Below are 72,089 nucleotides of genomic sequence, written 5' to 3'. Positions count from 1 at the left end.
ATTGAGAAGTTCTCATCTTTATCTTGTGGCATGTATTGGACAAGAATTAGTGCAATTGAGGCACATTCTATCGTAAACCAAAAGGTTACTAATTCCAATACTTTTGGACTTTGGCTTGATCGACTGGGACATCCCGGATCAATTATAATGAGACGAATTATAGAGAACTTAAATGGGCATCCTTTAAATAATTTAAAGATTCTTTTAAATAATAAATTTTCTTGCACTTCTTATTATCAAGGCAAGTTGATTATTAGACCATCACCAACAAAGGTTGGGATTGAGTCCCCTGTGTGTTTGGAACGTATACAAGGGGATATTTGTGGACCTATTCACCCACCTAATGGTTCGTTTAGCTATTTTATGGTCTTAATAGATGCATCTTCTAGATGGTCTCATGTATGCCTATTGTCATCTCGCAACCAGACATTTGCAAAATTAATGGCATAAATAATCCGATTACGGGCACAATTTTTCGATAATCCAATTAAGTCTATTAGACTTGATAATGCCACTGAGTTTTTATCCCAAGCATTTAATGATTATTGCTTATCAATTGGGATAAAAATGGAACATTTTGTAGCTCATGTTCACACTCAAAATGGCCTTACAAAATCTTTGATTAAACGTCTGCAATTGATAGCAAGACCATTACTCATGAAAACCAAGTTACCCACTTCAGTTTGGGGTCATGCCATTTTGCATGCAGCAATGCCAATTCGTCTCACACAAAAAATTATCATAAATATTCCCCATTGCAATTAGTTTTGGGTCATGAACCTAATATATCCCATCTAAGAATTTTTGGATGCGTTGTATATGTGCTTCTAGCACCGCCATATCGCACCAAGATGGGTCCCCAAATAAGGTTAGGAATATATGTTGGGTTTGAATCGCCCTCCATTATTCGCTACCTTGAAACATTAACGGGAGATTTGTTCACTGCTCGATTTGCAGATTTTCAATTCGATGAGGCATTTTTCCCAAAATTAGAGGAGAAATTGGTGAAACCAAACGTGAAATTTTGTGGAAAAATACATCATTATATCATCTTGTTCCACGTGCCTCTATTTGTGAAAAAGAGGTGCAAAAGATTATCCATTAGCGAAAAATAGCAAATCAAATATCAGATGCATTTACAGATCTGAAAAGGATAACGAAATCACATATCCCTGCGGAGAATGTTCCAATCCGTACTGATCTCCCTGTTGTACAATCTTCTAATGTCATAGCTAATGAGTCAAAATCACTCCTAAAACGTGGCAGGCCATTGGGTTCTAAGGATCGAAATTCTAGAAAAGGAAATTAAATGATTAAGATGACACTACGAAAAAGTTTCATACATAAACCCATGATTTAACCAATCCTGAGATTCATGAGGATATCGATGAGCCTGAGATTCAAGAAAATAAAGAACTATCAATAAATCCAATCGATATTGAGACAAATTTGAATTGATTGAATATAGTGGTGGATTATGTCTTTGCATATAATGTTGCAAATAGCATTATGCAAGATAATGAGGATCTTGAACCTCAATCTGTTGTAGAATATCGACAAAGACGTGATTGGCCAAAATGGCAAGAAGCAATCCAATCTGAGTTGGATTTACTTGTGAAACGTGAAATATTTGGGCATGTAGTCCTAACACCTAATGGTGTTAAACCTGTTGGCTGTAAATGGGTCTTTGTATGTAAAAGGAATGAGAAAAATGAGGTAAAAAGATATAAGGCACGCCTTATTGCACAAGGATTTTCACAAAGGCCTGGTGTCAATTATAAAGAGACGTATTCTCCTGTTATGGATGCTATAACGTTCTGTTATCTCATTAGTCCTGTTGTCCATAAAAAGCTTGACATGCATTTAATGGATGTGGTTACAGCCTACCTTTACGGCTCACTTGATAATGAGATATACATGAAAATTTCCGAGGGATTTAAAATGTCTGACGCATATAATTCAAAGTCTAGGGAAATTTTTTCAATCAAATTGCAAAGATCTTTGTATGGTCTAAAGCAATCAGGAAGAATATGGTATAACCGCCTTAGTGAATATTTATTAAAGGAATGTTATATAAATGATATCATTTGTCCATGTATTTTTATAAAGAAAACAACATCGGAGTTTGTTGTACTTGCCGTATATTTTGATGACATAAACTTTGTTGGAACTCCTACAGAACTCCAAAAGGCAATTGATTATTTAAAGAAGGAATTCGAGATGAAAGATCTCGGAAAGACAAAATTATGTCTTGGTTTGCAAATTGAACATTTGGAAAATGAGATTTTTGTTCATCAATCTGCCTACATAGAAAAGATATTAAAACGGTTTTACATGGATGGAGCACATCCATTAAGTACTCCGATGGTTGTTCGATCACTTGATGTGAATAAGGACCTGTTCCGACCTCAAAAAAAGAAGTTGGTCCTGAAGTACCATATCTTAGTGCAATTGGTGTACTAATATATCTTGCTAATACTACAAGGCATGACATAACTTTTTCAGTTAATGTCTTAGCAAGATATAGCTCTGCTCCTACAAGGAGACATTGGAATGGAATCAAATATGGGACTACCGATATGGGCTTATTTTATGGAAATAATTGCAGTCCTGATCTTATTTGTTATGCCGATGTTGGGTATTTATCTGACCCACAGAAGGTTTGATCTCAAACAGGCTATGTGTTTACATGTGGAGGCACTGCAATATCATGCCGATCGACTAAGCAATCAATCATGGCTACTTCATCTAATCATGCTGAGATAATTGCTATTCATGAAGCAAGTCGAGAATGTGTATGGTTGAGGTCTATAATACACCTTATTCGAGACAAATGTGGTTTGAAGTGTGACAAACTACCCACAATTTTGTATGAAGACAATGCAGCATGCATAGCTCAATTGAAGGGAGGATTCATAAAAGGAGATAGAACAAAGCACATTTCACCAAAGTTATTTTTCACACATGATCTTCAAAAGAATGGTGATATCGGTGTGCAACGGATCCGTTCAAGTGATAATATGGCTGATTTGTTCACCAAATCTCTACCGACGTCAACCTTCAAGAAACTAGTGTACAAGATTAGGATGCGAAGGCTCAAGGATGTGAATTGATACTCTCATCAGGGGGAGTTAATACGTGGTGTACTCTTTTTCCCTTACAAGGTTTTGTCCCACTGAGTTTTCCTTGCAAGATTTTTAATTAGGCAACCAAAAAGTGTATTTCTAAACATGTGTACTCTTTTTCTTTCACTAGAATTTTTTTTTCTAATAAGGTTTTAACGAGGAACATCATCTATGGACATCCAAGGGGGAGTGCTATAAGAAATATCAAATTATGGTGGATGTCACTCTTCCTCTATGATCTTCATCTCAAATGCTTAATGACATATTCAATGATATATTTTCTATGTTTAATGACATATTCAATGACATATTTTCTTCACTTTTCATGCCTATATAAAGGTCTTATAATAGATAGGAAAATACACACACAATTGAAGAATAAATAAGAATCTTTTCTCTCTTTCTCTATATATCTCTTAACTTGCTTTTTCTTGTTCCATATTGTTAATTTGAGTTATATTTTATAACACTATTTTAGTTGAGTCCTTAAATTATTTATCTATTTGATTCAATTATCATCAATACATCTTAGTAAATGATAGATTTCTCAAAGAGCAATTTGTTTGATAGTGTTACGTTGAAAATATAGTCGCCGGAATATATGTCATATTTAAGAAAGAACCGATAAATAACCAAAAAAATAAAAAAATAACAAAACCCGATATAAATCAAATTGATAAAAAATCGACTTAATTGGTTTGATTTTGTTCCAATATTTGAAAAATATATTTTTTTAGGGAGAAAAACGGTCCAAACCGAACTATGAACACCCCACGGTACACCATTAAAACAAAATCAAGAATAAGACGGTCAGAGAGCTTTATAACCCTTTTATATATATCTGACAAACGTAGCTGCTAGATGGTCATTATCGAATTTTCATTTTCAAATAGTTGACAAAAGAAGTGAAAGAAGAAAAGCAAAAAGGAATTGAATAAATTCGTATAAGTGATTAGTAAATTGTCTTTGAGAAATTCTATTATTCTATAATACTTTGCCGTAGTCATCTTCCAAAATAGTATTCCGATTAATTAGTATATATTTTCCAGTCTTACTTATGATATGCATGGTCTTTACACTTTTTAGACACAAGAAATCTCATATATATTGGAATTTGAACAAACTTATTTTAAAACACCATTTGACTCTTCCCATTTTTTTTTTAAATGGAGGATAATTAATTACTAGAGTGTAGAACAGGCGCTTACCCACAAAAATTAAATGGAGTATAATTTAAGCTGTATTTTTAGGTATAGTTTTGTAATGGCGTCTCTTTCATAAAAGGAAAATTGACATCTGAAAACCGATAGACCAAAAAAAAACAGCAGCTTATCGCTATGAAAAGATTATAATAGAAATATAGATTTAAAGAATCCTTGGTTGGATTATAATTATACTTGGCGTAACTACAACTTGTGATTATCCCATATCCATAGCCGCCTTCACCGTAATCACGAAGTGATTAGCTTTTGTTTTTATTATTTTTAGAAGAGTTTAACTTCTTTATACACTAACTGTAAAAGAAGTTTTATACTTAACGATAATTACATATAACCGTTCATAGCAGGATTAATAAAATGGAAAACAAGATAAGTAACATGTTAATATATATTTTATTGATAATATAAAAGAATTATAGTGCCAATGTGGGTGTGTACTGCGAAAAACAATACGGAATAGTTTATGTTTAATTTATCTACAAAACAAGTATGTACTGTAATTTTTGGCTAATTTCCTATTAGTAGTTCATTAGGTTGTTAATGAAATAATTTATCTTTCAGAACACCTAAATAATTAAAAACTTCTTAGGTGGTTTACGACTCGTGCGTTCTCTAACATTCTCCAATGTTTATGCCAGGCTAACTATAGATATAAACCAACTAATAACTTCTTTAAAATGGTGTACTTTCCTTTTTCTATTTTTTTAAAAAAAAAATTAAAGAACTCAATAGATCATCTACTCCTCCGGCACCTAAGCGTGTGACCAGACGTTTCATGAAGTGAGTGAAAATCACGGAATCTTAGTGTTCAAATTTCAAATACTAGGTTTTCCTCATTTGCTTAAGTTTTGATGGACAAAGTTACTAGATCCTACATAATACTGGTAATTAAAATAATTTCATTTTTTTAATATTGCAAGCTCATTAGCCCAATTTACAACCACCTCATTGGAGCCCAAGTCACAGCATCAAAGTATTGATTCTAACTGAAATAACCTAAGCTACAGTATGAAAGTTGGAGCTGAGAGTTGCTTCTTGGGAAGGGAGTTTCTTTGGACCTGGCCCAATATTGAACCCAAGTGTGAGGAAAATTGAAAGGAAAACCCAAGACAATAATGAAAGAATTCAGTAAAAATTGCACGGGGCGACCAAACCTATACTCATATTTTTAAAATTCTTTAACCTATACCCTAATTTTGACAATTTCATACGCCTCCTCTTCTTCCTCCTGACCAGTGCGCTCCTTTCTTCCTCCTCTTCTTTTCCTCTTCTTCTTTTCTCTCTCAAACACATGAGACTTTGTATAAATATTATTGATTGGATCTATAAAGTTTTAATTAAATCTTATCAACTACCATATTCTATGTTGAAGGACGAGTAAATAAAACTCCACAAGCTGGTTAAAGTAGGTGTGAATTGTGTCTTTCCCTGATTCATCCTTCTTAAACATACAACAGCAACTAACTACTACATGTCCTCTTTTCCAAGTTACCTGCCCCAAGTATGGCACATGCATGTGAAATTTATTATACACAATAGTTACTCTCGCGATCTCTTGGAATTAGCTTACCCCTTGCTTTATGATATCATCTGCAGGAAAAACGACAGAAAAGGGCGACAGAATTGAAAAATAAAAGATAGGAAAAATAACTTCAGAACATTATCAAAAAAATCAATTAAAACTTCAACATAATTTGACTTAAGTTATATTTTAAAGCCATCTAACTTCAAAGAAAGGCAGAACACAACTTCAGTTCTAAGACTGCTGAAGTTTAGCAAATATAAAACAAAAACTTCAGCTCCTAGAATGCTGAAGTTCAGCAATTACAAAACAAAACTCCACCTCCTAGAATGCTGAAGTTCAACAATTACAAAACAAAATTTTAGCCAAAATATGTTGTAGTTTTATTGAACTGAAGTTTGCCATTGCACTATTAACTGAAGTTTGTGTGATTGCCTTTGCAAGTCAGGCCAAACTTCAGGCAAAAATATCTAAAGTTTTGCTTTGATAAGGCTACACTTCAGGCAAAACATCCTGAAGTTCAAACTTCAAACATAAACTTTTACTACTTCAGGCCCGTATGTCTTAAATTACCCTAAAAGTGGGTACGTTTGCAATTTTTTTTGCAAAGCGGGTATAAGTTAAAATGTGACCCAAAATCTGGGTATAGATGCAAATCCCCCAAGAATTCAAACTCAAAATAGATTAACAAACTGCTTTGATTTAGAATGTAAGCTAGCTTCTATGTTGCTCGGACGCTCCTAAACTGTTGCCGGGTTTGTCTCTGATCCTCCAAAATTAGTGTATTTTTGGAAGATCCGACACGGGTGCGGCGGCATTTTGGAGAGTCCGCTCAACATAGGCTAGGTTTTACTGAGCTGATGGTCTATCGGAAACAGTTTCTCTACTTTCACAAAGTAGCAGTAAATCTGCTTACACACTACCTTTCTCAGACCCTACTTGTGGGATTACACTGATTTTGTTGTTATTGTTGTTGTATTAGGAGCTCAACTTAGATAGAAGACAGGCTTGAGATTTCAGTCCTTTTTGCTAAAGGCTATCGAAAAGTTGTCCGGTTTATGAGACAGCAGTAAGTGTTCTGTACTCGAGAGAATGAACTTTCATCCCTCACAATAATAAATGATTTGAGGACAGATATACACTTCACAAACTTAGAAGAAATATTCTCCACCATGTATAATGTGTGTTCACACTATAATGACAAAGCAGCAGTTGAACAGAATATTCAACAATTTCAAGTAATTCAAAGGATACATGTATAAAGGTCACAGTAAGATGCATTCTTACTCTTAATTCTGATGCATGACAACAATCCAGTCCTTATCAGGTTAACCGTAATGATCTAACTGCCCTGTGTTTGAAACATGCCTGTATGTTATCTGTGATTCCAACGACTGACAACATATATGCTTGAATGTACGTTTCGTTGTTCCATCTGGTCAAGCAAGCAGAAAAATAATTATAAATTCAAGTCTTTTGAGGGAACAGAGAGCAGGGGAAATACAACCACCCCAGTGTAATCCCACAAGTGGGGAGAGCACGGAAAATTAAAAGAAAAAGAAAAGGCACACCAGCATATAATACATGTCAAATGCTTGATAGCTTGAATGTTATATTACTGATCCAAACACCATATATCAAAAAGATATTACTGATCCAACAGCGGGAAAACCGAGTAAACCCTTGAAGTTGGGAAAAAAAAGAAGAAACTCATGAAATTGCAAACCCTTTGCTTATCATGTTAACTAGAATAGTAATGCTTTTCATCTATCATACCTAGAAATGACTATCCAACTTCAGATTATATACAAGTCCGCATTTGTTTCATCTTCCCAGGTCAAATAAAAATTAAAATATTGAAGAGGCTTTCAAACATTATTATTCAGCTTCTATAGAAGGCACTTAATGGAAAAATCTAGCAAGTTGATGTGCAGTACTATGGGTATTCCATGATATAAGCAATTGAAATATACAACTTTTTTTTTTAAATTAAATCCAATCAACCACAGGTTCTACCCACCAGTGGTGATGAGGGATTTGGCATTGACCCCAATCTTGTATATTAAGATCTAAAGTTGAATACATGAAGGAGGGGGACAAAATACCTTACCTCCTCAAAGTCTAAGTGAGAATTGGACAAGCTTGTTCTTTCCCTCCTCAAAGCATAAGTGAGAATCGGACAGTCCCAGTTCTTTACAAAAAGTAAGCTTCCAGAAGTTAGATTTTGAACTAGTGTAACTATCTACATTACGCTTACATTGAAGTAATGTGACTGGTGCGCCATGTAGCAACTCAAGTGTTCAACGTCTTATAGACTAATGAATATCAAAGAAAAACTAGTGTATTTTGAAACTATCGATGCACTCGACCGAGAAGATGAGACAAACTTACACCTCATTTTCCAACATCTGAAGGCTGAAGTGGAAGAGATTTGGACTGCAGTGATACAGATGAAACATTTTAAAGAGATTTTGATCAAAGAAATCGCGATATCTTCAAGAAACCAAGAACTTCTAATCCATTATAAATCCTGGACTTTCTTGACCAACCTCCATGAAGTCCGGAACATATCCAGATGATCTTAATGCCTTCATCAATCCTCTCAAGGCTCCATATATCTCTTTTGACTTGGAATGCCTCTCATCAAAGCAATAGAACTCGGCCACTTCATCTTCAACCTCAATCAAGCTGCATCCTGGTACCTTCCGGGACCCAGTGTCCCTCATTGCCACTTTCAGCTCTGCCACATCTTTCCACCTCCGAGCATCACCACAGATATTTGCAAGCATAACATAATTTGCAGGGTTTTTCGGATCAAGCTCAATAAGTTTCTGAAGAGCTAGTCTCGCAAAGTCAATGTTCTTGTATATTCTACATGCACCAAGTAATGCAGTCCAAATGACAGCATCGGCTCGTACAGGCATCTTCTCCACAAAATTCACCGCCTGCTCCAAAAGACCAGCTCGTCCCAACAGATCAACCATGCAACCATAATGCTCAATTTGAGGCACGATAGAATATTCATTCATCATCGAGTTAAAATAGGCAAAACCATCTGCAACTAAACCCATGTGAGAACACGCACATAAGACACCAATAAAAGTAATTCCATCTGGTTTTACTCCAGAATTCTTCATCTCTGCAAACAAACTCAAGGCATCACTACCACAACCATGCACTGCTAAGCCATTAATGATCGTGTTCCAGGAAATCAAATCTCTTTTATCCATGCTCCTAAACACATCAATTGCATTACTAACTACCCCACATTTTGCATACATATCAATCAACCCATTGGCAACATACACATTGTGCTTATAGCCATTGCTCTCGGCATATACATGCACCCACTTACCCAAATCAAGAGCACCTAATCTCGTGCAAGCAGACAACACATTCACAAGAGTGGCATCATTAGGCTGCACATCAGACTCATTTAGCATCCTCTTAAAGGCATCAATAACCTCACTAAAACGTCCATTGTGAGCATAACCTCCAATCAAACCATTCCAGGAAAAAATATTTCTTTCTTGCATCACTTCGAAAAGCTTCTCACACCCCTCAACATCCCCACTATTAGCATATCCATTCAACAAAGTATTCCAGGACATTAAATCCTTATTTGGCATCACATCGAAAAGCTTTCTAGCCTCTACCATATCCCCACATTCAATGTATCCTGTAACCATCCTATTCCATAATACAACATCTCTCTCAGGCGCCAAGTCAAAAAGCATTCTTGCGGACGCCAAATCGCCATTCGTAACATATCCATTGATCATAGAAGTCCATGTAAACACATTCCGAAAAACCATCTCATTAAACACCCTATAAGCGCATTTCACTCTTCCCACACTCGAATACATATCGATCAACGTAGTACCCACAAAACTATTACTCAAAAATCCAACCTTTAGCACAACAGCATGCACTTCTTCACCTTCTACCAAAGCTAACAACTTTACACAAGACTTCAAAACCATAGGAAAAGTAAAACAATTCGGCCTAACATCTTCGTCCAGCATTCTCCGAAACAACACTACTACTTCTCTGTACATATCATTCTGGAGATACCCTTTGAATATTATGTTAAAAGGAGAAGCATCTAGCTCAGGAATTTGATCGAATATATGGTGGGCATAGAAAATTTGTCTTAATTCCATACATTTAGACAAAAGAGAAGGAATAATGTATTGGGTATAGCCAATACATTGGGTTATAATTTGTGTTTGAATTTGTTTGACTTGCTTTATAGTTTTACATGATTTTAAAAAAGTAATGAACTTTTCTTCAAGGAGTCTATGAGGAGTCTTTAAGGATATGTTTATAGCAATTTTAGCTATTTTGGAAGAAAAAAATACTTTGATGGGTGATGGGAAGGCTAAAATTGAAAATTCTTTGCAGCAGAGAGCTCAAAGCAATGGCAAAGTAGGAGGATTTCCTGTAATTGAAACTCAGCCCTTTGGTTTCTTTTTCCTAATTTCTTTCCTTACTTTTTAGAGATAATAGCATTTTTTATCCCTAAGATTAAAAAATAATAATATTAGTAAATAAGAAATATTTTGATAAAAACTTTGTATCCCAAAAGATTAATAATATTATTTAAGTGTTAGTTAAAGCTAGCCCTTCGTTTACTGTGTGAATGGTAGTAGCTTTTGTTCATTTGTCTTGTAAATTTATGAAATATAAATAAATTATTAGTTTAAAGCTAATTTAAGAAGAGCGTCGTGAGTGGTGCCCATGGTATTCAGTGAAGCTAATTTAGGAAGAACTCCTTTCCAATTTGAACGGTCATTATTCCCTTAAAAAGTACTTCTTCATCTCATATTAAAAGCAGAAACGTGATTATTAAAAGTAGTTAGTCTCAAATTATTTGTTATTTTAGAGTTAAAAACAAAATTGATTGTTTTTTTCCCTTTTTACTCTTAGTAATAATTGTTCTTAAATATGGAAATAACACATAAATAGAATAAATATTCAATAAAGATAGATTATATCTTAAGACATAAATAAAGGTAGAATAGTCCGATCATTTTCCTAATTAATATTTTTTAAGAGACATGTAAAAGAGAAACACGACACATAATATGAGACCGAAGGAGTATTTAGTGAAAGTATTTAGTGGAGTTTAACTCCATGTGATTTTCCTTATCTACCTAATGGTCGGAGCATCACAGAATGTGAACACCTCTATTTTCTAGTTTTTCAATCTTGAAAATTTTGGTCGCCTAAAAACTTTTAAAATTGTTATAAGAAAATTAAATTATGGTGGATGTCTATTCTTCTCCATTATCTCAATAACTCTCAATATTCTAATAATTATGGAGTTATGATTGTAACTTTATAACCTCCTCCATGATCTTCCTCTCAAATGCATAATGACATGTTCAATGACATATTTTGCAATAGTGATTCTTCACTTTTCATGTTTATATAAAGGATTTGTAATATATAGGAAAATACACACAATTGAAGAAGAAAATTTCTTCCTTCTCTCTATCTCCATTTCTTGTTCATGTTTTATTAAATTGCTTTTATTTCATAACAATATTTCTTGTTCATGTTAGACTAAATTACTTTTATTTTATAACACGTTATCAGCACGAATTGCACACAAAATATGAACACGAAGCGGATGAGCCTCTATTTATTTTTGTTCTGTCGCCACTGGATTCCCCAAGGCAATCCAGTTTCATTCCCAGAAAAAATACAAAGCTAACACACCTTATGGTGAGTTATGGTGATTAGTACGGTAAGTAAAAAGTTATGAAATGGTTGGGCCATTAACTAAAGTTTGTATCTCTAACACTGAGGCTTCTTTTGCCATTGACGTTGTTGATGCCCTTTGTCATAGTATGAGTTTGCACTTATCATTTATTAATACTTAAAGGAAATAATTTTCTCCATTTATGTTATATTTGGGACCAACTATAAGTTTCTTTAATAATGATATTTGATTTACCGTCATTCTAATTACCCAACACATTAGTCATATGTGTATTTATAATTAATTGAATCATGTGTATTGAACCTAAAAATACTATAAAAATGATGTCCATGCTCCCAAGTTAGTTCATTATTTTTATTGATGACCTTTCATTAATTTGGTCATTATCCAGAAACTTGGGGAGCGTTCTAACTAGGAGTACTTTGATTGTTTTGTCACAAGATAGTATTTTCTAATTGACATGATAATATATGATGGATATCTGCTAGTCTTAGTTAATGAATTTATAGAGTATATTTTTTATAATTTAAAATACTATGACTAAAATATTTCTTAAGCCATAAATATTTGTTGGAAGCATAATTGCTAGCAAAAAACGAAACGACATAATAAAAGATCTCCCGCTCAAAGTTTTCTGTGTGTGTTGCCTCCGAGAAGACATTATAATATGTTGTTATGCTAACAATGCTTGCTTTGCATTTATTTTGAAGTAGTTAGTCTATCATAGAAGAATTTGAGAGGATCTAAATACTTAGTGATCAAAGATCCAATGAGCACTATTAACAGTATGCCCGAGAGGCTCGAGGAAGAATCTCAGTGCTGTGTGGCCTATTATACATGCCATTGGTTGTTGGTTGAGGTAAGACGGTAGGTTCTAGTCCCACTGCATCATAATAATAAAATATTGGGTTCAAGTTCCAACATATTAAAGCCTAACACGCTATTATGAGAACAAGACATTAGATATAAGTTCTGATGCACATGATGAGATAAGACGTTGGGTTTGAGTCCCAACTCATTATGGCCTAAGATACCTTTATATGGGTAAAGCATTTGGTTTGAGTCCTAATGCATAATATTGATGATAATAATAATAATAATAATAATAATAATAATAATAACTAAAGAAAAATAATGTATTTTTCATGAAAAAGCATGAAGCTTGTCCCACTTGATTTGCTTCATTCTTGAAGTGAATGTGATAGCAGTGCATGATACGTCTAAATACATACAAGTAGTTGAGCAATGAGTGTGGGCGTGCGATAGACCAAAAAAATAATAGTTATCATTATGGTAATTATAAAAAGGGAGAACAAGGCAATGTTTACCATCAAATTGGTATGACAAAAAAATAATAAAGCACATCGCTATGATTATACTCTATTCTTTGAAGAGAATGTAACTTATGATAAATATTGAGAATGCAAACTCGTTCCTGAAAGTGAATGTGAAAATATATGTATGATAAAGATTAAGCATAATAATGTACTTGTTCATGGTTGGATAAATACTACAACTCACCTCTAAGGGAGGTTTGAGACAAAGAAAGATAATGAATATTATTGTGTAGTTACATGAGTATATCATTGGTCGCATACATGTGATACACCAAAAAATATTTTGTCATGCCTTATGAAAGTTATTAAAAGCAAAATTAAAGCAAGAAATTATTTTTCTTATGATGATTTTGAACATGCCAATTATTATGATATGATTCTCTTTGTGAAGGATACATTCATTATATGGATGGTGTGACACAAGATCTTGTAGTACAAAAGTAGTTAAGAGCTCTAAAAGAACTAATTTGTTACTACCCGGATGAATGAAATTGTTCATGACATTAATATTGTAGTAAGTCTCAAAAGAAATATTTTAATTTATAAATATATTAGCCAAAGTGGTTGGCATATTGAGACTATAAATGAAAAGAAGATTGAATATATTTATATTACTATAATCATACGGGGTAAATATGAAAGGTTACCCGACTTTTTTTCTATTTGTACTACACAAGTGTATGCATGATAATGCAATCACAATCCACAAGTAAACTAGAGCTTTACTGAAATAAATATTAGTTGGCATGACCGGTTGACCATCCCGGTTCAATTATGATGCAAAAATTAATTGAGAATTACATTGGCATATATTGAAGAAAAAAAAGATTCTTCAAGAATTATCTTATGCTGTTTATTCTCATGATATACCAGTTAAGGTTAGGATTGAATCCCTTGATTTCTGGAGCAAATAAAATGTGATAAATATATAGGTCCAGTCACCTGCCATGTGGATCTTTTATTATTATATGATTTTAATAAATGCATCTATTCTATTGTCACATGTGCATTTGTTCAACTTGCAGTTTGACTGTTGCAAGGTTACTTGCTCAAATTATTAGAGCAAAGTTCCAAAATATAAATTATGATTATTTATCTTGATAATACTAGTTTAAATCCAAGTTTGTTTAGCAGAAATTGTATGCCTCCTATTATAACTAAACCATTGGTTAGGAGAACAAAACTCCCAAAACGAAATTTGGTATGAGATGTATTGTTTAATATATATAGCAGTACTTGTACGCATCTAGCCAAGTTATGAAAAGTTCTCCCTATCACAATCGGTTCAAGGTTAAGGACTAAATAATTTCCATCTAGAAATATGGATGTGCTATATGATTTAATTATGTCACCACAATGCACAAAGATGGGTTCCCAAAGAAGGTTGGGAAATGTGTTGGTAATCCCAAGCTAAATGTTATATTTCAACTGCTAATACTCCCAATAGAATAGCGTCCCTGATAGACAGATTTTATGGCACGCATAAAGCGTAATAGACTAATCGGTTCCAAAGATAAAACTCCTTGAAGAAGAAGAGGAGCAAATGTTCAAGATGTCATAATAAATAGGCAAGTGCTCTAGAAGAGCACCATGACATAACACTTCATAAGACCTCATGGGAGAGGATCGGGTATCTGAAAATAATGACATAAAGAGATCTCAATAAGTTATGTCTTTATTGGGTAATAATGGAACCAATATAAAATGATCGTCGATGATGTTGTTAATATAATATAGCACTCAATATTATTAATATTGACGAGGATCTTGAGCTCAAATCTGTCATGGAATGTAGACAGATAAATAATGAGCCAAAATAAAAATAAAAAATATGCAATCAAGATTGATTTCATCTGAAAAATGTGAAGTTAGACGGATAGTCCCAACAGTTGAAAGTATAAAGTCAGTGGAGGTATAAATGTATTCTTGTGCAAAAAAAAAGTCAAATCGATAGGCATAAAGATGACTTGTATCACAAGAAGATTTGTAAATATCCTAACATTGATTATATAGAGACATGTTCTCCTATAGTGGATGTAGTCATTTTAAGTTTTAATCTGGTAATACATAAAAAACTTGATATGCGTATAATGGAAATCATTGAAGGATTTAAATTGTTATGAAGCATATTAAGATTTTCAAGAAATTTATTAAATAAAGCTTCAAAAATCCTTATACGAATTGAAACAATGAGGGCGCATTCGGTATAATCGCATGAGTGAGTACCTGCTGAAGGAATGATACAAGAATGATTCAATTTGTCCTTATAAAAAGATCTAAATTTGTTATAATCGTCATGTATGTTGATGATTTAAATATCATTGGAACTTTTGGGAGCTTCCTAAAGCAGTAGACTGTTTAAAAAAATAATTTGAAATGAAAGATCTTGGAAAGATAAAATTTTGTCTTGGTCTACAAATTGAGTATATGAAAGATGAAATTTTTGTCCATCAATCAGCATACACTGAAAATATTTTAAAATGATTCTATATGGATATATAAAGCACATCCATTGAGTACTCCGATGGTTATGAGATCACTCGATACAAATACAGATTCATTCCGACCTCATAAAAATATTGAAGAGTTTCTTGGTCCTTAAGTCATATCTTAGTGCAATTGGAGCATTAATGTATCTTGCTAACACTACAAGGCCTGACATAACTTTTCCAGTTAATGTCTTAGCAAGACATAGCTCTGCTCCTACAAGGAGACATTGAAATGGAATCAAACACATATTGCGGTATCTAAAAGGGACTGCAGATATGGGTTTATTTTATGGCTATGTGTTTACATGTGGAGGCACTGCCATATCTTGGCGATCGACTAACAAATCAATCGTGGCTACTTCATCTAATCATGCTAAGATAATTTCTATTCATGAAGCAAGTCGAGAATGTATATGGTTGAGGCCTATAATACATCTTATTCGATACAAATGTGGTTTGAAGTGTGACAAACTACCCATAATTTTGTATGAAGACAATACAACGTGCATAGCTCAATTGAAGGGAGGATTCATAAAAGGAGATAGAACAAAGCACATTTCACCAAAGTTATTTTTCACACATGATCTTCAAAAGAATGGTGATATCAGTGTGCAACAGATCCATTCAAGTGATAATATGGCTGATTTGTTTACCAAATCTCTACCGACGTCAACCTTCAAGAAATTAGTGTACAAGATTGGGATGCGAAGGCTCAAGGATATAAATTGATGCTCTCATCGGGGGGAATTAATACGCGGTGTACCATTTTTCCCTTACAAGGTTTTGTCTCACTGGATTTTTCTTGCAAAGTTTTTAATAGGGTAACCAAAAAGCATATTTTTAAACATGTATACTTTTTTTCCTTCACTAGGATTTTTTTTCCCATAGGATTTTTTTCTAATAAGGTTTTAACGAGGCACATTATCTATGGACATCCAAGGGGGAGTGTTATAAGAAAATTAAATTATGGTGGATGTCTACTCTTCTCTATTATCTCTATAACTCCTAATACTCTAATAATTATAGAGTTATGATTGTAACTCCATAACCTCCTACATGATCTTCCTCTCAAATGCTTAATGACATGTTCAATGACATATTTTACAATAGTGATTCTTCACTTTTCATGCCTATATAAATGCCTTGTAATAGATAGAAAAATACACATAATTGAAGAAGAAAATCTCTTCCTTCTCTCTATCTCTATTTCTTGTTTATGTTTTACTAAATTGCTTTTATTTCATAACGACATTTCTTGTTCATGTTTTACTAAATTGCTTTTATTTTATAACAAAAATTCATAAAAAGAAGGATGAAATTTTGATTGAAATACATTCTCCATTTCCATTCATGTCTTAATTTACTTTTCTGCCTGTTTTTAAAAAGAATTGTTTGCCCTAAAAACGGATAACAATTAAATTTGTACGTGTTTTAAAGGATATGTGGTTTATTTAAACACAAATGACCAAAGAACGGTAAATAATTGAATTGAAATGATAATGCGATCAAACCAATGTGGCGAAGTAATTAAGCCCTATGTTAGACTTATATGCTAAAGGTTGGTTCCAATTGAGCCCTTGAGATAGAGCTCGGATTCAACTAAATGAGTGAATAACTGAAGAACACTTAAACAATTACTGAAAGCCAAAGTAAATTTTATTGCCTTGATATGTGTGTCAATAACAGTCTCAAAGAATAAGGGGTCTTCCTCAGTTTCTCTTTATATAGTAGCGGAGTATTTACCCTAATATAAGTCTAAACAAGGTAAAAATATTTCCCTTCCTTTTCTCCCACGAAAACATGATCTGCAATTAGTACCGAGCGTAATACGCGCTGCAATATCTGGCTGATGGCGGATATTTTGGCTCTCCGTTTGTCTTCTTTAATTATCTTTCCTTTACCCTCGATTCTTCATCTCATTCGAGCTTGATTCTTTCCGGGTTCAGCCATGCTCGAGACTCATTATACCATTTGTTTGTCCCTGGTTCCGATCTATGGGTACATTTCGGTCTCACTCAAGCCAGTAATGAGTAACGTCGTTCCTTGCTTCACAAGGAAAAATCGGGGGTAACTCTATCCCCGATTTTACCTGTATACAAGAATAACATTTTTCTATGTTTAGTAAATTTTTAATTCCAATTATTTCATTACACGTAATGATACTCCTAGAAATGTTCAAGACCACAATTTTTTTTTCATGTTCAATATACAAGATTAAAGTATAATATTTTGGTATGTTATATAAACTTTTTGCTTTGAATCATAAAATTCAAAAAAATTATTTACTTTCTTCAATTTTCTGTCCAATTAAACTAGAACACATAGAGTGAAAATAGATGGAGAAAAAATTACTTTCACGCCTTGAATAGTGACATTGGCATATAAAATGTGAAAGGGAGTACAACAACAACAATAACATATCAGTGTAGTGTCACAAGTGGAGGTCTGGAGCGAGTAGTGAATATGCATTCTTGCCCCTACCTTTATGCAGGTAGAAATCTATTTTCGATAGATTCTCGGCTCAAAACTAGCACTCATAATCACAACAGTATAGAGTAAGACATGTATTAGTGTAGAAGTCATAGAAAAGAAGCAGTAGTAACAACAATATAATAGTAAAATTGAATCATAAACAATACTACGTAGTAATAGAAATTTAAGAATATGACGATACGAGAATGACACTATCATTATTGGTATGAGAGGAAAGACGCTTGATTGCCTACTAACCTTCTGCGTTAATTCTCGATGTGAAACAGAATAATATTGTGCGCTTTGTCAAAATTAAGGACAATTGAGAGTTGATCTACAACGACAATGATGTTGTGACCTAGAGCTCATGCATGGAAGAATTTCTAGAAGCAAATGATAACAATGAGGAAGAAGAAGTTTTTTCATTAGCTTGAATGAGTACAAGAGAGTTGCCTTTACAGCCTCATACACAAGTGACTATCACATGACTCTAACCACCACTAACAATGTTTAACTAACTCTTATAACAGTTCTACATTAGTTGGCTTATTACACACTAACACAGCCAGTTATTTAGCTAACTATTTCAATACTCCCCCTCAAGCTGGAGGGTGGAATACATCGAGCACTCCAAGCTTGGATAAAAGCAGTTGGTGCTGAGCAGTCCCCAGAGCCTATGTCAGAAGGTTTGCCAATTGAGCTTTGGTATTGATATGCTCAGGCAATATTAGACTATCTTTAGTGGTGCCTCGAACAAAATAGCAGTCTATCTCTATATGCTTTATTCTTTCATGATAGATGTGATTGGATGCAATTTGGATAGCTACCTTGCTATCACAAAATAATCTCACAGGCTTAGTGACAAATACATTTAGCTCTTCTAGCAGTCCAGTTAACCAAATCACCTCTGAAACTGCAGCTGCCATACTTCTATATTCTGTGTTGCTTTTTTTTTATTTCCATGATATAAGAGAATTCCCCAGATTCACAATGTACCCAGTCACCGACCTTCTGGTATTTGGGCAGGCTGCCCAATTATTATCACAGTACACAGTTAACTGTGTGCATGGACTATTTTTCAGCAGAATATCCTGACTAGGTGACCCTTTGAAGTACCTTACCAATCTGAGTGTTGCTTCCCAATGTGAGACCTTGGGTTGCTGCATGAATTGGCTAAGCACTTGTACAACAAAGCTGATATCTGGTCTGGTGATAGTGAGATAGATCAATCTCCCAATGAGCTTTTGATATGAGGTAATGTCTGTAAAAATAGGATTTGTGATCCCTCCTACATATGCATCATAGTCTATTGTGGTGAACTTAGCATTTACTTCCAAATGTGTATTCACTGGTTTGGCTCCACTTAAACCAACATCAGAGATTAGCTCAAGGGTATATTTTCTTTGGTTAAGTAATATCCCCTTCTGAGATCTCAGAACTTCAATCCCCAAGAAATATTTGAGCTCACCTAGATATTTTACCTTGAAGTTCTTATGTAGTATTTGTTTTGCTTGATCAACTAATCTTCCATTATTCCCAGTAATAAGAAAATCATCCACATATACTAGAATGATAGTTATTTCCTCACCTTATTTTATGGTAAATAAGGAATGATCATAGGGACTCTGAATGTAGTTAGTTGCTTGAAGAGCATCAGTCAGCTTTATGTTCCGTTGCATGGATGCCTGCTTCAAACCATATAATGATTTGAGAAGCTTACACACCTTATACTCCCCTTGGCTTTGGAGCCCTTCAGGCAAAGCCATGTAGACTTATTCTAATAAATCTCCTTGTGGGAAGGCATTATTGACATCCATTTGGTATGTAGGCCAATTGTGTGAGGCTGCAACACTAATCATTGTCCTACAGTGACCATCTTGGTAACTGGAGAAAAGGTTTCATGGTAATCCAATCTCTCTTGCTGAGTGTAGCCTTTAGCTACAAGCCTTGCTTTGTACTTGTCTGCTTCTCCATTTGGCTTATACTTAATCTTATACACCCATTTTGACCCAATTGCTTGCTTCCCTTTAGATAGGTCTACTAGCTCCCAAATCTGATTTTGTTCTAATGCACTAATTTCTTGTTGCATATCTTCAATCCATTTCTGGTCTTTGGATGCTTTGTTGAAGGTTTTTGGTTCTGTATGAGCTGAGAATAGGCTGAGATATTCTTGATAGGCTACAGACAAGTGAACATACCCCACATAATTGGCAATTGAGTATGAACATATAGTAGGTTTTGATGTAGTAGTGACATAATCCTTGAGCCAAATAGGTCGCTTGGTTACTCTCTTTCCTCTATCACAATCAGGTATTTGTTCACCAATACTGACTTCTTCAACTGGTTTTGTAGCCTGTATAGGTTCTATAGGATCTGCAAATGTATTAGATTGTGAAGAGGTGGCATTGTCTTCTGTGTTTGTAATGTCTAATGTTTGTATCTCATCAGTATTGGAAACTGGTTATGCTGCTTCCTCCAATCATGCAGAGTTATGTACTTGTTGAACTAGGAGAGGTTGATCCTCATACACATTATAATCTTGTGTATGTTTGACATTTCTTGTCATGTCTGTAAGAGGCATGAACAACACCTATTCTTCCTTTTCAATTGGCATTGACCTAAAGGGGAAAATCTCTTCTCTGAAGCTAACATCTCTGCTAACAAAGAAAGTTTCTGAGTATAGATCAAACAGTATGTATCCTTTCTGAGTCTCAGAGTACCCCATCGGTACTGCCTTTCTAGCTCTTGGAGCTAACTTGTCACCCCTAGGTAGATTGCTTGCATAACACAAACAACCAAATACTCTAAGATGGTCTAGTTTAGGCTCCTTACCATGAAGCAGTTTATAGGTTGACTTCCCATCCAACACTGCAATAGGTAACTTATTGATCAAGTAGATTGTAGTATTTACACATTCTCCCCAGAATCTGACAGAGATGGAACTGTGAATCTTCAGGGCTCTTGCAACTTTCTATATATGCATATGCTTCCTTTCTAATGTAAATATCTAATTTTTGCTCTTTTCATTTCTCCTACATTACATTATTTTTAGGTTTATTGTATGTGTTTATAGAATTTAGCATTAGATTATTAATTAATTTATTAAGGGGTTTAAAGATTTGGATTAATGCCATTTTCAGTTGAGTTATGCACAAATTAGGCCCAATTTTTTTTAGCCCAATTCGGTCGATCCAGTCCAATTTTTGGCTTGCCAAGACCCGGATCAAAACGACGTAGTTTCATAATAAAACTACATCGTTTTGTTTAATGAATCAAAGATCCTATCTCATCCATCCATGACCCTCTTGATCCAATGGCCACCATTCAATCTCCCTTCTAATATTTAATACCCCAATTTTTAGATTTTGGCCCCCATTTTTTCCCTACCTTCTTCTCTCCTCTTTCTCTCTTCGCTCTCTCTCACCCTCTCTCTGCGCCGCTACCCTGCTCCGCCACCGAAAATAGCTCACCGGCGGCGGCCCGCCTCCAATCCATCCCAAAATCGAACTATACAATCACCTCAACCCCCTCTTTCCAAATCTCCAATCCAAATCCCTCAAAACCAGCTCAAATTCCATAATTTTTAGATCTAGGAAACCCTATCTGCCGCCTATTTTTCCAAAATCAAAGAAACTTCGGCCACTACCACCCTACAACACATACATGAATGGATAGAGTTCCGCGAGACCTATCTTTTCCTACCCATTTCACCCCTAAAACCCACACCACCGTCGGCCAGCCACCCCCCGCTGCCGCGACCATTCCAAGGTCACCACTGCCTCATTTTTTTTTTAGACCACTCGACCCAAAGACTCATGTTCCCTTCTAGTATGATGCCAAAACTTACTTGTTTTAGGCGTTTGCTAAAAGGAAACTTGTGTTTCGGGGTCGGACAGTCGCCTATTGGCATGTCCGGCGTCTTCTCGTGGCTCGAACAGTTTCAAGCATGCTCATTAGGTATAATCGTCATCTTTTTAATTAATTTCTGATTTATTTTTTATAATTATTAGTAGGTTAGTTTCTGATTTTTTATTTTTCTGTTTTGGTTGTTTGTTGTTAATTAGAGTTTCAAGTTAGTTTAGTTGTTTGTTAGACTATTATTGATTAAAAGTAATCTTTAGGGTATTAGTTAAATCGTTTACTTAGTTAATTAATTGTTTAGTTGTTGAAATCGTCGTCCGATTGTTAACGATGCTCGTTCTGTTTTGAGCATTAGTTTGTGAATTCAGTTGTTTGTTCTATATTTAGTTTGCACAAATCAGTTTGAGTTTTAGTTCCATTTGAATTATGGTTTATGTTTTGTTCTTAGTTGTTTTGAGCTTGATTTGGTTCAAAATCAATAGGATGGTATTGATGTTGTTAAAATCTAAAGTTTAGATGGGTTTTTATCATAAAATAGGGTACTAGTACCTTCTTTCTACTAATAGGGTGGCTGAAATGATATTTTTCTCCTTGCTTCTGATATAGCAGATTTTCAGGCTGTCTTTTTACCTTTTGGACAGATTTTTGGTGAACCCAAATCTGTCCCAAAAAGTGACTTTATTTACCTATTTAAGGGGATGCTATTTTCTCAGTTCAGAACACTCGATCTTACATTGAGAGAACATCTTATTACATTAAAAAAAGAACACAAAAATAATAGAGAGTTTAAGAGCTTTTTTAAGTGAGTATCTGGGAGAAAAGAATACTTAAAAAAAAAATACAAAGGTCTTTGACGGAAAAGAACACTCGATCTTACATCGAAAGTCTGTTTGAGTTTCTGGATCGAATCGGTTTCTTTTGTTAGATACTGCTACTGCTGCATAAAGTGTGTTGTTGTTTTGCTCGTGAGTTTATTCTGCTCCTAGTAGGTATTCCTTTTACCTTTTAGTGTAGCTATGGTTGTTACAAGCAATAAAATATAGTCTTGGGATGCTTATGATCATTTAGTGCTTTATGAGTGTGAGTTCATGCCTATAAAAGAAATATGAATAGCTTATTCCATGTATCGATATTTAAAGCTGTAAAATTCAGCTTTTGATGACTATGCTATTAGCTTCCCTTGAATCCTTTTAATTGTGTGCTTGTGTATAATTGTGATCTAGTTTGGATGTATTTATGTTTGGTATAAATGGTGATTTAAGATCTGGAACTTATGGAAATACATCAAGAATTAAAACAAGAAGTGAAGTCTTGTAGCATGACTTTTTCTTTTCCTGTTAGTTTATTAAAGTCAAAGCTATGTGGTGGATTAATTGTCTTAATATGGTTTGCGACTTGCTAATGTTATATTTTTCTAGTTAAGTTCTTTTTTGACAAGTGATATTATTCAAGAGATATCTTTGTAGAGTCCATTGAATTAATGTCAATAATAATGTGAACAATGGAAAAGTTTTAGTAATATTTTATCGACTGTTTGGCCTCACATACATTAGTGCAATGTTTGAATATTTATCTTAAGTTAATAGCGTATAATTGATAGGTTTGGGGCTAAGAAATAAGATTGGAATGTGGGTGAATAAGTTATTGGGCTATGCAGCCACATATTGAATAAATGGGCCCAAGTAAATATTTTTTGCTAGGCCCACTTCGTGTTAAGCATGCCAGCAGGTCCAATATTTAAGTAGTTTCAGCTGGCCCATTTTCTTTCTTCTTAAAAAATAATAATGATGATTAAAAACAGTTGACCATTCTTTGTAAAAATTTTCTGCTGGGCCCTTCTCATGATAAACCGACAAAGGAGCCCAATACCATTAAAGTTTTAGGAGCTGGCCATATTTATCCATAAGCAAGAGATGGCCCTAGTCTTTAATTGTTGGTTTCTCAAACCAACTCCAATCACAACCCGATTTCGCACCATAATTAAAATAATTTAATAATTAATCACCTTAATAATTAATTTAAATGCTAGGTATTTAGTAGGCACGCTTTAACTTCACGGAATCACTCGCGTAGCGTGATGTTGAACATTCAATAAATTAATTCAATAATCTCATACCATAATCGGGGAATGCCTTGCAACTTCTCCCCGGTCAACATATTTTCTTACCCGAACGTTGTTTTTCCGGACCGATAAAAATAGAGTCAAACCTTTCTTTGACTAGAGATTCAAATAAATGGTGACTTGGAACACCGAAAAATCAATTCCAAGTGGCGACTCTGTAAATAAAATAATCCCTCTTGAAATTTATCAATTTAATTGAAAAAACTCTTTAACTCACAATACACAACACACATATTTCTTTGGGGGGAGGGGTATAAAAGGGGTGTGACATCTAGTATTCCATCCTGCTGTGGTGTGTAGGCACAACTGCTTTGGTGAATTATACCAAGAGAAGAAAATAATTCACTACATTGAAAGTTGAAAAATTCTATTCCATTGTCTGATCTTATTGTTTTCACAGTGACATCAAATTGATTTCTTATCATTGCCAGAATATTGTTTAGTACAATTGAGACCTCACACTTTGATTGAATCAGACAGATCCAAGTGTATCTACTGTAATCATCAACTATGGTTACAAAATACCGCTTTATATCAAATGTAAGCTTTCTATATGGCCCCAAACATCAATATGTATTAGCTGAAAGATACTACTAGACTTACTTCTACTATTCGGAAAGCTTACCCTGACTTGTTTTGCCATTGGACATACTGAACAATGTTCATGTACTATGCCAATGGCTTTATTCTTTAGACTAGGTATGTGTTGCATCGCAACTGCTGATGGATGACCTAGTCTTAAGTGCCATAGTTCTGCTCCATTTTCATCATTCCTTGTTATTGTTGCACCTACAGTAGGCTTCCACCCTCTTTGTAGAATATAAAGGCCATTGTTATCTCTACCAATCCACATCACCTTGACATTGTTAAAGTCCCTGAAACACACAGAATTTAGGGAAAAAAGTGACTGAACATAGTAACTCCTTGGTTAACTTCGAGACTGAAAGCAGATTGAACTTGAAGTCTGATACATGTAACACATTTGTGATTTTTTGACTTCCTAAGATTATTGTACTGCCTGCACTTGTTATGGATGATTTATTTCCTGTTGGTACTTGTACTATACTATCATGTTGTTTTTCTAAACTCCTTAACTTTTCTAATAACTCTTTACAGGGTGTAATGTGATATGAAGCTCCAGAATCAATTATCTACTCACAAGCATATGTAGTAGATAGCAATGAATCAGTACCTGCTACCATATTTGTATTGCAATCAGTTGGTGGTGTCTTGTTCAACAAATCCATCAACTATGAATATTCTTCCCCAGTGAAGAAATGTCCTTGCATATGACCTTCTGCAGCTGCATTATTGACATAAGGTCTGAAACCTCCACCAGCTTGTGCTCCCACATTCGATTGTCCTGTGTTTCCACGAAACTGTCCTGCTTTCTTCTTGATTTTTAAATCTCGAGGGTATCCTACAATCTTGTAACAATTCTCCTTTAAGTGACTTTGTAACCACAATGTTAATACACCAATCTTGTAGCCTTCTGCTTAAAGCTTGTGTCCTCCCTGCAAGCATAGTTAGTGGATCCCTATGAGTGTCTACTACACCTAGTGATCTCTGGCTTTCTTCCTGAGTAATTTTAATATTATAACGAGTCGGCCCGTCGTTTTGAGTATTACAACCTCATTTTTCTAATTTCTACTTCTTTATGTGTTGTTTAGCTGTATTATGTTGTATCTGGTTGGTTGGCTCGGGTCCAGAGTGGTATCGGAGTGGAATGAGATACTTAGTCTCTAAAGTAGAGGCTTAAGTTAGAAAAGTCAACAGGATATTGACATATGTGTAAACGATCTCGCAATTTAATTCTGCCGATTCCATTAGCTTCGTTAGGTGATTTTGGACTTAGGAGTGTGTCCGCAATGTGATTTGGAGGTCCGTAGTAGAATTAGGCTTGAATTGACGAAAGTTAGAAATTTAGCGATTTTGGTCGGCAGTAAAAAAATTTGATATCAGGGTCGGAATGGAATTTCGGAAGTTGGAATAGGTTCGTAGTGTCATTTGTGATGTGTGTGCAAAATTTGAGGTCATTCGGACGTGGTTTGGTTGGTTTCGGCATCGGTTATCGAATTTGGAAGTTTAGAAGTTCTTAGACTTGAATCTGAGGGTAATTTGGTGATTTGATGTTGTTTGATGTGATTCGAGAGCTCGATTGAGTTTGCATAGTATTTTAGGACTTGATGGTACCTTTGGATGAGGTTCTGGAGGTCTTAGATGTGTTTCGGGGTGAGTTTTGAGCGAGTCTGGGCATTTTTGGAACTCAGGTATGGTTCTGGTGCTTTGAATTTCGCGGACCTCCGCAGAAATTTGCAGACCACATAATTTTACCGTGGCCTCACTCCTGGGAAAGTTCTGCAGATCCGTTGGTCCGACTTCAGAAGCTTATATCATTTGATCTATAAGGAATTGTGAGATGATTCAAAAACGAAAGTTGTATCCCTTCGTGTCAAGTTTCCAGAAAGGTAAAGAAGTCATCATTTGGACATCTGTAGAGAAAGGTATTGTCAAATTACTAAAGCCTGGTAGTACAGCCACCAAAAGGTGAGACCACACTAGTTTTTCGCGACCATAGAACCTGGGAGGCGCGGCCGCGCTCAACATTTCGCGGACCGCGAAGTGGGAGATCAGAGGTACACTATATAAATGGGGTTTAGGGTATTATTTCACATTTTGGACCTAGAGAGCTCGGTTTGTAGGGAGTTTTCGTGGGTTTTTCAAGAAATTCATCGGGGTAAGTGATTCTAACTTAAATTTGGTTAATATACATGAATATATCAATGATTTTATCATCTGATTAGTACTTTAAGGTGAAAATTTGGGGAAAATTGTAGAAACTTCATAAAATGAAGTTTTGGGATTTGAATATCGATTCGAAGTCGGATTTGAGTGAAACTAGTATGGTTGGACTCGTGAGTGAATGGGTGTTCGTAATTTATGACTTTTACCAGATTTTGAGTCGTGGTCCCAGGGGCCGGGTTTGAGCCAATTTCGGGTTTTTGGTCTAAATTGTTTTAGTTTTTCTTGTGAAATTTATTCCATTAGCATATATTGATGGTATTGTACTGATTGCGATTCTGAGCATTAGGAGTTCGAGTCGAGAGGTAAGAGCATCGCGGGGTAGAGATTTGACCGGTTTGAGGTAAGTAACGATTGTAAATCTAGTCCCGAGGGTATGAAACCCCAAATTTTGTATCATTTACTATTTTGAGGTGACGCACATGCTAGGGGACGGGCGTGTGGGCATGCACTGTTAAGGATTGTGACTTTGTCCATCCCGTGGCAACTGTAAAATTGCATATTTTGTTGAAACTATATGATACTTATATGTTTTAGAAAGAGTTTTTGTAAATTGGGTGGAATGTTATGTTTGGGCCTTGTGCCAGTGCTGTTTGGACCCTTAAGGGGCTTTTCTTACTATTCTCTCACTGTTTTCGATTAAAAATCTATACTCAGTCATGGTTATACATGTTTACTGCATAACTCAGTTTTCATTACTCTGTTTTGATGCATATAAAGGTTGTTTTGGGCTGAATACCCTGTTTTACTAAGAGCCCGAGTAGCTTGAGAGGTTTATGACTGAGTGATGCCGATGTCCTGATAGTGAAGATATTTTTGGAATCGGGATGTACGCTACAGTAGGCTATGTTAGCTTTATATATATTATTACTATTATAATGATCGGGGTTGTCCGCCTGCAGCAGGACTTATTGGCTTATTATGGCACGTGAGTTGTCTGTGCAGATTCTGATATGATATTATTGCACGTGAGTTGTCCCGTGCAGATTATAGCACTTGGGCTGTATGAGCCCCTCCGGAGTCTGTACATACCCCCAGTGAGCGCAGGTACCTACTGAGTGTGAATGCCGAGTGTTAAGTGAGGTATGGCCGAGTGGCATGATTGATTGTGAGGTATGCCAGAGTGGCATGAGTGATTGTGAGGTATGCCCGAGAGGCATAAGTGACTGTGAGGCTTTCCTGAGGGGTTGTATATGAGTGATGTTTTGCCCGAGGGGCTATTTATGATTTCATCATTTTTGCTCACCTTTGCATTGAGCCTCTGTTTGAAAACTATTGAAAAATATCTTTAAATAATTTTACTGAAACTGGGTTTAAATGAGATGATTTGATTCAAATATTGATTTTTTTGCATGTTATATTTTACTAAGATTTCATGATATGAACTTTATATGCTTTATTGATCGTCACTACTGCTCAGTCTTTATTTATTGTTGTTACTTATTGAGTTGGCATACTCACGTTAATCCATGCACTTTTTGTGCAGATCCAGGTGTAGCTGAACACGATAGCGGTTGTTGACTATTCCGATTGCATATTTTCTCGGAGATAGTAAGGTGGCTGCCTGGCGATCGCAGCCCTACTCTTCTCCCTCTTATCTTCCTTTAGTTGTATTTAGCTATTTTCCAAACTATGTTAGTCTTGATATAGTCTTGACTAGTGACACCCCGATGTCGGGTTTTTCTTATTCCGCACTTTTATTTTGATTTGAACTCCTTTACGAAGGGTTTTACGCTAAATAGCCTTGAAAGCATCCTTGAAATAAAAATATCGGTTTGTTTTGGAATGAGTCGACTTGCCTAGTTCCACGATAGGCGCTATCACGACAGGTTAAGTTTTTGGGTCGTGGCATATTGGTATCAAAGCTTTAGGTTACATAGGTCTTATGAGTCATGAGCAGGTTTAATAGAGTCTTGCGGATAGGTACAGAGACATATGTACTTATCTTCGAGAGGCTGCCGAACCCTTAGGAAAATTTCATTTTCTTGTATTCTATCGTGCGGAATTGATTCACCTTGGAACATAACTCCTTGAATTCCTTCCACGCATTCGTATGCGCACATGAGCGCTCGGTATCAGTTGTACATCGCCAGCTTGTGATTCTACGAATGATGTTTGAGATGTGTTATGTGTTTTGGTGATGGGCAAGCATGGAGGACTTGAGGCCATGTTTAGATCACAACTTTGGCTTGGTAGCTTCAGTTGTAACCTGTACATTTGGACTAATATGTCTGGTAATGCCCCTACGAGTGAAATTTGTGGCTCGATAAAAGGTGGAATGGCTTTGTGATAAGTATGATGTAAGTGCGGGATGTGTTAAGACGATTTGAATATGACGAAAAGTGTTTCCTTGAAATGTAAAGGAAAACCATTAGGCGCTTGATTTTCGTTTTGATGTGACGTACGGTCTCAAGTGTGAATATTTTGAAGAATCTTTCACGTTGTTAAATTTTGGGACAAATTAAATTCTCATATCTTGTCAATGAGTTTGGACTTAAGAAGAGTAAGTGATTGGGTAGTAATTGTGATTGCGAATGGCATTTCTAATGTTGATGGCTCGAGGAAGATGATCTTCGAAGAGGCTTAGAGTCGGTAACAATTTATTGGTTCATGTGCTATAAAGATGCATTTTGATTTGATACAACAGTTGGGCATCAAATTATGAGGGAAGACATGACGGGAAGTGTTTCGTGGTGGTTGAAGTACTAGCAGGTCAAGTAGGAGAAGTAGAGGCTGGGAAGTTGCTTAAAGGATATGGTTTAACCGAAGTAAGAGTGGCAGATTAGCATATGGATTTTTTGGTAGGGTAGTCGCGCGCCTTGAGAAAGTGTAGAACGGTTTGAAATCGTGATAGAATGTGATTTGGCCTAAAGACTTTATTTGGAGTGATGGTTACTGTACGAAAAAAAAAAGAATATGATAAAAAGGAGTTTGTTTGAAATGAACAGGGATGTGAAGATCTGATTATCATTTCATATGACTTGAGTTTAGAAGGTATTGTTGAACTTTTAGTTGATGTCAACAGGGAAAGTGCAGACTATACAAATGGTGGGCGAGCATGAGCTCAGGAGAATTTACGGATTACGTAGTCGTTGCACCCAATGCGACGTCGTTGGGAGATGTCGGTAAGGAATTCCACATGTGGGTTATCTCTTGTGAGTAGTTAGCGGTGGCATGATGTTGATGAAGCTTCTGCGAGGAATATTACTTGCTACTCGGTAAGAGGTTGAGTGTCTGACTGTTGCTGCTGATTCAGAATGTTAATGAAAATCTTAACAAAAGACTTCGAGAAGTCTGGCGGGTTAACAGTGCGAGATCATGGTAATTGAGAAGGAGAAATCCCTACAGGTTCTAAATTTATATAATTGAAGCTTAAAGCTAAGTGGGGGAGCCTGCTATTGACAATTCGATTTCATGGTTATGTGTTAAAATTTTAGTTGGTCGGAAACATACTTGTGGATCATTTATGACTTGCAGAGATGGAGATCGAGGATGACTCGACTAAGGAAATTCCTGAATACGGGTTATATGGCACTTTATATAAATACGGAAATTATGGAATGCTTAAATTGTTATTCTAGAGAAGTGAGTGCGCACGAAGTATGAATTTAACTGGTGGTGTTAAGGCATGGTTACTTCTTTTGGGGTTGTTGTGCTAATGGGGCGTGTGCCTTTTGGCCCGTTTGGGTGGTGCAATTTAGATTTGAACAAAGTGGGTGACTCCCGAGAAAATTCTAATGGGTTTGAGAGTTATATATAGCAATTGAGAATTTTAGGCGGATTTGTTTAGGGCTAAAATTTGAGATTTAAGTTGGATGGTGTCGAGACTAGTGGAATTTTTGTATATCATTATGGATTTTATATTTCGGTATCAGGAAGGTAAATAAAATGGTCTTAGACTCAAATAAGGTATTTTTAGAGTGGGGATTTTGGTTGTGGTATTTATAGGGGTAATTATGATGTGGTGAGACTTTATAGAAATTTTGGTGGCAATATTCTTAGGTTTAGTGACCTGCATGGCTTGGTCGAGTTAGAGGAATTCAGTTCTGATAGCTTGGTTATGTGCAAATGGATTTCAAAGTGTTCTTAATGGTTCTACCATGGGTTGAACCGAATATATCCTACCAGTGTAGGGAACGTGTTGTGTATTATGAATTCCTCTTGGAAGGAAGCAAGAAGAAGGTTACTGAATGATCGAATATGTAATTTGTTGGTTACCCAAAGTTGATAATGAGATTATCGTGCTTGTAACATGATGGCATGATAGATGTGGTATGTGGCGCGAGATTAAGATTTACATGTATAAGGTGGCAGTTCATTCTTGAAAGGAAGATCATGAATTTTGGACAGAATGGTCAATTTCAGATAATTAGATGAATGTTATAACTGCTCGGTAATCCCTGAGAAGGGTGCGCATTTCAAAAGGCACATTGTGTTTTGACTTACGGATATTCATTGGTATTGCAGTACTCACCTCGTTGATAGATTACTGATATTCAAATTATTGCTATGTGGCACGGAAGAATTATGAAATTATTCCTTATGGAAAGATCGTGAATGGAAAATGTGTTAGTCATTCTTGTGATGGAGTTGGATCAGTTACGGGGATTCATGTGTTGGATGAATTTGGAGACTGAGAGTTCTCAGAAGTATATTATTTCGAGTTATGGCCTATTTTAGGTGAGTATTTTATTTTAACTCAGTGGAGGCACTAGTTGCGTTAATTATTTCCGATAGCTACAAGCTATAATTGTGCATATATGTGAGGTTTGAGCCAATGTGCGTGCATCGGGGCAAGTATTCATTCTCGAAAGAATGCTTAGGCTATTATATGCCTAGAGTTGACTGTTAAGCGTAGAGTTATAACGTTTTTTGTGTTCGTACCTTTGTTGAGAACTATCTGGACTACATTTGAGGTTACAAAAGAGGCTAATTCTCCTGGATAAACGGGGTAGTTACTATTTCTACGTTAACTTGCCGATTTGAAGTGTGATAGCAGACTTTGCATATGCTTACGCTATGGCGTGTTATTTATACTAGTCCGGGAGCATGAGAATCTTATTTCTTTATCATATACAAGTGTACTTGTTTCATTGCTCTTATATGATATGCTGGGACTGGACGCATGTGACCATGCCGGGCGATTTATATTATTGGCACGTGAGTTGTCTGTGCCGTGTGTGGGAATTCTATTTCTATGATAATTTATCTGATTTATTAATTTTCTTACTCTACAATTGTGCATATGCGCCTACGGTTATCCTCTTCACGAAATTTGAGGAGTTGGTTATAACATTGTGGTTGTGGTAGTGCTTGTTGAACTTGCAATACAGTTCTCTTCTTTGAGACATCTCCCATATTTGGGTACATAGATTGTGCAGTTGTGGCTTGAGTTATATTGATGTGGCGTGTCTGGGGGACAATTGTGTTTAGCAATATAAGGTCATTGGACCTAGAATGGGTACTATCAGGCTTGATTATGGTATATTCTAGAGGTTAATATTGAAAGTCGACTTAGGAGAGGATTATGGTTATAGTTGGGGTGAGAGAGCTCCATGACTTGTTGATCTGATAAGGGGTCATGAGATTTCCATGTGTTTCTTTCATTATTAACAGTGTACGAAGATGTTGGGATGAGGTTTTGTTCGATATGGGGTTTAATGCTAGTACTTGGTTGGTTTGGAGTAGTTACCGTGATTAGGAATGGTGCTACGAGCGGGCGAGTTGTGTAATATGCTGGGTGATTATATTTGTGATTATAGTTATATCTCGATGTCTTGTTCAGACTCATACATTGTGTAAATGTAAGATTCGTGTCTTGAAAAGAAATTTTGAAGGTTGAGAATTGAATTCTAAGGTTTTTGGGCTAAGGCTACATTAAGGATTTCCAGTTGTATTGTGTCATCAGGCTTATGTGGAATAGGGTGACGTGGGATCACCCCCGGGTACGTGCATGGTAAGATGGGATAGTGATTTGATGGACTGGAAATAACTCCTGGCACATTCGAGGACGAACGTATATTTAAGTGGGGGAGAATGTAACGACTCGGCTGGTCATTTTGAGTATTACAATCTCGTTTCCCCTATTTTCTGCTTCTTTATGTGTTGTTTAGCTGTATTGTATTGTATCAGGTTGGTAGTTCGGGTCCGGAGTGGTTTCAGAGTGGAATGAGATACTTAGTATCTAAAGTAGAAGCTTAAGTTGGAAAAGTCAACCAGATATTGACCTATGTGTAAACAATCTCGGAATTTAATTCTGACGGCTCCATTAGCTTTGTCAGGTGATTTTAGACTCAGGAGTGCGTCCGGAATGTGATTTGGAGGTCCGTAATAGAATTAGGCTTGAATTAGCGAAAGTTGGAAATTTGGCGATTTTGGTCGGCAGTGGAAAATTTGATATCAGGGTCGGAATGGAATTCCGGAAGTTGGAGTAGGTTCGTACTGTCATTTGTGACGTGTGTGCAAAATTTGAGGTCATTCGAACATGATTTTGGTTGGTTTGGGCATCGGTTGTCGAATTTGGAAGTTTAGAAGTTATTTGACTTGAATTCGAGGGTAATTTGGTGATTTGATGTTGTTTTATGTGATTTGAGAGCTCGATTGAGTTTGCATGGTATTTTAGGACTTGATGGTACCTTTGGTTGAGGTTCCGGAGGTCTCGGGTGTGTTTCAGGGTGAGTTTTGAGCGAGTCTGGATATTTTCGGAACTCAAGTATGGTTCTGGTGCTTTGAAGTTGAAGTAGGTTCGTAGTGTCATTTGTGACGTGTGTGCAAAATTTGAGGTCATTCGGACGTGGTTTTGGTTGGTTTCGGCATCGGTTGTCGAATTTGGAAGTTTAGAAGTTATTAGACTTGAATCCGAGGGTAATTTGGTGATTTGATATTGTTTGATGTGATTCGAGAGCTCGATTGAGTTTGCATGATATTTTAGGACTTGATTGTACCTTTGGTTGAGGTTCCGGAGGTCTCGGGTGTATTTCAAGGTGAGTTTTGAGCGAGTCTGGGCATTTTCGGAACTTAGGTATGGTTTTGGTGCTTTGAATTTTGCGGACCTCAGCAGAAATTCGCGGAACGCATAATTTTACCGCGGCCGCACTCCAGGGAAAGTTGTGCAGATCCGCTAGTCCGACTTCGGAAGCTTATATCATTTGATCTACAAGGAATCTTGAGATGATTTAAAAATAAAAGTTGTAGCTCTTCGTGTCTAGTTTCTAGAAAGGTAAAGAAGTTATCATTTGAACATCTGTAGAGGAGGTTATGGCCGAAATACTAAAGCCTGGCAGTGCAGCCACCAAAAAGTGCGGCCGTACTAGTTTTTCGTGACCACAGGACCTGGGAGGCGCGGACGCGCTCAACATTTCGCGGACCGCGGAGTAGGAGATCAGAGGTGCACTATATAAATGGGGTTTAGGGTATTATTTCACATTTTGGACCTAGGAAGCTCGGTTTGTGGTGATTTTTCATGGGGTTTTCAATAAATTCATCGGGGTAAGTGATTCTAACTCGAATTTGGTTAATATACATGAATATATCAATAATTTCATCATCTGATTAGTACTTTGAGGTGAAATTTTTTGGAAAATTGTAGAAACTTCATAAAATAATTTTTTGGGATTTGAATGTCGATTCGAAGTCGGATTTGAGTGAAACAGTTTGGTTGGACTCGTGAGTGAATAGGTGTTCGTAATTTGTGACTTTTACCCGATTTCGAGTCATGGGACCGGGCCCCGGGTTTGAGCCAATTTCGGGTTTTTGGTCTAAATTTCTAGTTTTTCTTGTGGAATTCATTCCATTAGCGTATATTGATAGTATTATACTGATTATGAATAGATTCTGAGCATTTGGAGGCCGAGTCGAGAGGCAAGAGCATCGCGGGTATAGATTTGACCGGTTTGAGGTAAGTAACAATTGTAAATCTAGTCTTGAGGGTATAAAACCCCGGATTTCGTATCATTTACTATTTTGAGGTGACACGCATACTAGGTGACAGGCGTGTGGGCGTGTACTATTAGGGATTGTGACTTGGTCTGTCCCGTGGCAACTGTAAAGTTGCATATTTTGTTGAAACTATATGATACTTATATGTTTTAGAAAGAGTTTCTTTAAATTGGGCAGAATGCCATGTTTGGACCTTGTGCCAGTGCTGTTTGGACCCTTAGGGGCCTTTTCTTACCATTCTCTCACTGTTTTCGATTGAAAATCTATGCTCAGTCATAATTATACATGTTTACTGCATAACTCAGTTTTCATTACTCTGTTTTGATGTATATAAAAGTTATTTTGGGCTGAATACCCTATTTTACGGAGAGCCCGAGTGGCTTGAGAGGTTTATGACTGAGTGAGGCTGAGGGCCTGATAGTAAAGATATTTTTGGGATCGAGCTGCATGCCGAAACACGCCATGTTGACTTTATATATTATTACTATTATATGGATCGGGGTTGCTCGCCTGCGGCAGGCCTTATTGGCTTATTATGGCACGTGAGTTATCCGTGTGGATTCTGATATGATATTATAGTACGTTAGTTATCCGTGCAACACGTTAGTTGTCCGTGCAACACGTTAGTTGTCAGTGCAGATTATAGCGCTTGGGCTGTAGGAACCCCTCCGGAGTCTATACACACCCCCAGTGAGCGTAGGTGCCTACTGAGTGCGAGTGCCGAGTGCTGAGTGACTAGGAGGCATGAGCGATTGTGAGGTATGCCCAAGTGACATGGGTGATTGTGAGGTATGCCCGAGTGGCATGAGTGATTGTGAGGTATGCCCGAGAGGCATGGGTGACTGTGAGGTTTGCCCGATGGGTTGTATATAAGTGATGTTTTTCTCGAGGGTCTGTTTATGATTTCATCATTTTTGCTCACCTTTGCATTGAGCCTCTATTTGAAAACTGTTGAAAAATATCTTTAAATGATTTTACTGGAACTGAGTTTAAACAAGATGATTTGATTCAAACACTGATTTTTTTGCATGTTGTATTTTACTAAGATTTCATGATATGAACTTTATATGCTTTATTGCTCGTCACAACTGCTCAGTCTTTATTTATTGTTGTTACTTACTGAGTTGGCGTGCTCACGTTACTCCCTGCACCTTGTGTGCAGATCCAGGTGTAGCTGGACATGATAGCGGTTATTGACTATTCCGGTTACAGATTTTCTCGGGGATAGTAAGGTGGCTGCCTGGTGATCGTAGCCCTACTCTTCTCCATCTTATCTTCCTTTAGTTGTATTTAGCTATTTCCCAAACTATGTTAGTCTTGATATAGTCAGATAAATTATAGTAGATGCTCATGACTAGTGACATCCCGATGTCGGGCTTTTTTTTTTCCGCACTTTTGTTTTGATTTGAACTCCTTTACGAAGGTTTTTACGTTAAATAGCCTTGAAATTATCCTTGAAATAAAAATATCGGTTTGTTTTGGAATGCGTCGGCTTGTCTAGTTTCAAGATAGGCACCATCACGACATGTTAGGTTTTTGGGTCGTGACAAGCATAAGCCTCATTCACAGTCACAACTGGTCTTCTAGCAAGGATGCTGCTTCTCACATTGCCATAACTCTCATTTAGCCCCCATAAGAAACTACAACACGTGACTTTAAGTGTACTACAGATGGTCTAGACTCTTCACAATCACAGGAAGATAGCAGAGCTAGAACATCCAATTCATCCCATGGGTCTTTCAGTTTTGTGTAGTAGCGAGTCACTGAGTTTGTACCCTGCCTCATTGTTGCAATTGCAGTCCAAGGGTGATAAATTCTAGTGAAGTCTGGTATGTCAAACCTTTCCTAAAAATCATTCCAGACTTTTCTCGCATCTGAGGCATACACAATACCCGACATCAACTCAACGAAACTGTACTCTCAATCCATGATAGTACTATCACGTTACATTTTCCCCACTGTTCAGCTAATTCACCTCTGTATCTACTTTTCACACAAGATCTATCTACAAATCCTAGCTTACCCTTTCCTCAGAGAGCTAATTTCATTGCCATGCTCCACATGGCATAATTCTCTGCCCCTATGAGTTTAATTGGGATTAAAACCAGCCCTAGAGTATCTCCTGCTTGGAGAAATAACGGATGAGTTTGATCGAGTGAGCTTACCTCATTTCTGGCCATATCTGCAGATTTCACCTCGAAAAACAACTCGATTTCACCGGAACTTTGTGCCGATGCAATTTTCTCACGATCGTCGCTCTGATACCATGTCAAAATTAAGGATAGCTGAGAGTTGATCTACAACGAAAGTGATGTTGTGACCAAGAGCTCAGGCATGGAAGAATTTTCTAGAAGCAAACGATAAGAATGAGGAAGAGGAAGTTTTCTCATTAGCTTGAATGAGTACAAGAGAGCTGCCTTTATAGACTCATACACACGTGACTCTAATCATCACTAACAATGTTTAACTAATTCTAATAACAATTGTACATTAGCTGTCTTATTACACACTAATAAAGTCATTTATTTAGCTAACTATTTCAATACGCTTACTTTTAAAAGGAAATTTAAAGCATACTTTACGAATATACACTACGAGATCTACGATCTAATCGAAAATCCAACAAGCTTGCATCACTTAAGACAAGATCTTTCTATTTATTTTTGCCTATCTTTTTCCAAAAGCAAAAAAAGAGAAATTAAAAGAAGAAGAAGAAAAATACTATAGTAGTCAAACCTCAAGTTTTTCAGTTAATCAAACAATAGAGAAAATGGTCCAAATAGTAACACATTGGAAGTCATTATGAACGTGCACTAATTATTCACTTGTCGGCTTATTGCCACTTTTTAATACATCGGAATCTTTAAAAGCACATTTCCACTATGTGTGTGTGTAAATGATCATTCAATAAAATGGACCTTACTCTAACTTCCACTTTCCGACCATTTTTACAGCCTGAATTCTCAGTTATTCACCGGAAAATTAACCAACCCATTATTCTCCATCATAATTTGAAGTGTAAACCATTAATTTCAAAGAATAAAGTGATTACTATGGCAATTAAAAAGCCAAGAATTGAAGGTGTAAGTGAAGCATTAAATGAAATTGCTTCACAGAATTTGGATCATGCTCCTGCTAGAAGAAGGGTTCGATCAGCTTTTATTGCTACTCAACAGCAGCTTGATCATATCTTATTTAAGGTTGGTTTTGTCTTAATTATGTTAAATTTAGTGTTTTTTGGTTTTCTTGGAGTTAAAGATTAAATTTTTAGTGTAGATTTTGATTATTTTACTTCATAAGTGCTTCTGATCATGTCTTGTTGGTTGGGGTGTCTTGATGTTAAAATTAGTTTTTTTTTTTTTTTTTTGGGAGTTAAAATTAATTTTTTTAATGTAGATTTTGATTCTTTTACTTTATCAGTAGCAGCTTGATCATGTCTTAATTAGTATTAAAATTAGTGTCTTTTTGGTTTTCTTGGAGTTAAAAGTTGACTTTTTTTAATGTTGATTTTAATTCTTTTACTCCATAAGTGATTTCTAATTTTTTTTGGTTCTTTTACTTTAATGGGTTTTGCAGATGGCTCCAGCTGATATCAGAGAAGATGAGGTATTTTACTTTATTTATACTGCTCTTATGTTTGTACTAGAGTTTTGTGTATGACTAATTGTGGGAAAAGAAAGTGTTAAAAATCTTGATTTTAAGTTTTGTGGTTCAGTTTTGCTCTGTGTGTAATGTCATTGAAGTTGATTACTTATTAATCACCTCAATCACTTTTTATTTGTTTCCAATGGAATGACATTGATTTAAATGAAGGATGAAGTCAAAATTAGGAAAGTGAAAATGGTTTTTTAAATGAGGGAGAGAACGGAACTCAGGTGTGTTAGGTAAAACAGAAGAAGAAAGAAATCTTGAAGTTTTTTCATGGAAGTTTAACCTTGTTGGCTATGACAAGAGTCTCGATTATCAAAAAATGGATTCCAGTTATTCTAACTTTGGTTTTCTTTGTTGAATGTGATCTACTACTCTTATTTGTTAAAATAGTTATGTTGAAAGATATGTACTGATATTTGGATTAGTTGTTGAGGGCATATCTTTTCTGGGGCTTTTATTTCCAAGTTTTGGCTTATTATTACACTTCTTTTTATTGGTGCATGCCCTGTCAATTTTATGGCTGCATTCCCCTAATGTATTTCTACTAATATTATTACATACTTATCAGAAAACAAAAAAAATGAAGTTAAGGAAGGTTAATAGTGCTTACTTGATCTATAGCAATGGCTTGTAATCTTAGGATAATGGACATATATGGAGCATTGTGTATTAAATTGCTAATTGTTCTCATCGGTATGATTTGTCTGTTTGATTGATGTAAGATTATGGAGAATCAATCTTATCTCCTCTTGTTCTTACTATATATTAAATCTGTAATACTCTCGTTAGGAAAAGGAGTCCGTATATTTTCATAAAACATCTGTGGATTTTGTAGTGGTATGAAGCAAATTCGAAAGGCCAACAGATTTTCTGTAAAAGTTGGCTGCCAAAGCCAGGGGTACGAATTAAAGGTGCTTTGTGCTTTTGCCATGGATATGGTGATACCTGCACATTCTTCTTTGAAGGTTCGTTCGTTCGTTATTATCTCTTTAACTCCAGAACCAATTGTAGCATGACTCTGTTCATTATTATCGACAAGTAGTAGCCTTTAATAAATCTTTTGTATGATTTGTTGATTCAGGTATTGCAAGGTTTATTTCGGCCTCTGGCTATGCTGTCTATGCTATTGACCATCCCGGTTTTGGCCTCTCGGATGGTTTGCATGGATATATTCCTGAATTTGATGGTATAGTTGACAATGTCAATGAGCAGTATGTGAAGATAAAAGGTACGCCGCAGAGAGGTTGTGCTCTGTCATAATTTCATACGATAATGACCATCAGCAATAAGGTTTTCTGTGAACATTCCCATTCGGAGTTAATTCATTCACAATTTATTCTAGTTTTTGTTAGAACATGCTAATTCTCGTTAACAATGTAATGATAATTTCTCTTGTGATGGAGCAGGTAGGCCGGAAATTAGCGGTCTTCCCTGCTTTATATTTGGGCAGTCAATGGGAGGTGCAATTGCTCTAAAAGCTCTTCTTAAGGAACCACGTCAATGGGATGGAATTGTCCTTGTTGCGCCAATGTGCAAAGTAATATTATCTTTTAACTAACTTCTTATATTATGTCATCTCCAAGTTCCATTTTCTCAATTTATTGAACATATTTATTGTGATCTGACCCGAATACCAAATATTACTTGTCTCTTCGGCCTTCCATTTGAATCTTAGGTTCTTAAATTTTCTAAGACTCTAGAGTTAAGAGTTTATAAGCTAAATAGAAACAAATAGGTTAACTCAAGAGTTAGCAATTAAGAGTAACCAATTGCTGTCATAATGAAAAATAGGCTAACTCCTGGAAATTATGTTGACCATCCACAAAGTTGTACCAGAAAAAAATATTGATTTACAGACAAAACTTGGTTTGCTTCATGTCACTCACTGATACTAAAACACTCAACCGTCATTTTGATTCATGGCTCTGTGCTGTTAGCAAATTTTAGCTTTCTGAGTAATGATACTCGTGCTGATCGTCAGGCATCCTGCATTTCTTTTTATCCCTCTATATTTTTTTCAATCTTATCTTCACCTAATGAGGGGATAATTACTTATGGTAAAACTCTGGTTTCAAAACAGTGCATGCTTCCATCCTGAAAATTTTCTTCCCAATATGCGAAACTCTCCATGCAAATACTCTTCAGAGAATATAAAAAACTGTAGGTACCAACTGTTTTTTCTTTTTCTTTTTGTATTTTTCTGTTCCATCTTTAAGCGTTTATCGTTATTTATTCTTTCTATGATACGGTGTTTCTATCAGAAAAACTTTGCTTATTGCAACGGCTTCTTAGATCAAGGTTGGGCTGAGAAATGCTTCTCATTTCAGGCACCATTTCTACAAATATGAAATGATAGAGTCCTTTATAATAAGCACTCTTTTCGTTACCAGTAGTGAAATCGTATTTGAGAAAGTAGTCAAATTATCAAAATTATATGACTAAGTGTAGAAAGAAATTATACATTCCTTCGATGAATGCTGTGTTTCTTGAATTTTTACATTTGCAAATGTTTCGTGTTTATTGGAATTTAAACATTCTTAATGCTAGAATTTCGCTGACCCTGTGTTGCTGCTAAGATTGCAGAAGACATGACGCCACCATTTCTCCTGCAGAAAGTCTTGATTTTTGTGTCTAACGTTACGCCACAAGCAAAGATAGTCCCTACTAAAGATTTGGCAGAATTGGCATTCAGGGAGTTCAAGAAAAGGAAAATGGTAACGTTGCTATTTACTCTCTAATATGTTAAGTCAAAAAAGAATACTGGCCAAATGATGACTACTCTAAACTTCCGTTTGAAGAAAACTACTTGCATATATAGTTAGCCTGGACATGAACTATGTTAAATTGCCGAATTTGAGAAGAAGAGACAACGAATATTAGTAGTTGCAAAAAGCAAAAGAAAGCCCACCGCGTTGGTGTTCAATGTATACTTAGCACAGCACTGAATTGATGCTTTACTGAAGCTAATTGTTGTTTCATTCTTTTCTAGGCTCCATACAATGTAATCTCTTACTCCGATAAAACACGTGTAAAAACTGCTGTGGAACTCTTAAACGCTACAAAATACATCGAATCACAAGTGGACAAGGTCAGTACATTTCCACGTTTATCGACTAAGCACTATCTTATTTTCCAGTTTTGTCCGAAGAAATTAATTAACAGTTTGTATGTAACAACGCATGCAGGTGGCATCCCCGATGCTCATTCTTCACGGAGCTGCAGATAAAGTGACGGATCCTTTCGTGAGTCAGTATCTGTATGATATGTCCTCGAGCAGCGACAAAACTCTTAAGCTCTATGAAGGAGGCTATCACTGTATTCTTGAAGGTGAACCTGATGATAGAATTCTTACTGTGCTCAATGACATTATCTCATGGCTTGATTCTCGTTGCTCTCCGAATTAGGCTTCAGTTTTTAAGGGGTTTTGCAGAGGGATTTCTTGTAGTTGGGAAGCAACACCATTCATATAGTTTAGGAAATGTGATACTAGACAATAAAACCAAATTCATTGTGGGATATAGGCATATGGCAATATTTTGTAACTGCTATTGTTATTGTTGGGTGATTTGGTTCTGAAGCTGAAATTTAGGCGCCCAGCAAGTGAGAAACTGAGGGTTCGATTTTAGGTCGAAACAAAATTATGATGATGAGATGAGTTGAGTTAAAAAGTAAGGATTCATATTGCTGAGCCCGCTGAGCCCCCAACTTGTTTGGGACTGAGGCATAGTTATTAAAACTACTGTTTGTTTGTAGTTTTTTCGTCAAACACTATCTTATAGTTTTGAGTTTTGGATCATTCTAAAAGATGTCAATCTTTGGTTCTAAGTCTCAAAATAGAGGAGTCACTACCACCAATCATTTTCAAGACTGCAACCACATTTCACTTTTCAGTCATTTTGTTTTTGTTTTATTTGTTTCTTTTTCATTTAATTTAATAGAGTGGAAAAACAAAAACTGAAATGAGCTGCTGGAAGATCATCAAGGTTCCATTTGAGCACTCTTATAAAAAAATCTTGAAGAAAAATTAGTTCGTGAAAACAAAAGTATTTGAATTGTTAATTTTTTTTGGAGTTCTGTTCTATTGACAAAATGGTTTTTAGAATAGTGCACCGGGGCGTATTTTAAACAAGGAAAATGGTCGAGTTGTCTTTGTACTGATTGAGCAACATTTCCCTCCGTTATACTTTGCGTTAGGGAAAATATCTCATTTTGTCTTTGACCCCTAATTGAGCTCTAACTTGAAATATAACGGATGATAAATTTAAATCATAGTTAAAAATAGAGAAAAAATTGTCATTTTTGTCTTGGACCTTTTCCTCGAAGTATAAATATGAAGTCCACCCATTTCACGCTGGAGCTCTGTTAATAGCATGGATAAATACAAGATAATTTGCTTGAACAATGGTATATAATAACCCAAAGTATGACCGGAGGTATTGAGCAATTTTCAGATTGTACATGAGCAACTTTAGACCTTTTCCCTTTAATCAATTCAGAAAATGGTATCAAACAAACAGATTCAGAAAAAAGTGCCAACTTCTTAGAAAAGGTTGCATGGACAAAACACCACCTAAAAATTCATAAGAGAACAGCAGTGGGGAAGTAGTAGTACATAGTATATTGTGGTTGATAGAAACACTTCAATGAGACAATGGCAAAAGGAGGGCCATTAATTGGACTTCATAATCTTTGAGCATGCCTTTCATTGACATGATTTTACTTATGACAAAACAGTGTAATGTGTAAGGCTAAGTTTTGTCTGGATTATCCTCAAGGTATAAATGTCTTCTTCTATTGTACCTTAACTTTGATGCTACAGCATGCATAAATGACATCTATATACTGTATATATATTTCATGCTCACTTCTCTCTCCAACTCCTCCTAGATGAGCTTGTTCATATTGCCGGTTTCAAGTCTTAATAAAGAAGGAGAGTTGCAGTTGGCTGGCAACCAGCGTAAAACTTGTCAATTCATACTAAATCCTCATAAATAACAACAAATGGGGTCAGGGGACGGTAGTGTATAAACAGACCTTAATCGTATCTTGTGAAGGTAGTGAGATTGTTTCCAATAGATCTTCGGCTCAAGGAAAGTATAATCCATAATGAATCCTCATAATACAAATATTTTGTATGATGATGATATGAGCTGAGCTTAAATGAAAAAGTGATGATTCATATAGCCGCCCTAACTTATTTAGGAGTAAAGCGTAGTTGTAGTTGTTGTTGTTTCTCTTTCTAGCTTTGTCCATTACATTTATGTAACAACCCAACCCACAGTGATATTGTCCATTTTGGACTTAGACCCGCACAAATTTAAAATGCGTCACTAGAATCTAAGGCGTGTCTACTTATATATCCAGCATCTCTCCCGTGTTTTGTCGAAGTGGGATTTGCCTAAGGTGTCACATATACCCCTCCCCCCTTCGTGACTCAGCGTCCTCGCTGAGGTTTGCCCCACCACAGTTCAAGGTTGCACACGGAGTGGCTATGATACCATATGTAACAGGCCAGCCCACAGTGATATTGTCCCTTTTGGGCCTAGACTCGCACAGATTTAAAACGCGTCACCAGGGTTTAAGGCTTGTTAATTTATATACCCAGCATCTCTCTTGTGTTTTTGCCAATGTGGGACTCTGTCTAAAGTGTGGGGTATTACATACACCCCCTTTTATGGACTCAGCGTCCTTGCTGAGGTTTGCCCCACCGCATGGGATTCGCCTAGACTCAGCACTGAGGTTTGCCCCGCCTAACCGAGATTTGCCTAAACTCAGTTGAACTCGGATCCACCATCAGCAAGGCTGACACAAGAGTGGCTCTGATACCATCTGTAACAGCCCAGCCCACAGTGATATTGTCCGCTTTGGGCCTAGACCCGCACGGATTTAAAACGCGTCACTAGAATCTAAGGCGTGTCTACTTATATATATACTCAACATCTCTCCCGTGTTTTGTCGATGTGAGATTCGCCTAAGGTGTCACAATTTACCTCCCTCAAATTTCCTCAATATTTAAACAATCTCATGTGTATTGTACTATAGGTTACTACGACGAATGCATCTGTTTCGAGTACAATATAATGTAGTTCAAGATACAAATGTGAAATTTTAATTTATAGAACACTTGCTAATCAAGCATAGTACCCTTTAAGAATATATAATGAATTTTGCAAGCAAATAATTTTTTGAATTTAGAGTAGGTTTTTCTTGTCCTAAATAAAACACTTGAAAAGGTGATTGAGATTAATAAACTGAGACATAGAGGCGGACAAGACAAAACCAAATGTATAGCAATAAGAATATAAGAAGGATGATCCAGATTAATTACATGAGGAATAAAAATACTCATTTCCTAAAAATTTAAAAAGAAGTATTCCACAGATATCCTTGGCATAGCCCAAATTAGCCCATCCAAAATCTTGGGCTGATTTGCGCAGTATATATACCCCAAATTGAATCATAAAAATTTATAAAAACATGAAAAATAATTTTTTTTGCTTGTTTGATTTGTTTACTACAGTCATAATAAATAAATTAACTAAATAAATAAATTAACTAAATAAATAACTTTTGTTAATTTAATTTGATACATAAACAAATTATAAAAGAACAAACAAACTATTGAAAAATGGTTATTAGTTGGGTGAGTTGTGTTACAACTTAGGACCCATTTTTTAGGCCTAATTGATTCATCCATCTTTGATCAGAACAAACTTTGGACAGGTTATGACTCAACCTACTTATTAGTTCAACTCTTTTTTATCCCAAATTAGTTCACCATAAAATAGTACGTATGATGTTATGATCAATGTGTATTTTTCTTAACATTTTTGTTGGCAAATTCTTGGATCTATATTTTTCTTCCTTATGATCTTTATGTTGGAAAAAGGTGCAACAAGAAAGAATATAGTGATAGTCTCTCTCTCTCTCTCTCTCTTTTGGGCCTGTCCAAGATATCCAGATCTAATTGAGAAAAGAAGATAACAAGTCAAACTTCAACTCTTACTTTAATTTATACTAGTTATACTACATCTAGTTTTCTTAATTTTAATATATTATCTAGTTCTCTCTTTAATTACTAGCTGCTTTATTATCATATATAGTCTCTCTCTCTCTCTCTTTTGGGCCTGTCCAAGATATCCAGATCTAATTGAGAAAAGAAGATAACAAGTCAAACTTCAACTCTTACTTTAATTTATACTAGTTATACTACATCTAGTTTTCTTAATTGTACTATATTATCTAGTTCTCTCTTTAATTACTAGCTGCTTTATTATCATATATAGGCCTTTCCACGGCTAAAACTATAGAAATGAGCTCGAGGACAAAGAAGTTGATGTGATTTTACTAAGTAAGTTTAATCCAAATTAATGTAAGAAATATTTCAGTAATAAGTTATTTTCCTGTAAAACGGTACAGTTGAATTTGTACGTAGTTTCTAGACAAGTGAGCTAATTTGATCCTGAAATAATTTAATAATTGAATAAATGTATAATGCTTAGCCTTAAAATGTAGATGAAATAACAGGAATGATACTTCTGGGAACAAGGTTTCCAAGCACAGCAATGATGAGATCAAAGAGCAAGAAAATCAGATTGAATTATGCTTTGTGTAGAATACAATATAAGTTTTGCCAGAGAATTCGTGTCCCTTACAAAGATAACTGAGCTCAGTATTTATAGCTATGTCTAGGGAAGGAGGTCCTGGATCGTATCCTCCTTTAATGTTAATTTTGAGGGTCATTGATGTAGACGTAACGTTGAACATAAGTGCCAAATTCTCTGTAACGGACCGTCGCTCTTAATTCTGCAGAATATCACATATTAAATGCTACCAGGCACAGAGCATTTAACACATCTTTATGAACGTTATCCTTTCCGGTGACAAGAAGAATGTTTGAGTTCGGTCTTCGGCCATCCTCGTCTTAGGTTCCACGTGTCCTCCCTTTAGACGACCACGTGTCGTATCATATTTCACCCTATACAGATAGTCCCCCTGCTTTCTGGTGACATAAATTTATGTTAGCGAAAAGTTGGTAGAAACACTTTTTTTTGCGGGAATTACTATAACTCCCTCTGAAGGCTCCAGACAGTTGATTAAACGCACGTCTCTCCGCATTTAATGCTCCAGACAAGCGTCATCCCATGATTCAGCACAACCTTTTCCGATGATCGAGGTAATCATGGCCATGAATTTAACCGCCAAAATTTTACTTATACGCAACATTCTTTTCCTTTGCGTTTCATAATTTCTCGAGCTTCCCATTTGCATATTTGTTTTCCATACTTTCTCTAATTCTCTTTAATCATAAAACCTTTTCTTTCTTCTTTTTCAATGGCTTCTTCCTCCAAGCATGCTGGTTCTTCAAAGAACAAGAACAAAGCTGAGGATTTTGCTCCTCCAACGGTGAGTTCCATAATTCCAAGAAAACTCAGTATCACAAAGGACCTTGAAGAGAAATTCCCTACTGTTAACCCTCGTACATAGGCTTTTAGCAGGTACCCTTCTTCTATTCGTCCTTCCAGTATTCCTGCTGTGAAGGAAGACTGTCGCTTCCATGAGTTGGATATCATTGCTCCTGATCTACCGGAGCGAGTGACCCTTCCCAAGGAAGGTTTTACATACTTTTACATATACCCCTTTACTTTGTGTGCGTTTTCTTTAAGCGGAGAACTTGATTGTTTGATTGCGGAGTTTTTGCCTTCGCTACCAAGTGTGTCTGGCACATATAAGTCCTTAAGTGTGGAGGACGGTCGCATGTCTTTGACGCTTGTGCCAGGAAACTGGAGAGGAGCTAACCTTAGCTCATATGATAAATTCTATTCTCCCAAAATCTTCCGCGGGAAAATGATAAACCTCTGCAAGCGTAGCCACCATGCTTTGTTGTCTAGCACAGATGATGACAATGGTCGTGGATGGATGGAATGGTTCATTGCAGTCGCCACCAACGACATCGTTTCGCCACCAACGACATCATTCCGACAACAACTTCATCCTTTCCGATCGCTTGGAACCGCACTCGTAAGTTCTTTGTTTAGTATTTATTTTCACTAGATATTCTTTTATGGCCATATCAGCTCTTCACCCTTTGCATGTTTTAGCAACTCGATGGATCCCACTGGTGGTGGAAGGTCTGTATTGGTGGATTCAGAAGATCTTGGACGTCACGATGCCTGGAATTTATTTGTGGAAAGAACTGACCCTTAAATACGGGTGGAAGGCCAAATATTATGGTAATTTTAGTTTACCTTGGTTGAACCCTTCTGACTTGTTCACAAAATTAGGTCTACCTGCAGGCTCTGTTGTTGTCCCATGGGAGGACGTTTTGGTTGATCCTGCTGCTACATCGAGGCTGCTTGAGAAAGCTCTTACTCGAACAGGTATCTCCGGGCTTGTTTCGGGTGCAAACACTTCTTTACGGAGTCCCCGGCCGGAGGATAAGCAACCAAAGAGAAAGCGTTCCTCTGCGTCCAGGGAAAAGAATAAGAGGGCAAAGACTGATGCCCCCAAGTCATCTCCGGTGGCGATGACGACTGGTCCTCCTTCCTGGTCGGTAATAGACACCGTGATGATTGACGATGATGAAGAATCTAGTGATGAGGGAGCTTCTCTACATAGAAGGCGACAATCCTCATCATCTCAACAGTATGCTCGATCTGTTGAGATAGTTACACCAACCGAAGATGATGTCTCGACACTTTGGGGAGAATATGATTTGGTATAAAATGCCAATTCCTGTTTTTGGACCCCAATTGCTATAACCGGTGCTGCGAGGCTGAGTACCGGGTCCTTACCGTCTTTGGTTGGCGAGCATCCAACAGCTAGCACTGCATTTGATACAGCTGCTTCTCACTCCTCAACTCCATCAGCTTCATCTCCACCTTCACCAACACCAGCAACTACTACAACATTTACATCTTCATCCACTCTTCAACCAACAGTTGCTACATCACCTCCATCGACCGCGTATGACCATGAAGAAGGTGTTCATCCTCCACAGTCCCCAGTTCATGGGATTTTGGGGCAAAATTATGGTGCTCATTCTGAAGATCCGCTAAGGAGGAGGAACATTACTCTTTCGATCTCTACCAGATGCAACTTGCTATCCCGGCCGGTGGAGTTTGCTAACTATCTGAAGCCTTTGGCTTTAGAAAAAGACTAGGAAAAGATTCAGGAACTCTCGGGAGAGTGGTTGTTGAACAATGACATGCATAACGCTGCAACGATACGTTCTTTTCTTCCTTCATTACTTCTTCTACCTTTGTATGAATGTATTCTAAGTTTTACTTTTTCTTGTTTTGTAGGCCAACTTTCTTTCTTTTGAGGGCCTTCAAAGGTTGATTCGTGAAAAAAAAGAACTTACTTTCAAACGGAACCAACTTTTGGTGGAACGAGACGAAACTATTCTCCGCCTCTCGAAACTGGAAACCAAAGCTACTTAGGTCTTTGATTTGGAGGCTTGCTTGCAGCAAAGCGAGCAAGAGGTGGTAACCCTTAGCCAAGAAATTGGCCCGTTGAGGGTTAGTTTTGATGAAGCTAAGGCCAATTGGGCTGAAGTCCAGGACATCATTCTTACTGCAACCGAGTAACATACTTAGAAGTAGCCTTGAACTCCAAACTCGAAGAGCTTGCTGTTGTGGGGGCGAAACACACCCATCTAGAAGAGAAGTACAAGAAAACTATCGAGCATAATAGGCTTTTTAGTTTAACTGTCCGCGACCTTGTCGTCAGCCTCAAATCTGCTAGGTCCGCCTGGGAAAGCCTTTCTGCCGAGGTTACCCAATACAATATGCTAGGTCCCTCATTGTTGAAAACACTTATTCCATGTACAATATGAGGAGAAAAACCTTGGAGGAGGCCAAAGCTAGTATCATCGACTTTGATGCCGAAATTGCTAAGGCCCGAGAGCTTGAGTTAGCTGCTAAAAATGGACTCCCGGTGCAGTCTGATACTCTAGGTTCTTCTGGTTCTGATTCAGAGTTTTTGGAAACTGAAGAGGGATCGGAAGGTGACGATGCTGAAGACCAAACTGGGGAAAACGTCGAGCCATCGGTGGACTCACCAACTTCTCCCGGGAATGCGGACACTTCTCTTTCTCCTGGTCACGGAGGCGCTGTAGTTTAGCTTTTCTTTTCTTTTTCCCATTTGGCACGTTCTTGTAAATAAAGATATATTTTTGCTCAAGTATCATTTAACACTTACTTTCATTTGAATATCCATGCAAGTCTTTAATATTTGCATTTGCTCAAGAGTTCAGCGCACGTTTTCCTGTTCGCCCTTTACTATGTGTAGTCTTGAATGTGTTTTCCTCGAAGCATTTTGGTTCCGAGCATTATCCCTTTTACGTGAGGGTTTCTATAAGTATTTGTGCAAGTTTACTTTTTGTGTCCTTTTCATATATGGCTTCGGGTATATTTTTCCCCGAAGGCATTTTTGATTCCGGGCATAGATTCTTCCGGAACCAACCCTTTAACATGAAGGTTTTTATAAGAGAGGGCCCTCTTATGTTTACGGTGCTCTTGAAGAGGATGAATCCTGTTCATTATGGCACTAGCATTTTAAGTACTTGTTTAACTTTCAAATGACAAAGTTTATTCATCATTCAGACGAGAAACAAGATAAAAACAAAAGGGTTTTATTTTATTCCTTCTATTTTCAAAAGATACATAAGCATTCGCTATGCTGAAAATAAATTGCCATTACTTATGGCCTATCTTGTACAACTTATTTCTACGGGGCTGGATGCGCAGTCCCCGGTCCCGATGATGTGTTTAGTTTCCAGATTTTCGTTCCCCGGTTGATGTGTCAATCGTTGTTGCTGTATCCTCATATCATTCCACCCTTCAGTGTTCGAATGCGAAGAGTGCGAATTGGAACACTGGAAGTTTTGTATCTTCTAATATTCCACTAATGAATTGCTAGATAATCCTCAACTTGGTAACACAACTTTATTTCCCCTCAGGAATTTATGCTATCAAGCGAAGGAATATATAACAACTAGGAAGTTGTTCGGTAGCAAACATTACTTCCTGGTGGGAATTTTCTACCAAACCAAAGATTATCTAATCGTCCCCGAGTGTAAGTTTGCTCGTTTGCCTTGCTATCAAAGGTCGTATCGTTGATGTCTTCGTAGTATGATCTTATGTTGCTGCCTCATTAAAAACCTTGCCAGAAAAACCCAATTGGGACAAAAACTGAACGAAGGGAAAAAGAGTGCAGTACATACTTTCCGCTTGAATAATGTTCATCAGAAATAATATCTTTTGAGGTGTGCCACATTCCAGTTGCTAGGAAATTTGTCTCCATTATGGTTCTCCAACTCATATGATCCTTTCCCAGTGATAGTTGAAATATGGTAGGGACCTTCCCACGTTGGACCTAGCTTCCTTGCGTTAAGCTCCCGGGTTATTTGGGTTACTTTCCTCAGAACCAAGTCTCCTACTTTGAAATAATGGAAGTTGGCTCTTCGATTATAATATCTCTCCATTCTCTTCTTTTGAGCTACCATTCTTACATGCGTCAAGTCCCTGCATTCCTCGAGCAGTTCCAACTTGATTAACATCGCTTCGTTGTTCGATTCTTCATCTGCCCGAAAATATCTCAAAGTGGGTTCACCTACTTCCACCGGGATTAGGGCTTCAGCACCATACATAAGGAAAAAAAGAGTTTCTCCTGTACTCGATTTGGCCGTTGTTCGGTAGGCCCATAGAACTCCAGGAAATTCTTTGGGCCATTTGCCTTTTGCCGCTTCCAACCTTTTCTTGAGGTTTTGAATAATCACTTTGTTTGTTGACACCGCTTGACCGTTTGCGCTCGGATGATAAGGGGAAGACGCGATCCTCTTTATCTTCAAATCTTTGAGGAACTCTGTAACTTTTGCACCTATAAGCTATAGCCCATTATCGCATGCTATTTCTTTCGGTATTCCGAATTTGCAAATTATATTTTCCCACAGGAAATCGACCACTTTGCGTTCTCTGATATTCTGATAAGGACCTGCCTCCACCCATTTTAAAAAATAGTTAGTCAAAATTAAAAGAAACCTTACCTTTCTGGGAGCCGGTGGCAACGGTCCGACGATATCCATCCCCCATTTTATGAACGGCCATGGGGACGGAACCGAATGTGAGGGTTCTGCTGGTTGGTGTACTAGTGGTGCGTAGCGTTAGTACTTATCACATTTTCGTACGAAAGGCTTTGGCGTTTTGTTTCATGCGAGGCCAATATCCTGCCTGTACCAACTTCAACACGAAAGAATCTATGCCTGAGTGATTGCCGTGTATCCCTTCATTGACTTATCTCATGACATAATTAGCTTCTGACGTTCCTAAGCATCGGGCCAACGGGCCTTGGAAGGATTTTCTATACAATTGGCCTCTCTTGAAGCTATAACGTGCAGCTCTGGCACGTAATGCCTGTGATTCTTTGGGGTCTTCTGGCAACTTCACGTGCTCATGATAGTTGATTATTTTATTTCTCCAGTCCCAGATCAGACTAGTAGAATTTACCTCATAATAACTATCCGTATCCAGAACTGAGCTCATCAGTTGTACAACCGTCCCAGATTCTGATTCCTTTATTTTTGTCGATGATCCTAAGTTTGCTAATGCATTCGCTTCTGTGTTATCCTCCCTCGGGATGTGAATAATTGACCATCCCCAAAATCGCGCCAAAAGAGCCTGGACCTTTACCACGTATTGTTGCATACGTTTTTCTTTGGTATTAAAGATCCCATAGGCCTGATTTACCACCAGTTACGAGTCACATTTAATTTTGATAACCTCAGAATCGAGTCCCCAAGCCAATTCGAGCCCTTCAATCAAAGCTTCATACTCTGCTTCATTATTAGTTAAAGGGATCGTTCTGATGACTTTCCTTAGGGTTTCTCCCGAAGGCGTGATTAAGACTATTCTGAGTCTAGACCCTTTTACGTTGGAAGCTTCATCCTTAAATAAGGTCCAGACCCCCGATGTCGATTCTGACACTATTACTGCCTCCTTAGTTGCCAAAGGCAATAGTCCCAGACTGAAATCGGCCACGAAGTCAGCCAAGACTTGCGACTTAATTGCAATCCTCGGTTTATATTCTATGTCGAACTCACTCATTTCGACATCACATTTGGCCAATCTGTCCGAGATCTCGGGTTTATGGATGATGTTCCGTAAAGGGAAAGTAGTCACAACAACTATCATATGACATTGGAAGTAGGGCCTTAACTTCCGAGTGGCGACTACGAGAGCTAAGGCTAGTGTTTTCAAATATGGGTAGCGAGTTTCTGCTCCCATTAAAATTTTGCTAACATAATAGATGGGAAATTGTGTACCTTCGTCCTCTCGGACTAAAACCGCACTTACCGCAACTTCTGAAACCGCGAGGTAGACTAGCAATGTTTCACCTTCTTTTGGGTTTGAGAGCAATAAAGGGCTCGATAAGTACTTCTTCAGATCCCTCAGATCCTGCTGACACTCCGATGTCCGTTCAAAATTCTTCTTCTTTTTGAGCAGCGTGAAGAAGTGATGACATTTTTCTAATGATCGAGGAATGAACATGCTCAAAGCTGCTAATCTTCCTGTGAGCCTTTGGACTTCCTTTACGTTCGACAATTGATATGGGATATCCTCTATGGCCTTGATTTTGTTGGGGTTTACCTCTATTCCCCTTTGTGAGACCAGAAACCCCATAAACTTACCAGAACTGACCCTGAACACGCAGTTCTCGGGATTAAGCTTCATGTTATGCTTCCTCAAGATGTCGAATGTTTCTTACAAATACTTAAGATGGTCACCTGCATTCAAAGACTTAACGAGCATATCGTCTATATAAACTTCCATAGTCTTTCCTATTTGATTTTCGAACAGCTTATTTACGAGCCGTTGATAAGTGGCTCCGACATCTTTCAATTCGAAGGGTATTACATTGTAACAATATGTACCGAAATTCGTTATAAACAAAGTTGTTTCCTTATCTTCCGGGTTCATCATGATTTGGTTGTACCCGGAATAAGCATCGAGGAAACTCATCAACTCATGCCCAGCCGTGGCATAAATTATTTGATCAATATTTGGCAGTGGGAACGAGTCTTTTGTGCATGCCTTATTAAGGTCTTTATAGTCTACACACATGCGAAATTTATTGTTCTTCTTAGGAACTACTACTACATTAGCTAGCCAGTCCAGATATCTTACATCTCAGACCGAACCGATTTTAAGCAAGCGGGTTACCTCTTCTTTGATGAATTTATTCCTAACCTCGTCAATAGAGTATTTCTTCTGTCTTACTGGAGGTACGGTGGGATCAAAACTCAGCTTGTGCACGGCTATTTCCATCAGTATACCTGTAATATCCTAGTGCGACCATGCAAAACAATCAGCGTTAAATTTAAGGAATTCAATAAAACCAGACTTGAGCTCCGGGTGCAGTCCTGTCCCCCAAATGGAACTTTCTTGCTAGGAATTCCTCGAACAATACAACTTGCTCTAGTTCCTCCGTCGTGGACTTCGTTGCATTCGTTTCTTCTAGAACTTGGTGTTACACCCCGTACTTCAGACGTCACTGTCATTATAGGATTATTTAATATAAACTCAAAAAGGGAGAAATCCTTTTACACAGATAAGAAAGGTTTACCGAAATCTTAAGTAAGTTAAGATGAATATGAGACTTGTTAATCATGATTTAAATAATTTTAAAGTCATAATATGTCTACATATGATGCTTGGATAGAAAATATGAAGTTTGGAAGAAAATCGGATTAAAGTTACGGAAATACCGACTAAGGATTTGCCCTGTAATAGAGCTTTTTGAGACATATATATCGTGTGCTATATGAGGTATTTTTGGGACATATTATATACCAAATTGAAGGTCTTGGAATGTAGTTTCCAACGCTCTTAACTATTTGTTCATACGATATCCGGATAAAATGATAGATGCATCGGAAGATGGGCGAATCAGAGGGTGCCAAGCTAGCACCTTTTGACTTTTCAAAAGTTGTTATATTGTTTTAACTCGTCTCTCTCTCTCTTCAATTTTTCACATAATCTGACCAGAGAAATCCATAAAAAATGGTCCTTGATTTCTCTACAAGAGCTTCAAATAATACTAACATCCCGGGCACGAAATCGAGAAGCGATAACATCAGAACGATCCCTACGACGTAAGTATCGCTATATCGCCTCTCTTTTTCTTTGTAGTTTGAGTTTTGGAATGTATTTAATAGTTAATAAAAATTCCTAATTTATGTATTTAAGCTTTAGAATATTAATAAAAGTTGATAAATTCATTTCCTAAAAGGTTAGACCTCACGGGACGGTGATCGGAAGCCGTGAGTTCGAGTTATTTGACTTATAGTGGACTGTTTTGTGGGATGTTTTGTGTTGCTCTTGGGATGTCTATTGTGATGTTGATTTATGGAGTTTGGAATGATAAATATGGCATGGAGAAATACCACATGTGGTAGGGTAGTAGGTTGGTCGCTCGTCGTTATAGTTACAGGCTAATTGATAACTTGTTGATTGGGTGTATTATGGTATATTTGGGGGTTTTGTTGTATTTAAGGTCCCGGATTATAATTAGGTTGGTTTTGAGTTTCTTATTGTATTATAATTGTATCTCTCCTATAGTAGGCTTGATGAAGTAGTAAAATCAGGGAAAATGCTGCCCGTTTTATTTTAGAATCGAGTTATCATTTGAGATATGTAATATACTACCGCCATCTAAATTGTACACGTATTTCTTTTCTATAGGGTTGGCACGCTAGTTTTCATAAGCTTGTTGAGTTGCACTGACGACTTGAGGCATGCTAAGGCTATCCCTTCTTTCTTTTTGGCATGATCCAAATGATACAAATGAAATGAGTAAAATACGCAACTTTCATAAATGACTTTATTCATAGAAATACTAGGGGTGTCTATATTCTTGAGTACCTAGGTGAATTATTATTATATACTCTATTCATGGGTCTCGGAAAAATATGTATTTGATAAAGTTTGTCTGAAAGGCATATTGATTTTATGATATTCGAGAAATCTTATTAATATATTTCTTATGCATTTCATGCATTTGGGTCATATTATATACCAAATTGAAGGTCTTGGAATTTAGTTTCCAATGCTCTTAAATTTTCATTCATACGATATCCTGATAAAAAGATATAAGCATCGGAAGGTGAGCGAATCAGAGGGTGCCAAGCTAGCACCTTTTGACTTTTCAAAAGTTGTTATATTGTTTTAACTCGTCTCTCTCTCTCTCTCTCTCTTCAGTTTTGCACATAATCTGATTAGAGAACTCCATAAAAAATGATCCTTGCGTTCTCTACAAGAGCTTTAAATAATACTAATATCCCGGGCACGAAATCGAGAAGCGATAACATCAGAACAATCCCTACAACGTAAGTATCGCTATATCGCCTCTCTTTTTCTTTGTAGTTTGAGTTTTGGAATGTATTTAATAGTTAATAAAAATTCCTAATTTCTATATTTAAGCTTTAGAATATTAAGAAAAGTTGATAAATTCATTTCCTAAAAGGTTAGACCTCACAGGACGGTGATCGAAAGCCGTGAGTTCGAGTTATTTAACTTATAGTGGACTGTTTTGTGGGATGTTTCATATTGCTCTTGGGATGTCTATTGTGCTGCTGATATATGGAGTTTGGAATGATAAAAAGGGCATAGAGAAACGCCACATATGGTAGGGTAGTAGGTTGGTCGCTCGTCGTTGTAGTTATAGGCTAATTGATAACTTGCTGATTGAGTGTATTATGGTATATTTGGGGGTTTTGTTGTATTGAAGGTCCCGAATTATAATTAGGTTGGTTTTGAGTTTCTGATTGTATTATGTTTGTATCTCGCCTATAGTAGGCTTGAGGGAGCAGTAAAATCAGGGAAAATGCTACCCGTTTTATTTTAGAATCGAGTTATCGTTTGAGATATGTAATATACTACCTTCATCTAATTGTACACGTATTTATTTGCTATAGGGTTGGCACGCTAGTTTTCATAAGCTTGTTGAGTTGCACTGACGACTTGGCATGTTAAGGCTATCCCTTCTTTCTTTTTGGCATGATCCAAATGATACAAACGAAACGAGAAAAATACGCAACTTTCATAAATGACTATATTCATAGAAATACTAGGGGTGTCTATATTCTTGAGTACCTATGTGAATTATTATTATATACTCTATTCCTGGGTCTCAGAAAAATATGTATTTGATAAAGTTTGTCCGAAAGGCATATTGATTTTATGATATTCGAGAAATCTTATTGACGTATTTCTTATGCATTTCATACATTTATACATGTACATTGACCCATGACCATAAGGCGTTATATACGTATATATTATATGTATATGGGATATGGGAAAAGATTAAGGCGTTATATACGCACCACCACCTGATCAGCTGGTATACGTTGATATTTTTGCCCACAGTGGCTGAGATGATATGATGGGATGCCCTCAGAGGATTGATGATGTTATGTCCGCATATACCTATGCATGGTATGGAATTTATACGCACATGCATGGCATTATAATATTTTTTATGATTCAGAGAGCTATTCAGAATTACAGGTTGAGTTCTTTACTCTATGTTTCTCTCATGACTTTTATTTACTGATGTTCATTCCTTACATACTCGGTACTTTATTTTTACTGACGTCCCTTTTTCCTGGGGACGCTGCGTTTCATGCCCGCATGTCCCGATAGACAGTTTGAGAGTTCTCCTAGTAGGCTATCAGCTCAGCAGAAGGTGTTTGTGCACTCCACTTGCTCCGGAGTTCCCTATTTGGTCAATATGATTTTAATATGTATTGTTTGGTATGGTGGGGCTCTGTCCCGACCTTTATGATATTTATGTACTCTTAGAGGATTGTAAACAAATGTCATGTATACGGATACTAGTATGGCCTTATAGGCCAGTACGTCATATGTATAAGTCATTATATCAAGTTGGGTCACCCTATATTGAGTATTTCCTCATGTTTTATTCTACTTATCTCACGACAGCCTCTCCGGCTCAATTACCTATGATAGTATGATACGAAAGATACTTTACGTTGGTACTCGATTGAGTAAGGTACCAGGTGCCCATCACGGCCCATCGGTTTGGGTCGTGACATTTGGAAATATCTCGGCACCTGATATTGTTTTGATGACTGTGCTTCCGGGCTATCTCCTTTTAGCTCAGGAGTAGGTGCCAGTTCCTGTAATTTCTATGTTGTGCGTTCCTTTCCTTTGCTATTGGAAACTGAGATTGCATTCATCTCCCTTGCTGTCGGTTGATCGCCTCTTATCTGCTTAATTCCTTCGGGTGTTGGAAACTTCAGCAACTGGTGATATGTTGAGGGTACAACTTTCATCTCGTGTAATTATTGCAGGTTAAAGATAATTTTTAAGTAATTATTGCGTCTTAATGGCACTTTTACGTACCTAACGCATCTTAAGGGTCGTTTTAACAAGTGGTGGCAAATAGGCGGGTTTGGCTGAATTTGGGCGGGTCAAGATGGGTTAGGCCAATAAATGGGTCATTGCCCAACCCAATCCAAAGTTTAATTGGGCTAAGATGGGCTGGGTCAAGATGGGCTAAACAATGAGTCATAGCCCAACCCGCCCAACTTGACCCATATATTTAGAACCATGCTCATTTTGCATAAATAAAGCCTATGTATAAAAGGTAAATAAATACTATTAGTATTTTGAGAATCAAAATATATTTTATTAAATAACAAATTAGTATTTAAAATGTGTGAGTTGAAAAATATTTTGCGGGTGTGGGTGGTGCAGAAAAAGTGAAAAACGAAAAAATAGAAAATTAAAAATACAAAAAAAAAAGTTATTTTTTTTGACGCGGGGAGGGGGAGGGGGTCTGGGGGTGCTGTAGAAAAAGAATTATAGAAAATTAAAAATACAAAAAAAGAAATTTTGAGGGGGGTTAACAGGATGGGTGGTGATAAAAAAAAAAAAAACAAAAAAACAGAAAATAGAAAATTAAAAATACAAAAATAAAAGTTAATAAAAATTAGGTGGTGGGGGTGGGGTGGTGGGTGGTAACTAAGTAAAATTCTAGATAAGTTGGGTCAAATAACACAGTGGAAGTGGGACAAGATAGCCATGGACTTTGTCTGTGAGATCCCTTTATTTTGGGGTGAGCTTCATGGGTTGTATTTAGGCTACTTCATGGGTCAGAATGAGCTATAAAAAATAATGGGTTAACTTGGGCTAAAATAGACCCATGAGCTAAAATGTTATAGCCCAACCCATTAATCTCTGGGCGGGTTAGATGAGTTTGGGTTCAAATTTCCACCTCTAGTTTTGACGTACTTAATGCATTTTAAAGGCAATTTTTACGTGTTTAATGCGTCTTAAAGGCAAAAGAAACTGACTCTGGCCTTTGCTATATCAGTGAGTGAACGACAATGTGGTTAAAAGTTGAAATTCTGATGATTGCCTTATTTGATTATCTATATTAGTTGTTATAATCCCCATATTGGTTATTTCTTGTTAGTTGTGGTATTTCACGGTTGGTTAAACAAACTCTATAGCCTATTTGGCCAAGCTTCTCCAAAGTCAAAAGTATTTTTCAACTGCTTCTCACCAAAAGTACTTTTGAGAAAAGCACTTTTAAGAAGAAAAAAAAAATACTTTTCAGAATAAGCTGATTTTTGCAAGTTGGCCAAACAGGCTATTAGTTGTGGTGCTTCATGGTGGTATATTTTTATGAAAGTGAAATTACATTAATTAGCAATAGCAAGATAAGACCAATGCCAATATGGTTATTTCTTAGTACTAGTTTTTTCGTTCTTGCTTTCGTTATATATGTATCGGTCAAAATCTGTCTTTAGAATATTTTAGCCAAGATAATACTAAGAAAAGAGTTCTCAAGTCATCATTTGTCGAGATGGCCCAAGAAGCAGCAAAGTCGTTGGTCGAAGAGTCAACGAGAGTCGTAGTCGAGGCGTCAACAAGGATCGAGGTCGAGCACCGTTGACAAAGCTATAATGGCTAGTTTTCAAGATAGGATATTAAAGATAATATTCTAGTGGATATTCTCTGCACTTGTACTATTAGAGTTTCTTAGGAACATGTCCCATATAAATAGAAAAAAAGGACAATGATAGGGGCATGTGATATTCATTTGTAAAGAATACATTTTGACTTGAAGATTCGACTCTCACTTACTAAGATATAAACATTAACTTTTTAGTGAGATTCTTGTTCATACTTTTCCATGAGATCCGAGAATAACTCAAATATTCAAAGATTTGTCTATCATTCATTGTCAGAAGGAAGATCCACTTATTCCATTATTTATTGGGTGAATCATTCTTCCTATTTACTTAAATGCCATTTATTGTTGTTCATTATTATTGAATATGTATACGGGTGAAACTGGACCCGTAAGCTAGCCCGGTTCACGATAAAATCAATCGAGGTAAGGGACTCATCGAGGCAAGCACCGGGGGCACGATGCCCGCCCTCGAGTATATCGAGGCCATGACCCCGGGATCGGTCCAAACCCCAAAAGACTTTAGAGAGCATTATTGGGCAATCGAACATGATTAACGGAAGGCCGTAATATCCGTGACCAACAGGGTATCACGGCGCAGATCTCAGCACGCACCGACGAGAATCAAGTAATTAGTTAAAACTCAACTTGTGCACGACTATTTCCATCGGTATACCTGTCATATCCTAGTGCGACCATGCAAAACAATCAGCTTTAAATTTAAGGAATTCAATAAAACCAGACCTGAGCTCCGGGTGCAGTCCTGTCCCCAAATGGAACTTTCTTTCTAGGAATTCCTCGAACAATGCAACTTTCTCCAGTTCTTCCGCCTTGGACTTCGTTGCGTTCGTTTATTCTAGAACTTGGAAATATCTCGGCACCTGATATTGTTCTGACAACTCTATCTCCTTCTAGGTAAGGAGTAGGTGCCAGTTCCTGTAATTGCTATGTTGTACGTTCCTTTCCTTTGCTACTAAAAATTGAGATTGCATTCATCTCCATTGCTGTCAGTTGATCACCTCTTATCTGCTTAATTCCTTCGGGCGTTGGAAACTTCAACAAGTGGTGATATGTTGAGGGTACAACTTTCATCTCGTGTAACCATGGCCTTCCCAGGATGATGTTATATACCATGTCACCATTTACTACTTCGAAGAGAATTGTTTTCATTACTCCTTCAACGTTCGTGAGCAGCAATATCTCTCCCCCGGTCGTTATGATCGCAAGGTTGAATCCGATGAGGAGCTTTGTTGTCGGAATTATGCTTCCGGTGAGTTTAGCTTGCTCCAATACTCTCCATTGTATGATATAAGCCGAACTTCCTGGATCTACTAGAACACGTTTAATCTTAAAATCTAACACATGTAAAGAAATTACTAGTGCGTCGTTATGTGGTAACAACAATACCTATGCGTCCTCCTCCATGAAAGTGATATCGTCTTCCCGGAGTCTTTTACTATGAGTTATTGATCATGTTGTCTTCTTTGCTTCCGAAAAGGTGACCCCGTTAATCTCATTCCCTCCGAAGATCATATTGATCATTTAGCGAGGAGATTCTTCTCCTGCTTTCGAAGGTTCCACGTTGTCTCTGTTAGGACCATAATTGTTCTTAGCTCGATCACTCAAGAATTCTCTGAGGTGACCATTCTTCAATAGTGTCGCCACTTCTTCCCGGAGGCGCCGGCAGTCCTCTGTCCGGTGACTGTTCGTCCTATAGTACTCGCACCATAAGTTGAGATCTCTCTGGCTGGAATTGTATCTCAGAGGCCTCGGGAATCGTGCATCTTTAATGTTTCTCATGGATGACACCAAATCCATTATACTGACATTGAAGTTATATTTCAATAACTTGGGATGGATCCCGAGACCCCGACGTCTCCTTATCCTGGAGTGATCTATCATTTCGGCCACGATCGGTCCCTCTGTCAATGATGAACTTATTTGCTGCCCGGAAGTTTCTGCCATGGCCTTCGATCCTCTCGTTGGGCAAAAACCAGCCCCTCGAAGTCCGTCTGTTCGCGTCATAGTCATCATTTGGTTTTTCTCTACTCTTCTCCCGTTCTTTGGCCGATGATGTAGAACCGACTTGGTCATCTTCGATTCTTATCTTTGACTCGTACCGGTTGTGGACATCTGCCCAAGTTGTCGCTTGGAGCTCAAGTAGGCTCTCCTTCAGCTTCCGGGAAGCGTCTGAGCTTCTCAGATTCAATTCTTTAGTGAATGCTTTAGCTGCCCATTCATCCGGGACAGCCATGAGCGACATTTTCTCTTTCTGGAATCGGGTAACAAACTCTCGTAGTAATTCAGATTCTCCCTGTGCAATCCCGAATATGCCGACTTTCCGGGATTGTACTTTTCTGGCACCGCCATGAGCCTTGATGAAAGAATCCACGAGCATCGGTAATAATGACTACCACGTTAGGGCTCCCCTTGTGAGAGTTTCTCTAAATTTCTTTAGCAACACAGATTCAATTTTGCGAGGAGCTAAATCATTTCCTTTTGCCGCCATTGTGTAGGTGGTAATATGCTTCTGTGGGTCTGAAGTCCCATCATACTTCGGCACTTCAGGCATTTTGAACCGCTTCAAAATTAGTTTTGGTCCCGTGCTCCGCTTGTACGATAATTGAGTATACTTCTTCGAGTCCGGGCCTTTCAATATTGGTGACGCGCCCGGAATTTGGTCCATGATGGCGGTTACTTCCCTCATAAACCGTAAAAGTTCATTTTTGAATGGGCCATTCTCGTTGTTGAGACCGGATCTACTCCTTCAGTCCCTGTCGGAGCCAACTTCGCCCCTGGGAATGTTGTTGTCGACTCTCTGCGTGATTTGGTTTGCGGGAATACCGGAAGGAATTTAATATCGTCTGTTTGCATTATTTGAAGCCCCCGATAGCGCCTGTTTCATTTCAGTCATAACCTGATCCTGCCGCGTGAGATGGCCTAGAATGATTGTCTATTATTCTCGTAGGACCCTCACAACATCCACGACATGCTCCTCGTCAGCATCATTGGGAGTTGTCTCTCGAACCTGTCGAGGGTTCTGCCCGCCATGCACCGGCGTGACATCATTTTTCTCGTTGCGGGTGTCACTGATTGAATCCTCAAAATGAGGCTGATGCCCTTGAATTTCAGAGTTGTGCGTGTTGTTAATAATGTTATCTGCCATTTTTTAATGATTTTTTCTAAGACAAAATAATCAAATCACATTAGTAAAAAAGGCAAGGATTAATTTAATTGCACGAATGTCTATGCCCCATGGTGGGCACCAAATTATTTACCCGTAAAACGGTACAGTTGAATTTATACGTGGTTTCTAGACAAGTAAACTAATTGATCCTAAAATAATGCAATAATTGAAGAAATGTATAATACTTAGCCTTAAAATATAGATGAAATAACAGAGATGATAGTTCCGGGAACAAGGTTTCCAAGCACAACAATGATGGGATCAAAGAACAAGAAAATAAGATTGAATTATGCTTTGCATAGAATACGTTGTTAGTTTTGCCAGAGAATTCGTGTCCCTTACAATGATAAGTGAGATCACTATTTATAGCTATGTCTGGGAAGGAGGTCCTAGGATCGTGTCCTCCTTTAATGTCAATTATGAGGGTCATTGATGAAGACATGACGGTGAACATAAATGCCAAAGTTTCTGGAACGGACCGTCGCTCTTAATGCTGCAGAATATCTCCTATTAAATGCTACCGGGCGCAGAGCATTTAACACACTTTTATGAACGTTATCTTTTTCGATAACAAGCAGAATGGCTGCATTCGATCTCCGGTCATCCCCATCTTGGGTTCCATGTGTCCTCCCTTTAGACGACCACGTGTCATATCATATTTCACCCTATACATAAGCCAAGACGAACAATCTCATATAAATATTCAGATTATTATCTACAAATTTAAAGCTTGGTATGATCTTAAAGATAAATGGAGAAAATCCTCCTCATAATATCGATGAATTAAAACGTACCTTGCATCGAGAGAGCCAAACTGAAAAATACTCTCAAATTAAAAGCATGAAACAACTAGCAGAAACTCTTCATGCCAAGTTCAATATGAGTCATTTATATCTCAAAATTCGGGAAATAATGTTCTATACATGGTTAGCGTTAAATCATGATCGTCTCATCTAAAAACTTAAGTTATTAAAGAGAATACACTTTTATTTATTTAATTATATATCTCTAATACACCCTCTCACAGTCTCACGTGCCAATGAGATTTTTGTCATAGGCCAAGTATATAGAAACTTCCTTTCTAGTTAAGGTAGTGGTGGAACCACCTTAGGCTAAAATGTAAGAGTTGACACTCATTCGCCGAAAAATTATATTATAAAATTAGGTTAAAAATTTATTTTTATGCATATAAAATTATAAACTATAAGTTGAATTTCCTCATCTTCTTTGTATGTTTATTTCTTTATATTTTGATATCCCTTAGTTAAATTTCTAGCTTCGCTATTAATTTAAAGGGGATGATGACTTAACTCAGAATGGAGTAGACACGCAAGCACGATAAGTTAATACATTGTTTAGGTACTTGCAAGCAAGGTAACACCACCACAGTAAAGGTTGAGATTCTTGAATGATAAGATGCTGTAACATTTAAAAGATTGATTAAAATAAGGATTTAAGTTAGCAAATTCCAATGCAAAACTTAAAAGAGGAACTATTTCACTAACAAGACTTACTACTCTTGGATGACTAGGGAAAACCGTAATGAAACTGCGTCTTTTAGTTGTTATAAACAATTATTTGATTGATGATATTGGACAAGAAACTAGTAGTTCGAAGGCAATAAACCTAGCTTTACTTTATGTAAGACAAGAAAACTCAAAAGGCAACGTCCCTCTCCTATTCTCTCTCCCCCTCTGTCCTAACCAAAGGACAAATCCCATTCTCACCTGTCCATAAACCCATTCCCACACAACTTTTTTACATAGATCATTAACCTAAATATATATAGTCATTCGCCCAATCAATTAACCTAAAAATAGTTGGAGGATAATATATATATATATATATATATATATATATATATATATATATATATATAGTCAAACCTTTCTATAACAGCCTCATTTGTTCTGAATATTTTCGGATGTTATAGCGAAGTGTTGTTATAGAGAACATATATTATAACATAACATGAAAATTGGTTCTGAAAAAAGCCTGACTTTTATAGTGAAATGTTGTTATATATATATATATATATATATATATATATATATATATATATATAACAACATTTCACTATAAAAGTCATGTTATGTTCATGTTATGTTCTCTATATATATCAACTGGTGAATTCATCTGGCTATTTGTATAAAAATTCCTTTTTGATAATCATCTACAACCAAACTTCTCTATAATAATCTCGTTTTTCCGATATCTTTTGGTTGTTATAGTAAAGTATTGTTATAGATGACATATATTATAACATAATATAAAAATCGGTTCAGAGAAAAAACTTGACTTTTATAGTGAATTGTTATTATATAAAAATGTTATTATAGAGAAGTTTGCCTGTATTATTTTGAACGTACTGACTCGACTAATTTAAATTCACGTCGTATAAGGTTCATTATAAGGATATACTCCATGTTAGAGGTTTTTCCATTCTTAAGACTCAACCCTAAAGACTTTTTATATTAAGGTTCAAGAGATTCCATTAATCCCACTGTACTCCCTTGGGCGTGGTCCCTTTCTCATATATAATCTCCTCTATAAAAGTCACGAGACCCCCTAGATCTGCATATGTATGTCCAATTTCAAGAGAGAGATTTTGGCAGAAAAAACTGATAGAGAACTTTCAAACCCCACCCCATTTCACACTTTTTTCTTCATCATCACTCAACTCAACTCAACTATAGCCCCCTGCCTCTAACATTTCAGTCCCAAACTGAAAGTCTTATAATTTGCCAAAGCTTCTTTACTCACTTGTATTAGTTATCTATCTGAAAGTTTTATCTTCACCTCATATTATTTTCTTTCCTTTCTGTCTTTCTCTGTCGGTTGCAAATGTAGGGTTCACCCCACTACTATACTTCTTCTCTTATCTTCTACTCCTTTAATTAAACCCTTTCAATTTTTTTAACTTTTTATGTTTCTTATATTGTTTTTTTCTTTTATGTTTTTCAGGAGTCCAGAAAGAAACCCTCTTGACCTCAACAACTTACCTGAAGACTTTTGTAGAGATGGTAAACAAGTCATTGAAGGTAGCTCTTCATTTAATGGTACTTCACTTTCTCCAAATTAAATAAATAGTACTCTTTTCTTTTTATCTCTTTTTGTCTTCTTCTTGTTGTTGTTGAGAGAAAAAAAATCTTTTTTCTTTGCTACCTTCAATTTAGTTTGGGAAATAAAAAAACAAGAGATGAAAATTTTCAAGCTCTTTCCTCCAATTCTTTTGCCTTTCGATTTTTTTTTAAAAAGAAACAAAAAAATCTCATGTCAGCTAGGTAGTTCTAGCTTCTTTTATCTATTACTAAAACTCTTACATTATTTTCACTTTTATTTGATTTTCTCTTTTAAACAGAAGCTCAAGAACATGCCTTCAAAACCTACAATTTAGTTTGAGAAAAAAATTAAAAAAATTCAAGCTTTATTTTTCCCTTTTTTTTTTTTTTTTTTTTTTGCTTTTCTATAGTGAGAAAAAATGAAACCAAAAATTTCATGCAAGTTGCTAGCTTTGTTTAATCTATTAACGCAGCTCTTATTTTTCACTTTCTTTTAGCAAGAAATAACCTTTTGTATTTATGTAGCAATTCTCTTTTTCACTTTACATAGCAAAACCCTAGTAAAGAAATTGAAAATATATTTATTGTTGATTGGTCTCATCAAAATTTCTACAAAATGGTACATTTGCAGCAGGATATAGGAAAAAGAAAAACGGCGCTAAAGAAGGAAAAGAAGAGTGTGGTAAAGTTTATGAATGTAGGTTTTGTTCCCTCAAGTTCTGCAAATCTCAAGCTCTTGGCGGACATATGAACCGCCACCGCCAAGGCAAGTACTTCTCTTTTCACTTCGTTCGATAAATAAAAATAAGACTGAACAACTAGTAAAATAATAAAATTGATCTGATAATATAAAAATTTCTTACGCAGTCATCTATACAACTTAAACTCATATAGGAAAATCTTTTTTCTTTTTATTTCAAAAAAACAAAGCGAAAAGGAAAACAAGATAGGTTTTGAGCAAATATGAATTACATAAGTGAAGGAGTATTTTTTAATTTTTTTTAGAAAAGAAAATAAATTGGGTTATAAATTTGAGCGTAACAGTATTGGCCAATGATTTTGCAAAGAGGCGTAGTCATGTCAATCTTGTTTTCATAACAAAAGTAGTAACAGTTGGTTGCGGGGAATATATAATATTCTTGGTAAAGGCTCATTCATTCATATATTCTTTGATTTGATTTTGATTTTTATGTTTGAGTTGGGAACAGAGAGGGAGACAGAAACTCTGAACCGGGCTCGTCAGCTCGTCTTCAATAACGATAACCTAATTGCTCCCCCTCACTTAGGGTATGTACATTCCCTCTACTGAACTCTTTCCTTTTTTTTTAAATCGTATTTTTCCTTTTTTATTCGGTTTTAAAAAAATGACACTTTTCTAGTTTGGATATTTTTAATTTATAAACTTCTCATCTTAACTCTAATGACATCGTATTATTTTCGTAAAATAGTTATGGCATATTTAAGATCACAAAATCGAATATAATTTTTAAATTATGTTTCCTATATCATATAGCACCATATAAAATGAAAAGGAAGAAAATACTTTTTTTTTTGCCTCTCTTTGAATAAGCGCTATATATATACCGTTATCGTAATGAAAATTTTTTGGTTATTTATTTTTGTATACCGCCTATATCACACCCTCATAAGGTGCGACCCTTTCCTTGACCCTACGTGAACACATGACGCTTTATGCATCGGCTACCTTTTTTTTATATATACTACTTAGTAGTGAGAATTTATATAGCCAATTCCCACTTGTTTGGTAATAAGAGAATGTTTATATTGTTTATTTTTTCGTGCAGTTGCCAGCCAATTCCTCACGGAGTTGGAGGTTATCATCACCAAGCAGGAAATATTGGTACTGATCCAACACTCTCATATAGACCACCGCCACCACCAGTTTATCCAACAAGGTTATTTTCCGGCCACTCTACCACCCTCTTGCCACCAGGACAACCACCACAACCACCTCATCAACCGCCGTACATGTACCCTTCTCCGCCGCGTCTCCTCTCCTTTTCATCTCAATATCCAACCGGCCATTCAAACGATTACTTTGTTGGCCATGTTCTTTCTGGAAACTCACACTCATCAACTCCTAATAACTTCATGGGATCAGCTTTACCTGATGATAGTAACAATTACACTTGCATTGGTGCACCAATAGGACATGGACTTGGACTTGGCAATGGAAGTAATAGAGGCACAGAAGGGCTTAATAATAATGGATTTTAGTACTCTCTTCGTTTAAGTTTATGTGAACTTTTTCGGGTTTGACTAATATTCGGTAGAATTAATAGAGGGAGTAGTTCTTTCTTGTGCCTTTTCCCTTGTGCTATGTTTTTTATTTATTTTGTTCTTCCAAGTGAGAGACTAAGTGCTAGTCTTAATGATCTTTTTATGTAATGTTGAGAGAGGAGGGTTGAAAAGAGAATACAAAAAAAAAAAAAACTGACAAAATGGGGTCAAGGAAAAGAGAGAGAAGTTTTTTGTTTTTTCTACAGGTTTGGAAACAGCTTTTGAGCCATTTGCCACTCATACTCTAGATAGATATCTAGTTTGGCTTTAAGCTAAGGGGATTTGATTGGAGAGTAACTATATGGTTTGCTTTTACGTACAACAAACCTGTTGTAAATGGAACTAGATTTTCAAGGGTTTTGCTCCTCTACATGGGACAACAAAGTTAGATTTCAACTGAAAGTTAAAAGCTTCATTTTTTGCATGGGAATTTTACTAGTCATTGATCTATACATGGTTTCTCTTGTGCCCACCCCCTCCAAAACTCATATTTTTCTTCTTTCTACGTATCATCTTCCTCTTTAATATTAGCTACGGAAAGTAGGATTTAAGTTAAGTATTGACATTGTAAGAATTTTTTACATTATCAGTGAATTTTAATATGTCAAAGTATGTTATTTATCATTTTTATCAAATTATCAATTAGTAATTATTATGAGATTTAATTATAATTATCAAATAAATAATTATTAGTTGATTGTATATCGTTGAGTTCGGTGGTATCTTCTCATCAATTTAAAGGTGCTACTATGGACCGAAGGAAAATAAAATGGAGCATCTTATTTTTGGAATATCAGTCTGTGAATGCTAAGAATTTATGTCGTATTGTCATAACTACTGTTTTCCGGCCTTTTACTTTCAGTCATTTATAAAACGACAGTCGTCAAAGAGCTTAATTTCTCATCGTTCCACATCTTAGTACATTGATTGCCACGTGGAGCATGATTGAATTCAGCACTAATTTTTTTTTTTATGAGAAGGATTTAAAGGAAATAAATCATTCAACACTAATTCATGATTGATCATCTAATGGTAAAAAACAAGTAAAACTATATCAAGGTTGACCATGAACTTAGTAGATTGAACCACTAACTTTTGATTATATCTGATAAAAACGAATCCAAGATTTAGAGTTAAATATGTCAAATAAGTGTGATCTAATCTTTATATATGTATATTTATGTCAGAGGCGGACCTACCCTAAAGGATAGGGGTTATCGGCCCCCGGTTACCTTGGAAAAAATTATATATGTGTATATATCTTAAGTAACTGGTATATAATATGATTAGTATTCTAGGACTCAAAATTTAGGTAGTTGCATTGCTTGATTTCAGGAGACACAAGTTGACTTTTAGTGTATTGGTTGGGTTCGATTCTCACTCCAGCTTGACATTTGTTCAAATTTTTATTCGATAATGCCTCCGCACTTTTAAATTTTGAATCTGCCTCTCGATCAAGTTGAAAGCACACATAATCCGTCCTAAATCCTCCTTCAATAACTGGTCATCTTTTCCTTAATTAAACGCAGGTAAAACATGAACAAAATATCCATTAGAACCCCCATGATTTGATCTTATAAGGTACTAGAAATGAGATGACCAGAAAATGTGATTTAGTGCTTGTTTACCCGTAAAACGGTACAGTTGAATTTATAATGTTGTTTATAAACAAGTGAATTGATTTGACCCAAAAAGTATGAGTAAATTTCATGGATGGTCATTCAATTTTGTGTATATTACCCAAAAATTATTTTTCTTTCTTTTGTTACACAAAAATCATTTTACTATGCTCTAGTTATCACAATAATCACTTTGACCATATTTTACAAACCTTTCACCTGAAAAGTCTATTATGCCCTTGACATTATAAATCCTCCCATTTATGTAATACCTTCTATATTATATGTTATATAATATATTTTTACCCACAATTTTTTCTTATAATTAAAATAACTTAATATTATTTTATTTATTATTTTATAATATATTTGTAAATTTATTTTTTCTTAATATTAATTGTCAAGATATATAAGTAGCATTATTAAATTTGTCAGTAACATTACCGTGAATAAATCTCTAGTTCACGTTCTTAATCATGCTTAATAAAATATGGTTAATGAAAATTAAAAAAATCAAACCTCATTGATTTATCAACCAAGCCATACCCATTAATTTAATAAACAAAATACCCACATTCAGCAAAATGACACATCAGATTAATACTTTCAAATAAATAATATTAACATATAAATCTTTAAAGAACTTAATATTAAAGGAAAATATCTTTTAAACAAATCTGTTTCTATTATTTAAAATAAATATTTTTTTATCATTTTTATATTTAAAATATTTTCATGTTTGAATATGATTAAATAAATTGAGTGCCATGAAATAAATTAGATGCATGGATATATTATAAAAATAATAAATAAAATAATTTAAAGTATTTTTAATTATAAGTAAAATACTTAGGTAAAAATATATTATATAGTATATATATAATATAGTAGGTATTACATAAATGAGATAATTTATAATGTCATGGACATAATAGACTTTTCAAGTAAAAGTATTATAAAATCTGGCCAAGGTGACTTTTGTGATAAATAGAACAAAGTAAAATAATGTTTGAGTAACAAAAGATAGATTTGTGACTTTTGAGTATTGAACACAAAGTTGAATGATTTTTACGTAACAAAAAGAAGAAAAATGACTTTTGCATAATGAATACAAAGTTGAATGACCACCCATAAAATTTATTCCAAAAACTATTAAGTAAGTAAAAACAAAAGAATTATGAAATGAAATTAAAGGAAATACAAGGCTGGTTATGAGCTTAATCTTTTCGGTAGCCGAAGTACAAGCAATATCAGGAGTAGAAGAAAGTAAATGACTTTATAATTTAGAGAGCAAAAGATAGTTTTTTGTGTACATAATACTTCATGTCCACAAAATGATGCTAATTCTCCTATTTATAGCCTTATTTAGGGAGGCAAGATCGTCAAATCAAGCTCCTCTTGAATGAGAATAAAATCGTCATTGATGGTTGTACAACGGTTGGCTATAAATGATGATATTTTCTATAACAATTGCTCATTGAATACTATCCGATATCAAATCGTTGAATCTTTATTGTCAGCTACTCTGCATTCGGGATTCATCCAGCACCAATCACATCTTCGCATTCGGTACCAGTTATCTGCTGACTCGTATTCCGCCTGTTTTTAGTTCCACGTGTCACCTCATTATTCGTCCAAATGTCACTAACCAATTTTACCCCTGCTTGCTTGCACGCATTTGCTTAACTAAAGAAACCTCAAGTTCTTGCTCGATAGTAGTTTGAAGAAACTGTTGTAAGCAGTCGACTAGCTTTAGTATTTGATACTTATTCTCCTTACACAGCACCCGCATAGACACATCTGTATCATGTATCGCCAAAGAGATGAAATTATCCCTTATGTTTCGGAGTAATTCTAATATATATAATCTCTTAATTATATACTTAATTAGTTCTGGTTCGTTAAATATTTCAAACGTGAGCACTTTTTGGTTTCGTAAATCATTTAATAAACTCTAGCTCTTAGATTTAATGAGAGAAAAAAAAACTAGAGACTATATATATATAAACTAGAGACTTAAAGAAAGTCTCGTCAAATCACATAAATAGCAACCCCAAAAAGTATACCAGACATAAAAAATTAGACTAAAAATAAGATAAATTGAATCTAAAAAAACCTGAATTTTCATGGATCGCCAAGACTCTTCTTACTTTTTTCACGGGCGGAAGGAGGTGGGATTAGAGAGAGAAAAGAGACAAAAGACGAGGTCTTTATACAAATAGTTTGCCAGATTAACTGTTTATTTTTTCTAATCGATATAAATAAATTATATACTATTATATACATATTATAAATGGATTACAATATAATTATACATCCACGCCGGTCACTTTTAGTTTAAACGATTAGGTAACAACCATTTAGGTTAATTCTTCGTAAAGGGAAGAATTGGTAAATATATATAGAACCTTGCACAGATATACATAGGCAGCAAAGTATAAGTACTCTACTAGTGAGATAGTATTACTTAATCCTCACGACAACTTTTTCATTTCTTCTAATAAATTGCAAATTTTAATATCTGTAATTATAGCTAAAGTTATCAATTTCTTTCTTGTTTTTTGTAAAGCTAAACTCTCTATTGCTTAGGGTTTTCAACTATTCATTTTAAGGGTTGTTTATGTACCCAAGAATTACCAAATTGAAGTTA

General features: G+C 36.2%; 4 protein-coding genes and 1 long non-coding RNA gene across 11 annotated transcripts; 3 read left to right on the top strand and 2 right to left on the bottom strand.

Moving 5' to 3' along the window:
• The first annotated feature begins 3,363 nt into the window (after positions 1-3,363).
• Positions 3,364-11,359, top strand: LOC138900480 (uncharacterized). The gene is made up of 2 exons (XR_011411522.1): positions 3,364-3,464; positions 11,307-11,359. It is a non-coding gene; the product is annotated as an uncharacterized lncRNA (long non-coding RNA).
• Positions 5,724-10,459, bottom strand: LOC104116720 (pentatricopeptide repeat-containing protein At3g29230). Of its 4 annotated transcripts, none has more exons than XM_009627648.4 (3): positions 7,978-10,459; positions 7,155-7,302; positions 5,724-5,935 (listed from the first exon to the last, which is right to left on the bottom strand). In XM_009627648.4, exon 1 carries the CDS (start codon positions 10,028-10,030, stop codon positions 8,381-8,383), a length of 1,650 nt encoding a protein of 549 aa, XP_009625943.1. In that variant the 5' UTR covers positions 10,031-10,459; the 3' UTR covers positions 5,724-5,935; positions 7,155-7,302; positions 7,978-8,380. The 4 variants fall into 4 exon arrangements, with proteins under 4 accessions (XP_009625943.1, XP_009625945.1, XP_009625950.1 ...); XM_009627650.4 differs by having other exon boundaries at positions 5,724-7,302; positions 7,978-8,058; positions 8,259-10,459; XM_009627655.4 differs by having other exon boundaries at positions 5,724-7,302; positions 7,973-10,459.
• A 7,487-nt stretch (positions 11,360-18,846) lies between the features above and the next one.
• LOC108948557 (uncharacterized mitochondrial protein AtMg00810-like) lies at positions 18,847-19,659 on the bottom strand. The gene is made up of 2 exons (XM_018777768.1): positions 19,518-19,659; positions 18,847-19,457 (listed from the first exon to the last, which is right to left on the bottom strand). Exons 1-2 carry the CDS (start codon positions 19,657-19,659, stop codon positions 18,847-18,849), a joined length of 753 nt encoding a protein of 250 aa, XP_018633284.1.
• Positions 19,660-37,464: 17,805 nt separating this feature from the next.
• Positions 37,465-42,071, top strand: LOC104116745 (caffeoylshikimate esterase). Its single transcript, XM_009627674.4, has 8 exons — positions 37,465-37,816; positions 38,193-38,222; positions 39,103-39,232; positions 39,349-39,495; positions 39,674-39,804; positions 40,844-40,981; positions 41,257-41,355; positions 41,453-42,071. The coding sequence occupies exons 1-8, from the start codon at positions 37,529-37,531 to the stop codon at positions 41,669-41,671; spliced, it is 1,182 nt and encodes a 393-aa protein (XP_009625969.1). The 5' UTR covers positions 37,465-37,528; the 3' UTR covers positions 41,672-42,071.
• Positions 42,072-64,971: 22,900 nt separating this feature from the next.
• LOC104102600 (zinc finger protein JAGGED-like) lies at positions 64,972-68,429 on the top strand. Of its 4 annotated transcripts, none has more exons than XM_070187728.1 (5): positions 64,972-65,303; positions 65,422-65,516; positions 66,151-66,289; positions 66,732-66,806; positions 67,325-68,429. In XM_070187728.1, coding segments are annotated over exons 1-5 (744 nt in total). In that variant the 5' UTR covers positions 64,972-65,301; the 3' UTR covers positions 67,758-68,429. The 4 variants fall into 4 exon arrangements, with proteins under 4 accessions (XP_070043829.1, XP_009608650.1, XP_009608649.1 ...); XM_009610355.3 differs by having other exon boundaries at positions 64,973-65,303; positions 65,422-65,498; positions 66,154-66,285; positions 66,728-66,806; XM_009610354.3 differs by having other exon boundaries at positions 64,974-65,303; positions 65,422-65,498; positions 66,151-66,285; positions 66,728-66,806.
• Positions 68,430-72,089: the final 3,660 nt, after the last annotated feature.

The sequence above is a fragment of the Nicotiana tomentosiformis genome, chromosome 10 (genome assembly GCF_000390325.3).
Source record: "Nicotiana tomentosiformis chromosome 10, ASM39032v3, whole genome shotgun sequence".
In the NCBI taxonomy this organism is placed as follows: domain Eukaryota; kingdom Viridiplantae; phylum Streptophyta; class Magnoliopsida; order Solanales; family Solanaceae; genus Nicotiana; species Nicotiana tomentosiformis.
This window is presented reverse-complemented; position numbering and strand designations above follow the sequence as displayed.

Bases quoted from the DNA above. Each gene is read 5' to 3' on its own strand.
- LOC104116720 (XM_009627655.4), bottom strand. From the start codon at position 10,030: ATGGAATTAAGACAAATTTTCTATGCCCACCATATATTCGATCAAATT.
- LOC104102600 (XM_070187728.1), top strand. The intron at 66,290-66,731 runs GTACTTCTCTTT...GGGAACAGAGAG, and splicing joins AACCGCCACCGCCAAGGCAA to GGAGACAGAAACTCTGAACC. The intron at 66,807-67,324 runs GTATGTACATTC...TTTTTCGTGCAG, and splicing joins ATTGCTCCCCCTCACTTAGG to TTGCCAGCCAATTCCTCACG.
- LOC104116745 (XM_009627674.4), top strand. From the start codon at position 37,529: ATGGACCTTACTCTAACTTCCACTTTCCGACCATTTTTACAGCCTGAA. The intron at 37,817-38,192 runs GTTGGTTTTGTC...TGGGTTTTGCAG, and splicing joins TTGATCATATCTTATTTAAG to ATGGCTCCAGCTGATATCAG. The intron at 38,223-39,102 runs GTATTTTACTTT...TGGATTTTGTAG, and splicing joins CTGATATCAGAGAAGATGAG to TGGTATGAAGCAAATTCGAA.
- LOC108948557 (XM_018777768.1), bottom strand. From the start codon at position 19,659: ATGGCTTTGCCTGAAGGGCTCCAAAGCCAAGGGGAGTATAAGGTGTGT. The intron at 19,458-19,517 runs GTCCCTATGATC...CTATCATTCTAG, and splicing joins AGCAACTAACTACATTCAGA to TATATGTGGATGATTTTCTT.